The sequence below is a fragment of the Ascaphus truei genome, chromosome 16 (assembly GCF_040206685.1).
Source record: "Ascaphus truei isolate aAscTru1 chromosome 16, aAscTru1.hap1, whole genome shotgun sequence".
In the NCBI taxonomy this organism is placed as follows: domain Eukaryota; kingdom Metazoa; phylum Chordata; class Amphibia; order Anura; family Ascaphidae; genus Ascaphus; species Ascaphus truei.
The window spans coordinates 4118365-4190453 of NC_134498.1; the positions used below are offsets into that span (position 1 = coordinate 4118365).

Consider the following 72089-nt stretch of genomic DNA (forward strand, 5'->3'; position numbering starts at 1 on the left):
TGAGGGGGGGCAGTGGGCATGAGGGGGGGGGCAATGGGCAGGAGGGGGGTGCAGTGGACAGGAGGGGGGGCAGTGGACAGGAGGGGGGGCAGTGGACAGGAGGGGGGGGGGCAGTGGACAGTGTCGCGCACACACACACACACGTGTCTCAGTTCCGTTTGGCGCCGGAGGTGGGGGAGCGACACACATGCGACACCTACCTGTACTTCCGGGCGCCGCCATCTTCTGACTCAGCGCCACGAGGGAGGAAGGGGGTCCTTCCGGCCGCCGCCATCTTAGGCGCCGCGTGGCAGCCTGCCTGTTCCCCCGCCACGGAAGGGGAGAGGTGAGTTGGTAGCGCCGCCCTGGAGGGGGAGAGGTGAGTTGGAGCGCCGCCGGGGAGGGGGAGAGGTGAGTTGGAGAGGTGAGTTGGAGCAGGGAGGGGGAGAGGTGAGTTGGAGCGGGGAGGGGGAGAGGTGAGTTGGAGCGGGGAGGGGGAGAGGTGAGTTGGAGTGAGGAGGGGGAGAGGTGAGTTGGAGCGCTGCTGGGGAGGGGGAGAGGTGAGTTGGAGCACCGCTGGGGAGGGGGAGAGGTGAGTTGGAGCAGGGAGGGGGAGAGGTGAGTTGGAGCGCCGCTGGGGAGGGGGAGAGTTGAGTTGGAGTGGGGAGGGAGGTGAGTTGGAGCGGGGAGGGGAAGAGGTGAGTTGGAGCGCCGCTGGGGAGGGGGAGAGGTGAGTTGGAGCGGGGAGGGGGAGAGGTGAGTTGGAGCGCCACTGGGGAGGGGGAGAGGTGAGTTGGAGCGCCGCTGGGGAGGGGGAGAGGTGAGTTGGAGCGGGGAGTGGGAGAGGTGAGTTGGAGCAGGGAGGGGGAGAGGTGAGTTGGAGTGGGGTGGGGGAGAGGTGAGTTGGATCGGGGAGGGGGAGAGGTGAGTTGGAGCGGGGAGGGGGAGAGGTGAGATGGAGCGGGGAGGGGGAGAGGTGAGTTGGAGCGGGGAGAGGTGAGTTGGAGCGGGGAGGGGGAGAGGTGATTTGGAGCGCCGCTGGGGAGGGGGAGAGGTGAGTAGGAGCGGGGAGGGAGGTGAGTTGGAGCGGGGAGGGGGAGAGGTGAGTTGGAGCGGGGAGGGGGAGACTAGAGTTGGAGCAGGGAGGGGGAGAGGTGAGTTGGAGCGGGGAGGGGGAGAGGTGAGTTGGAGCGCCGCTGGGGAGGGGGAGAGGTAAGTTGGAGAGCCGCTGGGGAGGGGGAGAGGTGAGTTGAAGCGGGGAAGGGGAGAGGTGATTTGGAACGCCGCTGGGGAGGGGGAGAGGTGAGTTGGAGCGCGGAGGGAGGTGAGTTGGAGCGGGGAGGAGGAGAGATGAGTTGAAGCGCCACTGGGGAGGGGAAGAGGTGAGTTGGAGCGGGGAGGGGGAGAGGTGAGTTGGAGCGGGGAGGGGGAGAGGTGAGTTGGAGTGGGGAGGGGGAGAGTTGAGTTGGAGCGCCGCTGGGGAGGGGGAGAGGTGAGTTGGAGCGCCGCTGGGGAGGGGGAGAGGTGAGTTGGAGCGCCGCTGGGGAGGGGGAGAGGTGAGTTGGAGCGGGGAGGGGGAGAGGTGAGTTGGAGTGGGGAGGGGGAGAGGTGAGTTGGAGTGGGGAGGGGGAGAGGTGAGTTGGAGCGCCGCCGGGGAGAGGTAGGTGTGTGTGTGTGTGTGTGTGTGTGTGTGTGTGTGTGTGTGTGTGTGTGTGTGTGTGTGTGTGTGTGTGTGTGTGTGTGTGTGTGTGTGTGTGTGTGTGTGTGTGTGTGTGTGGCGCCGAGCCTATGGGAAGAGAGTGACAGTTGGGTGACGTCACACCCACCAATCTGATTGGCCAGAGGCTGAGGACCAATCAGATTCACCGCAGCTAGTACCAACCATTCGATTTTATATATTAAAGATAGACAGTGTGTGCTGGGCTTTGTGTTATTTATTTCTCTTTCATTCTCTCCTCAGACTCCCCTGTTCTTCTCCAAGGGGACTTCAACTGCCACATTGATGACCCTTCTCTTCTTTGGGCCTCCCGCTTTCTCTCTCTAGCCTCTTCTTTTGGCCTTCAACAGTGGACTGCAGCCAGCACCCACAAAGATGGCCACTACCTAGACCTGGTTTTCACTAAAAACGTTTCTCTCGCCGATTTCTCCATTTCTCCTTTTCCTCTCTCTTACCATCACCTCATCTCATTTTCTCTATCTCACTTCTTCCCCTCTCCATCTAGTCCGCGTTTTTGCAGAAACCTGCGCTCTATTAACCTACTGTACCAGCTTTTGATTCCACGTTACGCTCCTCCCTCTCCTCTCACAGCTCTGCTACAGACCATGGCATCCTGGTCAGGAACTACAACTCTGCATTATCCTCCTCTCTTGATCTAAATGCCCCGCTTTCTCTCTGCCGTCTTCGCCCTTCTAACCCCAGACCCTGGCTAAATTCCCACACATGCATGCTGCGTTCCTCCACTCGTTCCTCTGAACGCCTTTGGAGGAAATCTCATACGCTCGCAGACTTCCTTCACTACAACTTTATGCTGTCCTGTTTCAACTCTGCCCTCTCTCAGGCTCAACAAACCTACTTTTCATCACTAATCAACACACACAAGTCTAACCCATGCCGACTCTTTTCTGTCTTTGACTCTCTACTCACCCCACCCTCGGCTGCCTCCTCTTCTTCCTCCATCTCACCTCAGGACTTTGCTGACTTATTAAGGAAAAGGTAGAATCCATACGTCAGAACATCCCATCCATTGCCTCCTCCCATCCCACACCACTGCCTAACTCTCCTCCTGCCTTTCTTGACTCTTTTTCTGCTATCTCGGAGGAGGATGTGTCACTGCTGATCTCCTCTTCTCCCTCTACCACCTGCCCTCTTGATCCCATTCCTTCCCATCTCCTAAAACCTCTTGCTCCTTCTATAATCAATGCACCTATGCTCACACAGATCTTTAACTCTTCCCTCTACTCTGGTACTTTTCCATCCTCCTTCAAGCATGCAACCGTTATACCTTGCTCAAAAACAACAAGCTTGACCCAACCTGTCCTTCTAATTATCGACCTGTCTCCCTCCTGCCTTTTGCCTCCAAACTCCTTGAACGTCTTGTATTCTCTCGATTGCTACACTTTCTCAACACCTATTCTCTTTTAGACCCTCTACAATCTGGCTTCCGCACTGCTCACTCTACTGAAACAGCCCTCACTAAAATAACCGATGACCTCAATGCTGCCAAAGAGAGAGGTCATTAAACTCTGCTCATATTACTAGACCTCTCTGCAGCATTTGACACCGTAGACCACCCTCTTCTCCTTCACATTCACCATACTCTTGGTATTTGGAACAAAGCTTTATCCTGGATCTCCTCTTACATCTCCCATCGTACTTTCAGTGTCTCTTTTGTTAACACCTCCTCTATCGATCTCTCTGTGGGGGTACCCCAGGGTTCTGTCCTGTGTCCCCTTCTCTTTTCTCTTTTACACACTCTCTCTAGGTGACCTAATCACATCTTTTGGGTTTAAATATCACCTCTATGCTGATGACACACAAATTTACCTTTCAACCCCTGACCTTACACCTGCTATACAGACCAAAGTTTCTGAATGTCTCTCTGGAATATAATCCTGGATGGCCATCCGCCGATTGAAACTTAACATGGCAAAAACAGAGCTCCTTATACTTCCTCCCAAACCTGGCCCTACTACCTCCTTCCACATTACTTTTGGAAATACGATCATTCACCCAGTAGCCCAAGCACGCTGCCTAGGGGTCATACTCGATTCCTCTCTCACATTCTCCTCTCACATTCAAAACATTTCTAAAACTTGACGCTTTTTCCTCCGCAATATAACAAAGATACGCCCTTTCCTCTGTTGCTCGACTGCTAAAACTCTGACTCAGGCCCTCATTCTCACCCGTCTTGATTACTGCAACCTCCTGCTGTCTGGCCTCCCTGCCTCTCACCTGTCGCCCCTACAATCTAACCTAAACGCTGCTGCCAGAATCACTCTACTCTTTCCTAAATCTGTCTCCGCGTCTCCCCTCCTGAAATCCCTCTCCGGGCTTCCGATCAAATCCTGCATCTCACCCTCAATTCTCCTCACTTTTTTTACACTCTTCTGCCCCTCCTTACATCTCAGCCCTAATTTCTCGCTATGCACCATCCCGACTCTTGCGTTCTTCTCAAGGATGTCTTCTTTCTACCCCCTTTGTATCTAAAGCCCTCTCCCGCCTTTAACCTTTCTCACTGACTGCTCCGCACCTCTGGAATGCCCTTCCCCTCAATACCCGACTAGCACCTGCTCTTTCCACCTTTAAGACCCACCTTAAGACACATTTGCTTAACGAAGCATATGAATAGCACTGTGGATAATCCTGGACACATGCTACATAAAGCTTGGCATCCTGCAGACACACACTAGAATTCCCTCCTACTGTCTATACGTTCCCCTACCTACCAATTAGATTGTAAGCTCCACAGAGCAGGGACTCCATTTCCTTAATGTTACTCTTATGTCTGAAGCACTTATTCCCATGACCTGTTATTTATATTATTTGTTATTTATATGATTACAACATGTATTACTACTTTGAAGCGCTATGAATATTTATAGCGCTATATAAATAAAGACATACAATACAATTTTGACTTAGGCACATTTTACATGAAAATAACACATATTGTGTGAACTTGCAGAATAGCATACTATATTATGCACGATACTTAAGTTACAATTATTGCAATTTTATAGCAATTTTAGCTTATAACTCACAACTCACACTCAATTCTCCTCCTCACTTTTAAAGCTTTACACTCTTCTGCCCCGCCTTACATCTCAGCCTTAATTTCTCGCTATGCACCACCCCGAGTCTTGCGTTCTTCTCAAGGATGTCTTCTTTCTACCCCCTTTATATCTAAAGCCAACTCCTGCCTTAAACTTTTTTCACTGACTGCCCCGCACCTCTGGAATGCCCTTCCCCTCAATACCTGACTAGCACCACTCTATCCACCTTTAAGACCCACTTTATGGCACACTTGCTTAAACAAGCATATGAATAGCACTGTGGATAATTCTGGACATATGATACATAAAGCTTGGACCCCTGCAGACGCACTTACCAGAACTCCCTCCTACTGTCTCTGTACGTTCTCCCTACCTACCAATTAGACTGTAAGCTCCTCAGAGCAGGGACTCCTCTTCCTTAATGTTACTTTTATGTTTGAAGCACTTATTCCCATGATATGTTATTTATATTATTTGTTATTTATTTGATTACCACGTGTATTACTACTGTGAAGCGCTATGTACATTAATGGCGCTATATAAATAAAGACATACAATACAATAACTATCACAAGATCAACTATATAGTTACTTCTTATATTGTTTTAACTAAACTTTTGATTTTTTCAATCATGCTTTTCAAGTGCATCCCGTCTGCATGTATGGTTTTCATTATTTGGGGGGAAAAAATGAAATATAAATATGTTTCATAGTTGGAAAAGTATATTTTTATCTAATATTAATTATACATTAGTTTTAATATTTTGAGAGAAATAGGTATGTCATATTTGCATCCCGCATTTTTTCTTAGATAATGCTTATCCGGAGAGCTAGAAACAAGGATTGTAGTTGTAAATTCAATGAATTAGATACTTATCATCTTGATATACTAAGCAACATTTTTCTAAAGCATTGCTTTTACAGTCTCTTTTGACATGTTTACTATTATTCAACTTACATAGTTACATAAACAAATGCAGCTGCCATTATTCGAACATTTTACCTATCCATTTTCGGGTGGTCTGCTGTATTCCACGTGGCATTCACGCCTGTGTTTATCGCAGTTGATTTGTTTGAATTTCATGGATTCTGTTTCTTTGGTGCAATTCTTTGGGTATTCGTGGCAGAAATTAATGAATTGTAAGTACAGTACTGTGCTACTGTGTCAATTTCAGGTGTTTAAAAGCCAGAACAGAAAAATGCCATTTTCTGCACTCGCGTCTTAAGGCGGTAAGGTTGGAAGAAATCATGCGCCATGACATTGATTTTCTGAGGTATACAACGCGTGAAATGTTCGAATAACTGCCGCTGCATCTGTAGTTACATAGTTGATGAGGTTGAAAAATAAATTCCTTCTGAATGATAAAGTCATACAGAAAACGATTACTTGAAGTTATTGCTGCTACAAGCTATTGAATCATAGATACATAGTTACAGTACATAGTAGATGAGGTTGAAAAAAGACTTCCGTCCATCAAGTTCATCCTATGCTAAATTTAGACAACAGATATTTTATCATATATCTATACTTATTGATCCAGATGAAGGCAAACAAAAAAACCCAGAGTCACATCATCCAATGATATCTCATAAGGAGAAAAATAAATTCCTTCCTGACTACAAGAATTGGCAATCCGATTAATCCCTGGATCAACATCCGTCCCATCCTTCCCTCAGCCCACTGAAACCCAGAACTGACTCTAGCATTGGAAAGCAGCAAAACATTTGACAAGAAACAGGCACACCCCTGCTGTTTAGTCTGCACACACTCACTTTGCTCACAACAGCTCCATGCAGCACTGCCTACCTCTGGCACCATGAACCTGCTATGTATCTTAACTTTTTTCTTTCTCCTGGCCTCATGGAGATGTTACTCCCTCTATCTACTACACTGGCGACACACTTTATTCGAGCTCGGCTAGTCCCACGAATTCGGGTATACCCGGGTGTATTGAGGCTTCTTCTTTGTGAAGAAAAAGGATGGGTCACTATGTCCATGTATTGATTACAGAGGTCTTAACAAGATCACTGTCACGGGAGACTTCTGTGGCAGGTAGGATCTCGTGGCCAGTACAGCAGGAGCGTAGTAGGGGTCACAAGCAGAGATTAGAGGCAGGCGGCAGATAGCGAAGTCAGGTAACAAGCAGGGGTCAGAGGCAGGCGGCAGGTAGCGAAGTCAGGTAACAATCAGATGTCGGCAACGAGGAGACTGGAACAGGACAGGTGAGCAGGGACAGGTCTGGGAGCAGGGACTGAGAACGGGAACAAACAGGGACAAGCCAGATAACCAGCAAGGGCCTTACTGCGAACCGACTCAAATACAGGTACAGGAACAGATCAGGATCAGAGGCATGTGCATACACTGGCGACACACTTTATTCGAGCTCGGCTAGTCCCACGAATTCGGGTATACCCGGGTGTATTGAGGTTTGTGACTGTTTTCTGCCTGAGTGCATTGGGTTATTTTCAAGCAAGGGATTGAAGCATTTTATTCCCGCTGGCTGCAATACTGCACAGTATATATATATATACTGCATTACAATTCATGAATTTATGCCATCTGGTAGACACGCGAAGCATTGCAGCCTATTAAATCCTAATCATTATCATTTAACAGATCAGCCGCCCGTCAGCCAGGCATGAACCCAGGCTGGGAAGGCAAACGCAACGGGGCTTGTCAGAGGTGAGGAGCGGCGCATTCCAGGTATCTGCCAGGTACATACTGGGTATTTGCTCAAATAAAGTGTGTCGGTGCAGTACAAACTCCTCCATCTTGGCCCACACCCAACATCACCATACACCATGGACTACTCAAAAGCCTTTCACTATCTACGGAATATTGGTGGAGAACCCTAAAAATCAGCATACCAACCACTGCTCACTCTAATGGCAAACACCACAAATGTACAACTTGCAAACAACTACCCAAATTTCTGCTCATACTATTACTCTCTTTAGCAGGTGATATTGAACCTAACCCAGGTCCTCCCATTTCAAATCTGTCCCATGCCCCTGAGAATTCCACCTTTAAATTCCAAAAAGGGCTATCTGTCGCCCATATAAATATCCGGAGCCTGCTGCCCAAACTGGACGAACTAAGGGCATGGTGCCTTATGCATAAACCCAAAGCCATCGTTCTTACAGAAACATGGCTAACCCATAAAACCCCTGATGCAAATATCGCCATTCAGGGATACTCCATTTTTAGGAGAGATAGGTCCAAGAGAGGAGGAGGGGTGTTATTTTATATTGCAGACACATTACAATTTACACTGTTAAATTGCCCCCCAAGCCCACCCTCTTTTGAAATTCTAGTTGGCAAAATCTGCCTCCCCTTTTCTAAGCCCATCTTGCTCACTGGCATCTACCGCCCCCATAAAGCCCCTCTACAATCCCTGGCTAATATCACCCAGTTTCTTGGCTCCATTTCCTCTCTGAACGAGAAGAGTGAGCTGCTAGTTCTTGGAGATTTCAACTTCAACTGGCTTGACCCTAAAAACCATAAAATCCAGATACAACTCAAGTCACTTAACCTATCACAACTCATTTCCCAACCCACACGGACAAACCTGCAATCGCATAACCATTCCTTGCTAGACTGGATTCTCTCCTCAAACCCCAGCCGAATCCAATCCTCTTGCATCCTTCTTGACATTTTCAGTGACCATGCAATAGGGTACTGTGTAAGGAAATTTAAAACAACCCATTTAAGCCCTAAAGTTCTCCTCACTAGAACATTTAAAAACTTTAACCCACAACAGTTTCTGGATGACCTTACCAACTGCCCATGGCACAGAATCGATTTAATTCCCGACCCTGATTCTGCGCTCGACTATTTCCAATCCGAGTTCTTAAAACCTATCTCACTTCTCCCAATTCTATCCAAAGTCATGGAAAAACGTGTCCACTCCGAATTAAGCGATTACTATACCAAGACAAATTTCCCTAGCCAATTCCAATCTGGCTTTCGTCCCAAACACTCCACCGTAACTACCCTGCTAAAAGTTTGCAATGAAATCCAGTGTGGAATGGAACGGGGACAACTCACTGGTGCAGTATTCCTAGATTTTGCAAAGGCTTGTGATACAGTTGATCATGCTATCCTGCTTAACAAACTCCAGAGCTCTGAAATAGGGAAGCATGCTTTAAACTGGTTTCAGTCCTACCTATCAGGAAGATCCCAACATGTGTCCATCTCAGGCTCTAACTACAACCCCCTGGATATCACCTGTGGTGTCCCGCAAGGCTCTGTTCTGGGGCCCCTACTCTTCTCAGTGTTCATTAATGATCTTCCCACAGCTTGTAAGGAAGCCAAAATACACATGTATGCAGATTACAAAATCCTATATGCACACAGCCATAGCCTCTCTGACCTTCAACACATACTTCAGTCTGACTTTTTCAGACTCCAAAACAGGATTTCCCAAAACAAACTGTTTTTAAACACTGACAAGACTGTAACAATGGTATTTGGGACCAAGACTAAATTTTTAAAGCTTCCAGCGACTGAGCTCCAGATTAGAACCAACGCTAATACCACCCTAACCCCTGTCACTAGTTTTAAATACCTGGGCTTATGGTTTGACTCCCACTTAACATTCGGAATGCACATTGATACCCTGACAACCAAGACCTATGCCAAACTATGGGTACTTTACAGGAACAAGTCCTCCCTAAGTCTCCTGGTCAGAAAGCGTATCGCACAGCAGATGCTAATGTCAATTATTGACTTTGGAGACATAGTATATGGCACGGCACCTCAAACCCACCTTAGCAAACTTGACACCCTCTACAATTCACTTTGTCGTTTTGTTCTCCAATGCAACTACAACACACATCACTGCGAAATGCTCAAAGAACTAGATTGGTCATCACTAGAGTCTAGGCGCAAAGTTCATCTTTCCTGTCTTGCCTTTAAATTCTTTATGGGCAAGCTACCCAGCTATCTGAACAAGCTCCTCACCCCTACCACATGCAGCACTTATCACCTGAGATCAGACTCCAAAAGACTGTTCATGGTCCCAAGGCTCAACAAAGTATCCGGCCGTTCCTCCTTCTCTTACCGTGCACCCCAAAACTGGAACAACCTACCAGAGACTCTCACATCCACCACCAGTTTAAGTTTTTTCTCACATTTGTCTCACATTTTGTCTCACATTTTAATCTGGTCTGTAACTGTTCCATTCGCCCATAATATATATTTTCTTTAACTGTGCATGCAATGTCTTGTATATAATGTATACCCTGTTCATTTATGTAACTGTATTTGTAACCATGTATTATTTGTCCTAACTCTGTGCCCAGGACATACATGAAAACGAGAGGTAACTCTCAATGTATTACTTCCTGGTAAAATATTTTATAAATAAATAAATACATGTATACTTATTTGGTATATCCCTGTATACCTTTCTAAAAAGATCTCCAAACTTTTTTTGAACAAATTTATTGTATCTGCCATAACAGTCTCCATGGGTAATGAATTCCACATTTTAACTGCATTTACTGTAAATAACCCTTTCCTTTGTTGCTGGTGAAATCTCCTTTCCTACGACTTAAAGGGATGCCCCCGAGTCCTTTGTACTGCTGAATAGGTATACAGGGATATACCAAATAAGTATACATGGGAAGGATGTTGATTCAGGGATTAATCCGATTGCCAATTCTTGGAGTCAGGAAGGAATTTATTTTTCTCCTTATGAGATATCATTGGATGATGTGACTCTGGGGTTTTTTGTTTGCCTTCATCTGGATCAATAAGTATAAATATATGATAAAATATCAGTTGTCTAAATTTAGCATAGGTTGAACTTGATGGACGGAATTCTTTTTTCAACCTCATCTACTACGTACTGTAACTATGTATCTATGATTCAATAGCATGTAGAACAACCTTTAGCAGCAATAACTTGAAGTAATCGTTTTCTGTATGACTTTATCATTCAGAAGGAATTTATTTTTCAACCTCATCAACTATGTAACTACAGATGCAGCGGCCGTTATTCAAACATTTCACGCGTTGTATACCTCAGAAAACCCATGTTATGGCGCGTGATTTCTTCCAACCTTACCGCCTTAAGACGCGAGTGCAGAAAATGGCATTTTAGTGTTCTGGCTTTTAAACATCTGAAATTGACACAGTAGAACAGTACTGTACTTGCAATTCATTCATTTCTGCCACGAATACCCAAAGAATTGTACCCAAAAAAACAGAATCCATGAAATTCAAACAAATCAACCGCGATAAACACAGGCGTGGATGCCACGTGGAATACAGCAGACCACCCGAAAATGGATAGGTGAAATGTTCGAATAATGGCAGCTGAATTTGTATATGTAACTATGTAAGTTGAATAATAGTAAACATGTCAAAAGAGACTGTAAAAGCAATGCTTTAGAAAAATGTTGCTTAGCATATCAAGATGATAAGTATCTAATTCATTGTATTAACAACTACAATCCTTGTTTCTAGCTCTCCGGATAAGCATTATCTAAGAAAAAATGGGGGATGCAAATATGACATACCTATTTCTCTCAAAATATAAAAACTAATGTATAATTAATATTAGACAAAAATATAATTTTCCAACTATGTAACATATTTATAATTCATTTTTTCCCCCAAAGAATGAAAACCATACATGCAGACTGGATGCATTTGAAAAGCATGTTTGAAAATATCAAAAGTTTAGTTAAAACAATATAAAAAGTAACTATATTACACTTGTGATAGTTTTAAGTTAAAATTGCTATAAAATGGAAATAATTATAACTTACGTATTGTGCATAATTTAGTATGCTATTCTGCAAGTATGCAATTTGTTCTTTCCATGTAAATTGTCCCTAAATCGAAATTACAATAAATGTATATTTCCTAATAATTAACTAGAAATGTGCATCCTATTGGAAAGATATATCACAGATATCTCAAATGAAGTGATTAATTGTATGATCTATTTAATCCTTATAATATACTTGCATAATGAACTCAGTATATCCAATGGTAAATGAAGATACTTAACTATGTGCTAAACTAAATAAAGAAGAAAAAGAAGCAAAAAATGAAAAAATGTGTTAACTAGGAATGAACATGATTTTTACATGTGTGACTACTATAAGAAGGTGCTGTGTGGTGCAGCCAATTGTACCCACGAGGAAGCCAAAACCTGGTGAAATGCGTAGGGTGAGATACCTATGCCTTGTGAGCACCCGTAGTGGAATACCTACACACCATCCTTACCTGTTTTGCAGCCAAATCAGACCAGTGAGGAGGAAGAGCTTGGCGTGTCTGCCATGGGAGCGGGAGCAGAGATGAGTAGGAGCAGGAGCAGAGTTGGAGTAGAGATTGCTGTACAGTACTGTAAGAGGCCGTGAGGTGGGAAAAGTACCAGAAGAGGTAACTATCCCAGCACAGGATGGACATCGCGATCACGAATCTTGGTGTATGCAGTGGAACACCTAGGAGCAGATCCTTGCTTAACGCAGGGTGGTGTGCAGTGACGGTGAATTCCAGCTCAATAAGCAAAGCCCTGGCGTAAGACTGTGTGAATCCTTGTTATCGGTACAACACTCACACATGCAGCACATGCACTAACATCATTAATGAAGATCATTAGCCAGGATCGGACATAAGAGATTATACAAACTTGAAGAGAGGTAGCACCTAAACACCTCTGAGTGAAACATCTCAAGTTCTCATAACAAAGTACACAGTATCTTTAAGAAGAACTCTAATCAAAGCAAAACTCCAGGCTTCCACATATAACAAAACCAAGTGTGTGACTGTATCCAATCCAGTCTGCAAATACTTTCTCCAAAAAAAGGGGATCATATGCTTTGGGGTTTTATATTTGGGCCATAGTGCCTCGTATTCAATAAATAATAATCCGTTAAAGATCAGGACATTTGGAAATACACTATTCACTTGTATGTCACTTTTTTATATATGCATTAGATGTTAATACAATCGTATAATTTTGTTTTATACTTATGGGGTCTCTCGCGAGCCATGTACTCCCTTGTTGTTGTGACATGTTCTGAGTATTTAACTCTGCAGATATTTCTGCAATACTTATCAATACATAGGTAGAGTGCACATTAAGAGGGATTCTTTCATGTGATACCCATTGGATCTCACATAGTTGATACATTACATTTGGAAAATCAACCATTATATGTATACCGGTATTGCAGTTTTCATGTTTTCCAATAGCCCTGTCTAATAAATTGGATTTATATGTTATATATTTTATGATATTAATTGTGTATTGTGTATTGCGGGTTGATTAAGCTTAATCAAGACATAGGAATAACTCTGTATAAGATACCTTGTTAGGATTCACTCAATTGTACAAATTGTATTTTTAATAAATGTACTGACGCAGCGGCCTTATTCGAACACTTCATGCGTCATGTACATCGGAATCCCGATTTGAAACCGCGGGATGAATTCCAGCCTTCCCGCACTAAGATGCGAGTGCGGCGAGTGCAGAAAAATGAATGTTAGTGTTCTGGCTTTTAAAAACATGAAATTGACACAGTCGCACTGTACTATAAACATTACAATTCATCCATTTTATTGCAAACAAAGAAACAGAATCCATGAAATTCAAACAAAACATCCGCGATAAGCGCGGGTGCCTGGGGCAATTGGCCGCGTTCATGCTGCGTGGGGAACAGCAAAGAACTCAAAATCGGCTCCGTGATGTGTTTAAATAACGGCCGCTGCATCAGTATATGTTTATAACTGCATATCTAATCCTTTAGAAACCTTGGCATACCAGTATAGCTTCAAATTATTCATTAGTACTTCATACATGTGACAGATTGTTTTCCCTTTCACTTTCGTATATTTGATGCAAATGCAAACAGAAAATGGAGCAATGTGTCAATGCAAACTTATTGTTTTACTTTCTTTACATTGATACTTCTCCCCAATGAGTAGTATTTGTGTTTCCTAATGAATAAAATTCTGTTTTTCAGTTCCTATTCAATTTTTGTTGATTGTCTCAAGAATGCTTTAAACAGCTTTGTTTCATAGAAGTGCAGGTACTACTGTACATTGATGGTGGGTGGATGGGGGTTTCACCACCATTGGAACAGTATGATTACTTGAGAGGTTGCCACTTTTGAAAATCATATGTACATTTAGGATTTTTGACTTTTTTCTGCCAGTGCCATAATCCCTACCACTTTCTGGGAATGTTCATATTTTTTTGTGGATGAAGATGATTATGGCATCTGTGGCATGCAGCCTATCTTCTATGATGCTACATATATTTCAGTCCATTTTTTAGGCAAGTCCTGTTGTTAGCTAGAATATTCCAATTTACTCTACACAAGGAAAACACCAGGGTCTATTTTGATCTTATATCCATGTATTGACATGATGATAACTGGGGATGAGATGACAGAAGTATCAGAAATAACTATTTGCATTTTTAACTATTAACCTTTTATTGTTACAACAATAGTAGCAGACTCAGACTCAGCACCATGGATTAGTGTATTTATAAATGTAAAATGATCCCTTGTTATGTCAAACTCCAATAGCCTTACTGATGGCTGAGATAATCAGAGTAGAAAACAGCAGCAGTGATACCATGTTTAGCTTTACCTTTAAGTAGATGTAGATTTGATAATGTAGTCCACCTTTCTGATCACTATTTGCTTGATAATTAGATAATTATTTATATTTGTGTATTCATCCATCATAGTACCAGTTCAAACTTTTACCTTGCTGTCACCCAGTAAATAATGTTGTGTTCTGAATGCCTATTAACGGACTCCATTAATCTTCTGAATTGCAGGGAACTGGACAAACCCAATTTGTAGTAATGTTAAAGACTCCTTTGGATATGAAGTGCAACGAATGGTGGAACAGAAGGTCTATATGAAAAGCAAGTCATTCCTGTGTCTGTGGGTGATTCATGCCATAACAGTATTGATGCAAGTACAGATAGGGAGAATATCAGTATCCATGCTTGAATAATCCTTTTGTGATATTCCTATGCTTTAGTGTTTTTGCATGATGTACTGTATAGTACAATAAAGACGTGACATTTTCATTAAAGGTTAATAACATACTGGCATATCATGCATATTCATACAGATATGGCAGATGGTATTGCACCCGTTAACATATTGAGTCCCGTTAACACTGGTGAATAATTAAACAGTAGTGTTATTGAGTACAGTGGTTAAAGAGATAATACAGGTGGTATTTAATGTGTTATGTTGTGCATTGACTCGAGTCAAAGGGGTTAATATTGTCTGCTAAATACTGTATATATAAAACGAAATCCTATTGCTCTGTAAGGATTTTTCTATTTATAAATCTGGTGCTGTTTTGCACTGTCTGTCCCAGGCTTTTAGCCAATACACACTAACACATAGACATATTTTTTTTTGCAAGTGCACTTATTAACTTCTTTCCTTACATAGCCTGAAATGCATAAAACATGTACCAAAGGACATTGTCATTGCCAGTAACATAGCATTGTTCATTGGTTTTAACTTACATAATACAAAATATTTGCTTTAAAAATATTCACTAATATTGTTTTCACTAAATAAAAATAGTTACCATAGATTTTTTTAAATAAATAAATGTAAGAAATCTTCTAATAAAAAAGGAGCAACAATTTCATTTTCATCTCTTTAAGACACATGACCTATGAAGAAGTTATCACTATATGTAGAAAAAATCAAATGTTGGCAATTGCAGAGAAGGCAATTTCATAGATTTTATGCAGTTTGTTAAAAATGAAATGTTTCCCAAGACAATACTGTATTGAAAAAGAGCGAATAGTATTAGCCATTATTACGCTAATATCTAAGCTATCAAAGATGTACTGCACCGACACACTTTATTCGAGCAAATACCCAGTATGTACCTGGCAGATACCTGGAATGCGCCGCTCCTCACCTCTGACAAGCCCCGTTGCGTTTGCCTTCCCAGCCTGTGTTCATGCCTGGCTGACGGGCGGCTGATCTGTTAAATGATAATGATTAGGATTTAATAGGCTGCAATGCTTTGTGTGTCTACCAGATGGCATAAATTCATGAATTGTAATGCAGTATATATATATATAAACTGTGCAGTATTGCAGCCAGCGGGAATAAAATGCTTCAATCCCTGCTTGAAAATAACCCAATGCACTCGGGCAGAAAACAGTCACAAACCTCAATACACCCGGGTATACCCGAATTTGTGGGACTAGCCGAGCTCGAATAAAGTGTGTCGCCAGTGTATTGAAGCTTTTGGTTGAGTGGTAAAAAATATGACATAACATTAAGGAAAGTTTGTTTGAAACACTCTATTTTTTATTTTGTAGATGTGAGAAACTTCAATAAAGTTTCTTACATTTGACCCCCATGATAGGGAAGGGGAAACTAAATACAAACATACTGTAAATGCAGAATGATACATCCCAATGTAATAATTGGGATATACTGTATGCATCAACACGGTGCAATTTGGTCTAAAACAGAGCAAAAATTGTTAACGGATAAAATTTAAGCCTGTTGCATGTTTGAAGCTTGTTAAGCTTCCTACATTAGTTGCAGAATTTCTATGAACAGAGACTAACACCAACTCAGATCTATCAGATTTACAGTATGTGATGCAGACATACAGGAAAATTACTGTATATGACTTACCGGCATACTTTAGATACATCTCATTTTAATATTGAGATATCTACTTCCCTAACTCCAATAACCAAAATGCTCACTGGCTGAAGTGGATAAAAGTTGGATAAAAGCCTCTTGATGTTGACCTGCTTTTAAAGCAACGCTCAAGTATGAAACACTTTATACAAATGTAGTGAGGCTTACTGCCTCTGTGATCACGGAAGAACTACCCACTAAGATAATTAAGAGGTTACTGTCCATTAGATGGTATTTTAATGGTTGGGCATCAGCCCTTTATTGGATGTTGGTGCCTCTGAGGATCAGGAGGAGGGCTTTCATCCTGGCAGAGGTAAATACTACTTGCATTTGCTATACAGGGGAAGCAGGGGGTCCCCAGAGTGCAGTTCATGGGGTTCACATCCAGAGATCCCTGCTTTAATACAGTTTAGAAAATCTATTTAAAGGACAGACCAGAGTGTTCAAGAGCTGCTCTGGGAGACAAACAGAGAGACTACTTCTCTCTTTGACTAGTCTGCGCAGCTCTTAGAGACTCTTGGCAGGCTTGGTAGGATTAACACTGTGGTGATCCTATTCAGAAGCAGGGACCCCGCTGAGTTTATCCTCCTTGGCTGCTTACTGCTTTCTTGGCTGCAATTGACCTCAGGCCAGTCCGCATTCTTGCCCTCACAAACTTCCACGCTCACGGAGGCAGTAAGTCTTGCTATATCTGTACATATCTCCTTTGGTTGCTTCATTATTTTGGAGACAAGCTCCTAAAATCCTCCTAAAAACAAGAAATAGCGTATGGATTTGATTAATGGCAAATGCATTTTTCCCCAGATACATACATTTTTTGGCAAACCACAGTAATGTCCTGTGTAGTATTTTTCAAATATTGTATCTACTGTACAACCATAATACAAAGGTGTTCTGAGTGAAAGTAGTATGAAATCCTGCCACACATTTTCATATAATGTTTAAACTTCAATTTCTATTTGAAACACAAACAAGAAGACCTTTCCAAATTAACATTTATTTTATTCAATAGTTGCTTTAAGCAGCTAATAGTGCCAACCATAGAATAACGTTTCTTTATTTATCAGCAGTGATTGTGATTAGCTTTACAAGACAAAAGAAAGTGTTTCATTAAATAAATATGTTTTTTCTTTAAAATAAACTTTTAAAATAAATACTTTTTTAATAATACGAGCATGATGCAACGATAATGAATAATGGTCATGTATTATGCATAAAAAAATAAAAGGAATCATGTTTCTTTATACGCATTGGAAGGCAGTAGCTCACTTTACAAATTAAACTTTTGGGCGCCCGACCTTTATTGTTGGACCAGTTATTGAGCCCAATCATTGAAGTCTCTATTTGCACTGTACTATCTGAGTACTGTACTGTACATCTGAGCAAATTAGGTTCTTAAAAGAACGCTAATTGCCCCATTCATTCTCTGTACAGAAATTTACTAGAAAAATAATCTTCTTTGTAGTTTTGATTTCATCAATTTTCTTGATTAATGAAGCGTCGAATCGGAAAAGCAAACGGACACTCCGCCTTGCCCATGACTGGAGGGCATATTAAACAGCTATACAGTACTGTGCATTTCTAATGTCCAACAAATACCTTCAGATAGACATATTATAGTTTTAAAATGTGTTTCATTGGTCGTAGCATTACTACATGAGAACAAGCAGAAACTTAGATATTTTTGCATGTGACAGTAGTAAAGAACTAGGCAATTAAAATGAATACACTGTATATACACTGCTACAGTATATATAATGTGGCACATAGAGACTTTAGAATTCAACTTATGTACAGAAGCAACAAAAAACTTTTTAGTGTACTGTATTTATTAACTTTCAATAAAATGTCTCTGTTCCACCTTAGTTTCTACAGTGTCAACAAAATAACCAATACAATCATGTAAAGTAAGTTAAATAAATTCACCTTATTAGATATGTTATATACTGCTTTTGATTTGTTAGATGGACATTCTTTTTACAGTACATAAAGAATAATGATTCATGTATGTCTATACCCAACTGTTAGCTATTGGCACAAATTATTGTGTTTAATTACATTAATCACATCAGTTTCACAGATTGGGTATCACAGCTACCAGATACTCTATCTGGTAAGGAGTATCAGGGGTCAAACACAATGGCAGCTGACGCCAGGTCATACTCTGATACCGCTTAACAGAGCTTAGTGAATCCTGGCCCAAGTTTATATTTATTTCATAATACATCTTCTGGCATGTCCTAGGTCAGGGGTTTTCAACTCCAGCCCCCAAAACCCCCCAACAGGTCAGTTTTTCAGGATATCCCTGCTTCAGCACATGTGGTTCAATCAGTCCTTGCTTAAGCACAGATGGCTCAATCAGTGGCTCAGTCCCTGAAGCTGGGATATCCTTTAAACCTGACCTGTTGGGGGGGGGTCTTGAGGACTGGAGTTGAGAACTCTTATCCTAGGCTCCAAATATATCAACTGAAAAATAATCCCCTTATTAAATATGGTCTGTTACAGCCCATATACATGAATGAATGCACTTGTTAGTAAATACAGTAGGACCCTCAATCTAGAAGTGATACAGTGTATATAGTATTTCAACAGGCGGGAAACCAGGGGAAACACTCTGGAAGGGGGGAGTATAAGGGAGCAGATTGCTATATAGTACTTTAGATGTTAATAGAATAATGTTCTTTCCTGATTAGGTTGCAGGTACAGTATTTTATACTGATCCAAAGTATTCTGTTACATTAAAGAAAGACTATGGGGCCTATGCAGAGAGCAGCGAATTTTAAAAATGGCGAGTTTTATAAAAAGTAGCTTTTTTGGAGAGTTTTATTCTCCATATGCAGAAATGTGCGAATTCTGCTATGTTTAACATGAATGCGTGTGGCGAGTTTAAATTGGCGAGATTCGCGCTGTAGAAATGTGTTAAAAAAAATTCGCGCCTTTTTTTTCCCTTTGCTATGGCCGCGAGCGGCAGCTTCTTGCCAACTTTTTCTGGCGAGGCAAAAAGGAGACAATCGCGCCATTTTATTGGCGCGAACAGCCGCTAGATGCCGTTCGCGCCTCTCTGCATACGGATATTTTTAAAACTGGCGAGACGGAGGTTCTCGCCAGCCGCGAGGCGAGTTTTATAAATAGAAAAAAAAAATTGGCGCGTTTTTCGTAACTCGCCATTTTCTGCTGTTTTCTGCGCGATTTTCTCCAAAAAATGGCGAGTTTTGAAATAGCGCTGCTCTCTGCATAGGCCCCTATATGTAATGTGGACCCTTAAATATGCACTGATGTTACAATCTAAAACCCAGCCCCTTTGATTTGAAAACTAAAGAGTAGTTGCAGCGCTCATATCCATATTGCTTGATTAATGTGTAATATGAAATAGTATTAATTCATATATCTGTTTTCCCCAAATAACAATAGCAAAAGTATAAATGAGAAGTGCAGCTACAGTAAACACAATATTTGTTTTCACTTGACTTATTCTTCATACTGTACATTGCAGGAAGTTATCTTGGTCGTCCAATTTGTATTACATAGAGCCACACCAAGTTATATCAAGCAATATAGTGTGAACATTACATAGTATAGCTTACAATTTTGCTCCTTACATGGAACATCCATCAATAAAAACAAAGTATGAGTCTGTTTCTCTGATGAAGGTTCTATTGGAGACTCAAACATTTGTAAGTATTTGTCACAATATCTTTTTCAATTGATAATGAACTTTTATTTTTCTGTTGCTTGAGCTACTTATGTTTTCTTAATCTGCCTAACAGTAGTAGTACCCAGCAGTACAAAGGCTTCACTTAAGCACAACACATTATAGTTTTCATCTAACATCATGTTGGTCCCCAATATTTTGAATTAATGATGTATCATAATGTAACATTTCTATATTTGAAGCAATGATTAAACATAACTATTTCCTGAATTAGGTATCATGTGGATGAAATAATCCCTCAATACAATGTCGGCAAAAACCTATTTCCAAGATTTTCAAATCTTGTGTGTTCAAAATGTTGAATGTAAACTAGTCAGAACATACATTTTGTGCTTGTCTTAACAATGTTAAATGATAAGCTGTACTCAAGGAGTATGTATTATTGACCAGATGTATCACACTTTTATTTTATTTATCTCCAGTGCAAAATATATTTTAGTATTTTTTATTTTGTTTAAGTGCATTAATATTTTCCCACTGGAAAAATGTATTGCATTGATAAAAGGTATTTGACTTTGTTTGAAAACTGGTGTTAAGCAGTGCCAATTCCCTTTTTATGCATGGTAAATAAGATATGAATTGTAGGGAAAGTGTATTTTATCACATGGCATTATGCAGAAAATATGTTAGATTTGCCTGATCAAAAATGACAAGATATATCCAAGAACATGTTCATATGCTATATTTTCAGTTAATAGCTTACCAATGTGAACTTGAACAGCACACAGATACACTAATTGTCTTGCCGAGGCAGCTCCATCGATGCCCGGATGGATTAACGGTGTGAGCGCAGGGTCCGATGCGGATGCATGGGCGTCGCGCAGCGTGATCACGGAAGACACCGCCCCCAATGCCTTGGCAGTTTGCCTTTTCGTTCACGGTACTACATCTGTAAGTTTAAATATGAAGCCACAGCAAACAGTCGCAATCCTACAAAGTGATACTCTGCACTTCCCTATGGTGCAGGCAGCAAACTGTTTGAATGTTGTAGTTTGAAATACATGGCAAGGCTTTCTGCAACAAAAACATACCGCTTTTAAAATTATTTTTGTGTGTTCAGTGAGCCTTGAGATGCCTATTATAATGAATGCAGATTTGTATGATATCACCGTGCTATTACCAAAGTTATTTAAGCCTGTTGTAATGAATGCAAGACAATAGTTAATGATTACACTTAGTAAAGATCAATGAAAATGGTGGAGTAACGGTGGCGTGTACAGTACCACCTAGACGATACATTTACGGACAGTTGGGTACCAGCAGCAATCCATCAAAAGGTTATTTCCAACACCACTAATGCAATTTATATTGAAATTGAATGTATGCAACATTTGTTTATAAAGAGGAGATGGACTAATGTGGGGGTAGGCAGAACATATACTGTAGCATAGATTTTGAAGTGCTGTAACTCTATATCTATTTTACGATCTTCATAGTTGACTTGCATACTGTAGATTTGTGACTCCCCCAATACTTACATTTAAATTCTTTTTCACTGATCTTTTTTTTTTTTTTTTTATCAAGACAGGACACATCCAGCATAGTGTATGTATTATGAATAGAGATGGGCAAAATGTTTTGGATTCTACCCCGGATCTTCCAGTTCCTTTGGCCTGGGGATTTCTTTTGATCAGTTCCAAAAAGGACGATCGTAATAGCGGCATAAAATATCCTAGTTATTGGAGTTATCTTCTGAAGATGAGGACGGGAGGAGGGTTACTGGCTAGGCTTCCAGGGGGGGGGGGGATTGGTGGGAATAAGCTGTAGGGGGCTTATATTTGTGCCATCCGGCAGGGATTCAATTTTCATGTTTTGTTTGGATTTTAATTTTCATTGGCTACCCGGCTAGGATTGTTTATTTAGGTGGCCGGGGGGGAGGGGGGGTAATAGTGTAGTTTCATGTTTATATTAACCTTTTTTTAGCCCGTTGTGGTCAAGTAGTTACGGAAACCCATGACTAGTTGACCCGTGGGCTATCAAGGAGTTAATATGTACTCTAATGTATTATAATTACTGTTTTATCATCTATTTCTTGTTGGTTTAGCTTATTATGCCTAGGCGTATAATGGCCAATATTTTGGCCATTAAATACACAGGAAATATACGGTTAATGCCAACTTGGACTAGGTGATAATATATATATATATATGTAGAGGTATCAGTACCGTGTTAGCCGCATTGTAACATCGCCGGAAGAAGAGATCAGTGTATCTCGAAAGCTCGCACAAATAAAATTATTTCGTTAGCCACAGAACGGTATCATCTATTTATTTTTTGATTTTATATATATATATATATATATATATATATATATATATATATGCAAATACAACTGTATGCTCATCTGCATGTCTCAGGCAGGTCTGCAACCCCACCTTTCACCATTATCACCCAGCATACAGCACTTCCACTGCAGCAAGGGATTCTGGGAAATGACATGCAAATGAACACACAGTGCCACTTTTTGCCTCAAAAACCATTTTTAACATGGTTTCCTATAGGCTTAAGCTTGCTGCATGGTCACAGCTTTGAGCACAGCCAGGGTTAAGGTGCATACCCAGAAAACCACCCACAGACAGCTGTTTCGACCTTAATGGGTCTCATCAGTGTGGGGTTGATTAACTGGGTATGCAAAGAGGCTATGGGATAGGCTATACCATAGTACTGAGTTAAGTTATGGTGAGTAAAAAAAGTGACAAAAACCCTCCACAGGAAAGAAAATATGCAAATACAACTGTATGCTCATCTGCATGTCTAAACAGGTCTGCAACCCCACCTTTCACCATTATCACCCAGCATACAGCACTTCCACTGCAGCAAGGGATTCTGGGAAATGACATGCAAATGAGCACACAGTGCCACTTTTTGCCTCAAAAAACATTTTTAACATGGTTCCCTATAGGCTTAAGCTTGCTGCATGGTCACAGCTTTGAGCACAGCCAGGGTTAAGGTGCATACCCAGAAAACCACCCACAGACAGCTGTTTCGACCTTAATGGGTCTCATCAGTGTGGGGTTGATTAACTGGGTATGCAAAGAGGCTATGGGCTATATATATATATTTGAAGCAGGGGGTCTCCGAAACATAACCACATGTATTTCATGTCCGGGGACTACCTGCTTGCTGACACACACAACTCAGTAGGTGCTGCCAATATCTCTTCTATTGGCTTCTTATAGGCCCAAGTGACCAGGACATTGGGACTAAAGAGAGCTACAAGCACCCCCTATGGAGGTGTGTTTCTCAGGAAGCAGAGGGTCCCCTGAGCTGAAATTAATGGGGTCCAGCGAGATCCCCTTCTTCAAACATTTTTTTAAGGAAAAAGAAGGATTTGGGAATAAATCCAGATTAATAACAATCCAGATTTTTTTTGTTTTAATGCCAAATCCGTGAGCGGTTTTTGGTGGGGAGGATGGATTTGGTCTAAACTATCTGGGAAATTCTGGGTAACAGATTTGGACTGTTCCGCCCATATCGATTAATGAAGGCCAACTACATCTCAGACAAGTCAATATAAAGTCAGAGCAGTATTTACTAAGCAGTGCTCAAGCTACTGAATGGTGCGAAAGCTGTCTAATAGCAGTGTTACATGTCATGGCATAGAACCACTTAGTAAACATGTCTTTTGGCTTTTACAGGCAATATGAGTGCTTATTAGAGCAGAACAATCTCTCACCTCATGATAGTAACTTTTCAAGCTAAGTAAGGTAAATTGGAGAGTAGGGGAAACCCAATACATGGAATGTCAAGTGGGATGTATTGGCTTTCAGGCAATCTTTAGAGTTTATAAAATCCAAATATCCATAGGTTCTGCTAATGCAGCAAACACTGACATACTGTATAGAGTTCATCAAGTATTTGGACTGAACAAAATAAGTTTGAAAATAGAAATATATATATATATATATATATATATATATATATATATATATATATATATATATATATATATATATACTGTATGTTTATATCAGTGTAAATGTACCAATATGCCAAACTTAGCATTATGGCACCATTCACAGCATTATTATTAATAGTGATTTCTATACCATTATATTTTAAATATACAAAAATATATCCAAGTAACTTAAACAAAGAGGAAGAGTCTGAAGTTTGGGTTTCATTAGCATATACTGTTTAGATTTTTCTTTTTCTTGCTCCTATAATATTCAAGATTACATTTTCTATATATTATATTCTGTTGCACGCATACACATAACGGAAGGTGCAAAGTTCATGATATAATAAAATTCATAGATACTGACAGGGGAGAAAATGCTTATGCTCTTATTGATGTCCCTAAGTGTCAATGCAAAAGGAAGGGGTCTGTCTTTGTGGTCTAAAGATTAAGTACGATTGGAGCTTAGAGCGGAATTTCCATATTCTGACTATGTGGCAGTTTTTCCTCCTGTGTCAAAAAATGTGCTATCTTTAAGTTGGCATTAAGTTTATTACTTCTAAAAAACCTGCACCAGATGTACAAAGTGGTTTCTATATTAGACACATCTGTGCACCAATAAATGGCGCAATGCATGTCTACATGCACATTGATCCCTACGCATCAATGCAGTGGGGTTTGACGCACTGCTCCATTTTCTAGAGCACAGTATGTAAGAACGTCTGTGCCAAATGATAGACAACTCCTCTTCTGATCTGGTAGATTTTTGGGCGCAGGTACAAGAGAACAAAAAAATGGTGCACATAATACTGTAGCAACATTTAGATCTCATTATTTTATGTGCCCCATGCAACCCCTCCTATTGACACACTCCCAGCTGCAACTGGTGCAGACAGGGCAACAGTTTAGCGAAGTGCAGTACTCGCCCCGCAGGATAAAAATGCCCCAGTTTCAGTTCAAAATTGCCTTGCTACATAGCCCCTGAAATTCTGGTTTCTCACAATGTTATTACATTATGGAAAAATTGATGTACAGTGTTCCATATGTACCTTTAAAGTGACCACATACAGTATTATGAACAGATGATAACATGTATACAGTATGTGTGCCTTCATAAAAATTATTACAAAGTGTCCCCTCAGTTTTGCAAAAAAAAAAAAAGTTTCACGATAAAATCCAACTCAATAAAGTTGGACCTTTTTCTGTTTACCTGAGAAGGATGAGATTTGAATATTGAAGCCTCGTGGTACACAATAGATATTTTGATACATAGAGAGCAAGTCTATGATTCATGCACCATATTATGGATATTTGCCGCCTCACCCATACCCCATCATTTTCTACTAGGAATCGAGGAGAAGCAATTTTTAAGTGAGTTCTATGTAAAAAAAACTCCTTTCACTAAAGAAGGATGTAATGCGCAAAGAAATTGCCCTTTTGTTAGATCATGCTTGATCACTTTAAAGGAGCACATAATTATTTCTCATTTTTATCTAAATTCCTCACAGTGCTAACAGCTTTTGTAAATGATTTTGTGACTAGTGGATTAAAATAGTATATAATACAAAATGGAAAGGACACAATTAAACAGCTGTTGAAATGTAGCACAGTTGTCTATTAGGATAATATGAATTCTTATGCAAGGAGGAGATGTAAAAAAAAAGCTTTTCTGAAAATAAATAGTAACGATTAAAAAAAAATTGTATACAATTTAGGTGAGTTGAATGATTTGGGTGGAAATGTGACAGGATGTTTATTTTGTTGATAGGTAAGGACACTTCCTGTATAATTCGATAAAGGCACGCAAGTCACTTGATACCTTTGATCCTGAGGAAGGACTCCTATTAAGCATATATGAATTATAAAGAAATAGCATTTCTTAATGTATATTGATACATTTTTGACCTCAGCTACCTGCAATTAGCACAGAAATCTTGAGCTACTGTATCACGTTTCCACAATTGATTTTACAAATACCAGCATTATCAGCAATTTTGAAATAAATGCAGAAAACTGCAGAATGTGAGCATGGATACGCTGTTTTATCAGCAAAGAATATTTGTGTATATATATATATATACAGTTGTGTGAAAAAGAAAGTCCTTGAATTCTATGGTTTTACATACAGTATCAGGACATAATTACAATCAACTGTTCCTTAGCAGGTCTTAAAATTAGGTAGATACAACCTCAGATGAACCAACACATGACATATTACACTGTGTCATTATTTATTTAACAAAAATAAAGCCAAAATGGAGAAGCCATGTGTGAAAAAGGAAGTACACCTTATGATTAAATAGCTTGTAGAACCACCTTTAGCAGCAATAACTTGAAGTAATCGTTTTCTGTATGACTTTATCAGTCTCTCACATCGTTGTGGAGGAATTTTGGCCCACTCTTTGTTACAACATTGCTTCAGTTCATTAAGGTTTGTGGGCATTTGTTTAAGCACAGTTCTCTTAAGGTCCAGCCATAGCATTTCAATCGGGTTGAGGTCTGGACTTTGACTGGGCCATTGCAATACCTTGATTCTTTTCTTTTGAAGCCATTCTGTTGTAGATTTGCTGGTGTGCTTGGGATCATTGTCCTGTTGCATGACCCAATTTCGGCCAATCTTTAGCTGTCGGACAGATGGCCTCAAATTTGACTCTAGAATACTTTGATATACAGAGGAGTTCATGGTCGACTCAATGACTGCAAGGTTCCCAGGTCCTGTGGCTGCAAAATAAGCCCAAATCATTACCCCTCAACCACCGTGCTTGACAGTTGTTATGAGGTGTTTGTGCTGATATGCTGTATTTGGTTATCGCCAAACGTGGCGCTGTGCATTATGGCCAAACATCTCCACTTTGGTCTCGTCTGTCCAAAAGCATTGTTCATTGTTCCATTGTCTTGTGGTCTTGTGGTTTGTTCAGATGCAACTTTGCAAACCTAAGCCGTGCTGCCATGTTCTTTTTAGAGAGAAGAGGCTTTCTCCTGGCAACCCTTCCAAACAAACCATACTTGTTCAGTCTTTTCCTAATTGTACTGTCATGAACTTTAACATTTAACATGCTAACTGAGGCCTGTAGTGTCTGAGATGTAACTCTTGGTTTTTTTGCAATTTCTCTGAGCATTGCACGGTCTGACCTTGGGGTGAATTTGCTGGGACCTCCACTCCTGGGAAGATTGGCAACAGTCTTGAATATTTTTCACTTTTGAATAATCTTTCTCACTGTAGAATGATGGACTTTAAATTGTTTGAAAATGGCCTTATAACCCTTTCCAGATTGATGGGCAGCAACAATTGCTTCTCTAAGATCATTGCTGATGTCTTTCCTCCTTGGAAATATGTTAACACACACCTGCATGCTCCAGACCAGCAAACTGCTAAAACTTTGGCTTTTATAGAGGTGGTCATACTTGCTGATGATCAATTAATCAAGGGCATTTGATTAGCAGCACCTGTCTGCTACTTAGCATCTTAATTCCTATGGAAGCAGTAAGGGTGTACTTAGTTCTTCACACATAGCTTCTCCATTTTGGCTTTATTTTTGTTAAATAAATCATGACACAGTGTAATATGTCATGTGTTGTTGTTCATCTGAGGTTGTATTTACCTAATTTTAAGACCTGCTAAGGAACAGATTTATTTAAACAGTACTTTATTTTTCACACAACTTTTTATATATATATATATATATATATATATATATATATATATATATAAAAAATATATATATATATATATAATATATATATATATATATATATATATATATATATATATATATATATATATATATATAGAAACCCTGTCTTCCCATTAGAAAAGGCACAAAAGCAGCAACACTCAGATAAAGCAAAAAGACATGTATTAGCAGTTACAAAACAGCACACTATAAACCCAACGTTTCGGTCCTAGGCGGGACCTTCCTCAGGGGGGTGCACCCCCCTGAGGAAGGTCCCGCCTAGGACCGAAATGTTGGGTTTATAGTGTGCTGTTTTGTAACTGCTAATACATGTCTTTTTGCTTTATCTGAGTGTTGCTGCTTTTGTGCCTTTTCTAATGGGAAGACAGGGTTTCTATATTGATTTCTATGGAGCATGCACCTTGACTTTACATTTGTTGCTTGGAGTGCTGGCTGCTGCTTTTTGTTGTATATATATATATATATATATATATATATATATATATATAGTGAAGTAAGCTCACGAAAGTGATCAGATACCAGCACAGCACAAGCGGACGGAAACGTTGGGATGGCTGTACGATGGACTAAATAAACCTCTATTAATTTACCCGTTGTGCTGTACTGGTATCTGATCACTTTCATGATCCTTCTTGACTATACGTATATATAGTTTGGCCATTTTTTCCCTATATATATATATATATATATAAGCATGATACATTATTTATTCAATGTCCGCCCATTACATAATATATTTTAGCAATAGGCTTTTTTTTACTTTATTTTAATAATTTTATTGTTCTTTTGAATGCATTCTTTATTGGCTCGAGTGCTCTGTGGCAGGTGGGTGTGAAATGATGTGTCTAACATTTACAGTATATACTTAGTATTTTTTTTTTTACATGTACAGTAGTAAGAATGTCATCACTATTCTTCCTTCTCCATTTGCCACTCCAATTCACTTCAGCCAAACTGGTGGGACTTTGACAAATGGAAAGGAAATGGAAGCTAACTGATACTAAAAGACTATAAATATTTAATTTCAACAATTCCCAGTAATCTTGAATAAATTACCTTGACATGAGTTCTATCACATGTGAAATTACTAGTGATTAAGTACAGTGACCAACTGCATATCATATGTTATATTATTACATACTGTAGTTAGTGTCAACTAGGGGTTCTTGTTGAGCTGTTTTTGTTAACTACACAGGGTTGAGTATTTAAAATTGATGACATCTATAGTTTCATGATTCAATATACTGTAGATAAAGATGTTTCTTCTCATAAAAATAGTTGGTAAATTGGGATAATACATGTAGTATGTTTTCAAAAGGTAAAGTATCAATCGATTCAAATTATCTGAAGGTTCTGAGATCTAGCCAATGGGAATAAAAGATATGTTATTAAGGAACTCTTATCTCTGAAAATTATACTGAGAAGCTATTATAAAAATCATTTTAAAAAAAACACTGAAACAAAAAAAAATAAAAGTACTATTGCATAAAAGGAATATAAATTGAGGGCCATCAAATAAACAATGTATTTAACTTAAATTCCCATTGAAGTCAGATAAATTATTCATGGCTCAGTTTCATTTACCAAGGTTAAAGGGAACTTAAAGCAGCATTTCCTCTTTCCCGTTTTTTGTTGTTGTCTGTTTTTTGGGTTAATAAATGCAGCAGTGCCTTACATTTAAGGCAATGCAATTATCTACGCTGCTGATCGATCTGTTCTTCAGTGATCGATTGGCAAAGATACTGCTTCCAAGCCATGCAATATGGCCGCCTATTTCAAAAGAAGAAGTTGTGTGGCTTCCTAAATTGTTGCTAGAGCAACCAAAGGAAGCTTAATACATTAAAAACCATTACATCTGACATCAAGAGTCAAAACAATGCAGTATTATTAATTCAAACTACACAACTGATTTATGTTAATAAAATACATATATGATTTTTAATGAAATGCTGCTTTAAGATATATATATATATATAGGCCGGAATTCCTGAGGACTTTATAGATGTTAAAATAATTTATTAACGCAGATCTGTTTTTCTTTACAACATTTCTAACATCCCATAATTTTTTTTAGAAGTCTGCAAACAATCTGCTAGAAAACATTTGCTCCACAACACAGAGCAAATGTTTTTATTTGCATAAATTTCTGCCAGCAGCATATGTATAATGTTTATTCATTTAACATTTCTTGCAGATCTCTTAGGAATAGAGGTTAACGCCCCCTCAGACCTGGCAAATGTATTGGTAAAAATAAAGCTGTACCCATTATACTGTAGAAGCAAAGTTTGATACAACTCAGTATAATATTGTACTGACTACCTTCGTCACCTATAACCTCTCCCCAGAATGCTCACTGGCACAAGTGAAGCAACTTGCAGCAAGGCACCTTGATACTGGACATTGGGGGTAATTCATTAAAGTGCGATTGTGTGGATCAGGCATTAACGCACAGAATCTCCCATTCAAGTCCATTGGAGTTTCTGTGCCTTATGCTCATTCAGCACTACAACACTTTAAAGAATAACCTTAATTGCCGTAAAGTGGCTGAGTCAAAATGATGCAATTTGCACCTGTTTATGAGGAAAGCTTCTGTTTGCAGCACTTGATTCATATCCTCCTACGTAATTGAGTGGCGATGGAAATGGGGAATACTGTAGGGGGCAGTTGTCATTTCTCTAATAAGACACTCATCCATTACAAGTGAATCTACCATATGACACCATATAATGTAAAGTTCTCCTTAGCCAGAGAAAAATAGAGTAAATTAACCTTTGATGCATGGAGATCCAGTAGTATAGTTTATCTAGGATTCCTATGTTGAGCAGGGGTTTAACTGATAGCAAAAAAAAATCAACTTTGGCTTCCACCTGAGAAATTATGGCTGTAAACTGAACACATGTGAGATTATCTATGAATGCAAAGGGCAGCCAGAAGGAAGACAAGATTTACCAATGCAAAATGTATCTTCTTTGGTTAACATCACATGTTGATATGTGACAGTGCTTTTTAACCTGGTTGATATACAGTATTTGCTAAATATTTCCTTCTGCATTTGAAAGAATAAATTAAAAACCTCAGTTTCCTAATTTGCGGTTACACTGCGTGTAACCAAATTGTTTTGAATTAATATGCTATTGAAACCACAGAAGCAATCCAAAGCCCCTTCTCAAAATACATCGTCCCTTTCCTGTTCTACAGTAGACTGTTTTTTTTACCTGGATTGATCATCTTTGTTGTATATTCAGTTCTAATAAGTACATTTATACTTATAATTATTTCTTTGATTATGTGCACATCTTTTTCATTTCATCTGCAATCTTCTGTTGCTATCAATATTGCATCTTTTGCTGCTAATTTACCACTTCTGTCTAACTTTAGCCTGCACTGACATGATAAGGGGATATTTTTTTGGCATAAGTCACTGTGAAACGTACTGATGATAGTTCAGTCATTTGAAGAGTTGTCTACATTTTCAAATGGAAGAGATCATCCTCAAGTATTTTTTACATGACTTCCTGACAAGTATTACATCTCCTATTGTGTCGAATGGGCACTGAAGAGGGCACAGCAGTATATATTGTGCTACTCAGAGCCATAAGTCACGTACTGTATATGTTTTTTTTTTCAAGAAATGTGAGACATTTTGAAAATGGATCCATTTCTTGATGTATTTAATCATGCCATTTTGTAGCCAAGTTTTATGGATCGTGTTTAAATCCTTCTTATATTCCTGAATCGTTAATGGGGTCTTGGTAAGGCTTTCACTATAGCATCACTAGCCCCAAATATTTGCAAGAAGAGCACAGCAAAAAAAAGTAAGGAAGAAAAGGAAAACAGGATCACATCCAACTCTGGCCTTTAGGTCATACTGGCTTATCAAAAGGCCTTGGGAATGGTGTGCCACTAGATGAGGATATTTTCCTGCAGACTGTGTTGGTATGATTCTCGCAACGACAGCCCGGTCTTTTTGCTCTGTCATAGCCTTTCTGGCAGAGCTTCAGGCACCCCTTGGCAGGAAGATAGCAGCATAGACAAGGCATAAAGAAGGAAAGGAAGCTCATGGTCGCCCAACGGGCACAGCAAGATCCCTGGCTGCAAGAGCAAGGGTCATCAGCACAATTGTCCTCATCATCAGTAGAGCAGTGGTAGAACAGACCTTTGATGCAGCAGAGGCAAGTTCCATAGTCGATTATACTTTCTGCAGAGCACAAGCAACGCTGGTCACAGACCCAGCAAGAGGGGAGGCTCCGAACTTGTGTACATTCGTCACATATGCAATGACCACACTCCTCACAGATAAAGAGGTGGCCAACATATCGGTCAGGCTTCTCCATTATGCCTTTAATAAACTCATCTTGCTTCAGGTCACCATCTTTGGGCTGTGTCCTGATAAGAGAATGCCCTGATTGAGATGGGGTGATCCCAGTTAGTAGTCTTTGATCGGAAGCAGTGGTGCTGCGAGAAACTGAGCTTATTGTACTGGAATGGCTTAGATCATGCACAAGATGTTGTGATTGATGTTGATGGCTTTGGCTATAATGTAGATCTTGGTGATTGTAGGACACCAGGTGGTCATGAGGCCACTCTTGCTTCGCAGTATGCTGTGAAAGGGAAGGATTAGACCAGGCTGGCAGGAATGAAACAGTGGGTCGCTCCACATAATCATTGTTGGCCCTGATGGAACGAATTTGGTCAATAGAAAGAACCTGTTGGATGTCCCCAGTAGAAATATCCATGTTCTCTGCACTCCTTCCCTTCACTATGATTGACAAAAGTCCCACTTCGGATATTTAAAATAAATTGTTGGAATTGTGTATCAGGGAACATCGGAGGATCCTGCATAAAAAAAGACAACAATAGGGATTGTTTGTTAACATATAAACACATGTATAAATAATTACTACTAATTCTAATTATTTCTTAAAATGGAATCTATTCATTTCATCATTCAGTATAGATGTAGCCATCATTACTTTCCTTTTTTTGAGGCATGCTTGGACATTCTGAAGAAATATTAACAATATACTGTATTCTATGGAAACTCTTAAAGGCATTCCTGGGTATTTTGAGGTATATGGGGGGAAAGTTAGTCGAGCGACATATGTATGTACTACCATTACCAACTTTAATGGTCATCATTTATTTCAAGTGTTTAATTATTTACAGTGAGGACACCATACCACTAGGACAGTAATACTGGCATCTGATATTTACAATAGATTTTCCGGGTAGTCAAATGTCTACTATCAAATTGATTAAATATCTAGTAATAATTCACAATAACTATTGCAAATGTGTATATATTTTTATATTTATAATTACATCTTCCATGCCATCTTTTATTTGTAAACTTGTTATATTTGGTATTTATTCTTCTTATTTCTACTGAGAGAATGTGTTATGAATTATTTTTATGTGTTGAAAGGTATTAACATTTTCCTGCTGATTTTATGTATCACAAACTTCCTAAAGATGCAGCCACCAGTATTAGAACACTTGCCTTGGAAAATCTGGGGCAGTCTCACAGTAAATGCCTTAACATGCCTCAACATTGCCTCAACATTTCTGTGAGATTTTAAATGGCTCTTCGGATAACACAGCGGGGGGTCAAACTGAGTGGCACTGTGACCCCTGCTGTGGAGATCCGATGGGCTATTCAGAATCTCACAGAAATGTTGAGGCGTGTTGAGGCATTTATTGTGAGATTCCTTAGTTTTTACCCAGGCAAGTGATCGGATACTGGTGGCTGCATCTGTAGTTTGCCCACTGTTCCTATTAAAAAATGTTATCCACATCAACTTCTTTTCTCCTGTGCTGTCTGCTTCCCTCCTTCTCATTCCTTATTCACCATTTGTTGTTCCACAATTATGTAGATGTACTTTGATTCTCCTCATTTTTATGGTGCATCACAAGTCTGCTAATTTCTGAACTAGAAACCAAGTTTAAGTCCAACAACTAATTTCAGCAGTGCTATTATATTTTTTCATTCATCCTCACCTTTCTCTAAAATTACTTACTAACCTTTAAAGATATGCAAATGTCTCTGATTGTTGAAGATTTTAATGAAGTATTTTACATTTTTTGCATAGTCACTAAAGTTTACACGAACATTTCTACTTCTGTGGAATTTGATAATTTCACATTTAATGAAGCTTATGCAACCTTCTACTTTCTGGACTTCCTGCCTTCCAATTTAATGCTGTATAATCTATCCAAAATGCTGGTGTGAGGGTTTTCGCCCTCTCTTTTAGCTCTGTAACTTCTCCCCTCCTCCTGAAACGTTTTCAATGGCCCCCCATCAAACTTCGTATTAACTATGAAACTCAATCTCCTTCAAGGCTCTTCTTTATCTTATAGTACATCTCAGCTTTTATCTTCTGCTAATTTATCCCTTTCAGTTTCTTATGCTCTGCTGAGAGTTGTTTCCTCTCTGCTCCATTCATCTCTACACCATTCTGATATCTCATACCTTTTCAACTTTTGCCTCCCTACCTGTGGAACTCCTTCCACCTCAGCAATCACAAATCCAAATCCCCCGCCCCCACAGCCCCCACCTGCAAGCCATGCGTAATACAGATAAAACTGTCAGTTTTGAGCTAGCATATGAGGAATATTCACAAGCATCTCGCAAACACTCTGCAGCATAGTAATGGCCCATCGGATTAACACAGTGTGGGTCTCTGAGTTTGAATGGGACTCGCAGCCCGGTATGATTCATACAGCATGAGTCCCATCCAAATACAGGGACCCCCACTATGTTAATCTAATGGGCCATTACAGCGTCTATGGACATCTGAGGATTTTCCCCGTCCATTGGGGCAAAACCGACAGTTACATCTATATCTCATGCATTTACCAGCCCCCTCTTTGTTGACGAATTTGTGAAATTTTCACAAGCAGCAAAAAAACTAATATTTGCCAGTATTGCGAACTTGTGCAAAACATTTACTAATCTCTGCTGTCTTCTCACATGGCATCAACATTTTTAGTATTTCAGTTTTAAAATATAAACCTTTATTGGTTTTCTAATCTGTCTGTAGATGGTCTTGTACTTCTTTGTATTCAATCACACTCTTGACCACTCCTTTTGGTTATGTGAATATTACAGGGTCAAAGTAATTGCAGTTATCAAACTAGTAACTCTTTAAGATATTTGAATAGCTTTGCATCCTCTTAAACAGATGTAGCAAGACTAACTATCTTCGATGCCATGGCCACCCAGTTACAGCACCAAAGGATTAAGGCTGTGGGGGGGTCCGATATGAAAGCTTAGACCACCAAAACATCATGATCACGGCAGACACTGCCTCCAGAGCCGCTGACCTTTGCATCTTTGGCCACGGCACCGGAAAAAATCCAATGACTGCATACAGAATTATTGGTATTATAATGTCAATCACCACAGAGGAAAAGAACTTCAACTGACCTAAAAGTAGGCAAGCAATTGTGGCCAACTATTCGGGCTCTAAAGGGTTATTTCCTAAACACAAGTGGATACTGTCTCCTCAAGAGAATCTGTCAAATCTTATATAGGGGAGGTGACTTCAGCTTGGAAATATATATGGTGTATGCATTGTGTTAATTAGGAACAACTAAGAAGGTGAACTGGGTGAGCAAAGGTGCTTGGGTTTAGTCAGGAGGCAGCCAGGCCATGTGACATATATTGTTGCTAGAGCTGGAGGCTATATGAATACTAGGAAGTTGATGAGCTAAAACACTGTGACCACTTGCACCCCTGGCTAAAGTACTATGCACAAAGACCCCGGGAAGCATACCTAAACACCCTAAGATGCCTCTATTTGTTTTTATTAATGTGGTACAGATGCAGCGATCGTTTTTGAAACAAATCACGGAGCCGTTTTCGTGTGCGCTGCTGTACTCCATGCGGCATGAATGCCGCCAATCGCTCCAGGCACACGTGTTTATCACAGTTGCTTTGTCTGAATTTCATGGATTGTGTGCAATTATATGCAATGAATTACAACAGTGATATAAAGAGAATTAAACTACAAAACAAGCGCTCAACCTATTATTATGTGATGTTTACAATAATTAATTGTAATACTAAAGACACACAGAACCCCTATGCAGCACTCTATTCCTAAGTGAGATGGTGAGTAAATTAAAAACTATTCTTTATTCAAATATTAGTTAAAACAATGGGGTTTAAAACGAGTATTAAATAATGACAAGTGTTTAACAGGCTCTTGGGGTTAGGTACTCCAGAGGAGCGTCAGATAGGGTGGTAAAGTCCAGTGTTTGTGAACTCACTGGCCCTAGCCACCTTCATATGGAGCGATAGGCTAGAGGTAAGTATTGTGAGGGACGATAGTAGTTGTCATATATGTAGTGCCACAGTAATTGAGTACTTTTATTGGTGTACAGGATTGGTAGAACCGAACAATGTGCTGCTGGATATTGCAGTCCGATAGAGATATGGTGGTAAGTGTGCACCAAATGTGCTATGCTGACGCCAACTGGGATATGTTGTGCGTAAGCATACAGTTCGACCAGATATATGTTGTGCATAAGCATACAGTTTGACCAGATATATATATATATATTGCGTGTGGATCTAAAGTATGTAGATCCTTGGTAAACACTAGTACTCAAATGATTTACTGATGGATGTATTGACACTGCTTTATCTCCTGCGTATACCTGGCCTTGAAAAAGCATACCCGCGAAACGCGCGCGTCGGCACCACGTAGTCACGTGCACGCGCAGAGCCCCAGTTCACAGACGCTGACTCCACGCGATCTGCACACACACATCCTCTCTCCCCGGTACTAAGCCCCGCCCCCTGCATGCTTTGACCTCCCCGGCATCCTGCTATTGAAGAAAAAAAAACACACCGTTGCCGCATCCTCCTCATGCTGCTGCTGCCCCCGCGCACCGCAAAACCTGGGGGCTGGGAGGGAGAGGGTGGGGGCTGGGAGAGGGAGGGAGGAGGGATGAATCGCCACCATTTTTTTAAACTTTTTTTATTATTATTTATTTATTTAATTAACTGGCGCCCGGCCAGAGTCATGGCGGGCCACACAGAGAGGCCAGACGGGCCGCATGCGGCCCGCGGGCCGTATGTTGTGCAGGCCTGCTCTAGATGCAAGAATGCTGGTTTTTATCAGCTAGCTACAGAAACACACAACCAGTGCCACTTGGAAGTAATCTGGCCGAAGATAAATTAAAATATATATTAATTAATGCTATAGATATAACATATATTTTAAAACATTGTTAGAAAAGCACACTTATCAGTGTATACACTTGGGTAATAAGTATAAAAGAAATAAGTCAAAACCAATGTGGCTAAATAAACAGGTAGGGGAGGAAATGGACAAGAAGAGGAAGGTGTTTAGATTCTTTAAGTCAGAAGGGACGGAGACATCAAATCAGAATTATAAGGAATGTAACAAAAATTGCAAAAGGGCAATCAAATTAGCAAAAATGGATAATGAAAAAGGATTGCAATAGAAAGTAAGGTCAACCCTAAAAAGTTTTTTAAGTACCTAGATAACAAAAAAATGAGAAAAGAAAATATAGGACTCTTTCAGTGTGAGATGGGTAGGCAGATTATTGTAGATAAGGAAAAAGCAGAGGTATTAAACAAATTCTTTGCCTTTGTGTTTACCAGGGAAGAATCAAGTTCAATAGTAGTTCCGCAGTAGGAAGCCACAACCTCCACATTAATGAACATCTGTTGTCTAAATGTAGCATAGGTTGAACTTCATGGACGTACGCCTTTTTTCAACCTCATCTACTATGTGTAATGGGTATTCCCCCACACAATCGCATATAGTGTGTGTGCGGGGAACCTAATGTGACCAGGTGTGGTGCGTTATACCTGTCAGGCTCACAGGAGGCCTGAGCCTCCGCTAGTGAGAGCCTGGGGGTGAATCTCTGTAACGTTCTGGGTTTCAGCGCCTCCACCTGTGTAGGGTTCTAGGAATGTAGAAAGTTGCATACACAGGACCCACATATACAATAAGCACATACACGGAGATGTATATAACCACTTTACTGTAAATGCAAATAATCACACACTTTATAATAATACTTCCCCTAAGGATTAACTCCACAGCATATAACGCAGTCCAAAGTGTCTTTCACTCCACTAGGAGTGTACCTTACACCCACCACCGTGTACCCCCACACCGTGTCCACATTTAACCCTTCTGTCCCGTGGTCAGCGCTGCCACTATGTGAGAGTATAGGTATATATTTAGGTGATTCGTTGGTGCACTTATAAAGGTACCTGCCGAGTGCTCCTGCACACGGGCCTGCAAGCAACTTCGAAAAGGATCTGCTGCGATGTGATCCCATCTGTGATCCGGTCCTTCCTTGCACGAGGGTCCGCCCGGGGTGATCCAACCCAAGAAATAGTCTCTGTCTCTTTGGGCATAGGCTTGAGCCCAAGTCTCTTTTCGGGGAGCGCAGTGTCCGCTGGATCCCTGACTATCCCTGCTACTAATGTGACAGGGTCCCTAACCTAGGGCCTATCCCTGTAGCACCACAAGCTGTGAGGGGCTCAGGACCTAGCTGGGGCCTAGGGGGCTGCTGGCCCAATGCAGTGGGTCACAGACCTCTGCACTCACCTTCTTCCCCTTGGTTCCTGGTCCTGACTGCCATTCAGAGCCCGTGAAATGTATCTAAATCTCCTGTCCTGGGAGATTCTACAGCCCTATTGGCTCTCTGGCATCATGTGGGGCGCTCCTCAGGCTCATGGGACTTGTAGTCCCTTCCAAGAGCATGTCCCTGGTAGGCTAGGGTTCGCACGCTATCACTATGCATGCGCAATGTCTCTGGCTGGCCGCCACATACAGGGACTCACTGCACATGCGCGAGCAAAACAAAGATGGCGACGCCCTGCTCGGGAGCCGCCGGGGACCTCAGGAGCACAGGAGTGCTCCCTGCTCGGCCCCCACCCTCCAGAAGTGCCGGCGGGTCTGTCAAGTGATGCCCGGCAGCAGAGGTAACGAGGGGGGGGGGGGTCGCGGCGCACAGGGGACCTGGCTACATATGTAACTATGAAAAATTGGTTAACTGAGGAAGAAGTTAATAAGCGACTTGAAAAAATTAAAGTAATTAAGGCACCTGGCCCCGGTGGCATACATCCAAGAGTTCTCAAAGGAGTTAAGCTCAGTAATAGCCAAACCATTATATTTAATATTCAAGGACTCAATTTCCACAGGCTCAGTACCACAAGATTGGCGTAAAGCAGATGTGGTGCCTATATTTAAAAAGGGAGCTAGATCACAAGCGTGGAATTACAGACCTGTAAGCCTGACTTCAAAAGTGGGGAAACTACTTGAGGGTTTCATACGGGATAATATTCAGGAATACCTAATGGAAAACGAAATTATTAGTAATTAGTCAGCATGGATTTATGAAGGATAGATCATGCCAAACTAACCTTATTTGTTTGTTTGAGGAGGTAAGTAGGAATTTAGACCAGGGTAATGCAGTTGATGTGGTCTACTTAGATTTTGCAAAGACGTTTAATACGGTTCCACACAAGAGGTCGGTGTACAAAATAAAGAAATAATATATGCACCTGGATTGAAAACTGGTTAAAGGACAGACAACAGAGGGTTGTCATACACTGGCGACACACTTTATTCGAGCTCGGCTATTCCCACGAATTCGGGTATACCCGGGTGTATTGAGGTTTGTGACTGTTTTCTGCCCGAGTGCATTGAGGTATTTTCCAGGCAGGGATTGAAGCATTTTATTCCCGCTGGCTGCAATACTGCACAGTATATATATATATACTGCATTACAATTCATGAATTTATGCCATCTGGTAGACACGCGAAGCATTGCAGCCTATTAAATCCTAATCATTATCATTTAACAGATCAGCCGCCCGTCAGCCAGGCATGAACCCAGGCTGGGAAGGCAAACGCAACGGGGCTTGTCAGAGGTGAGGAGCGGCGCATTCCAGGTATCTGCCAGGTACATACCGGGTATTTGCTCGAATAAAGTGTGTCGGTGCAGTAAATGGAACTTTTTCAGGTTGGGCTAAAGTCGTGAGTGGAGTACCTCAGGGATCGGTACTGGGACCCCTGCTTTTTAACTTGTTTATTAATGACCTTGAGGTTGGTATCGAGAGCAAAGTTTCCATCTTTGCTGATGATACTAAATTGTGTAAAGTAGTAGAATCAGAGCAGGATATAATTTCTCTTCAGAAGGACTTGGAGAGACTGGAAACGTGGGCAGGTAAATGGCAGATGAGGTTTAATACAGATAAATGTAAGCTTATGCATTTGGGATGCAAGAATAAATTGGCGACTTACAAATTAAATGGGGATAAATTGGGGGAATCCTTGATGGAGAAGGATTTAGGAGTGCTTGTAGACAGCAGGCTTAGCAATAGTGCCCAAATTCATGCAGTACACTGGCGACACACTTTATTCGAGCTCGGCTAGTCCCACGAATTCGGGTATACCCGGGTGTATTGAGGTTTGTGACTGTTTTCTGCCCGAGTGCATTGAGGTATTTTCCAAGCAGGGATTGAAGCATTTTATTCCCGCTGGCTGCAATACTGCACAGTATATATATATATACTGCATTACAATTCATGAATTTATGCCATCTGGTAGACACGTGAAGCATTGCAGCCTATTAAATCCTAATCATTATCATTTAACAGATTAGCCGCCCGTCAGCCAGGCATGAACCCAGGCTGGAAAGGCAAACGCAACGGGGCTTGTCAGAGGTGAGGAGCGGCGCATTCCAGGTATCTGCCAGGTACATACTGGGTATTTGCTCGAATAAAGTGTGTCGGTGCAGTAGCTGCAAAGGCAAACAAGATCTTATCTTGCATTAAACGGACAATGGATGGAAGGTAAGTAAACATAATTATTTATTTATTTATAAAATATTTTACCAGGAAGTAATACATTGAGAGTTACCTCTCGTTTTCAAGTATGTCCTGGGCACAGAGTTAAGACAAATAATACATGGTTACAAATATAGTTACATAAAGGAACAGGGTATACATTATGTACAAGACATTGCATGTACAGTTAAAGAAAATATATATTATGGGCGTATGAAACAGTTACAGACCAGATTAAAATGTGAGACAGCCCCTTTACAAAGCATTAGTAAGACCACACCTTGAATATGGATTACAATGTTGGGCACCAATCCTAAGAAAAGACATTATGGAACTAGAGAGAGTGCAGAGAAGAGCCACCAAATTAATAAAGAGGATGGACAATCTAACTTAGGAGGAGAGGCTAGCTAAATTAGTTTTATTTACATTAGAAAAGAGGCGTCTAAGAGGGGATATGATAACTATATACAAAAATATTCGGAGACAATACAAGGAGCTTTCAAAAGAACAATTCATCCCACGGGCAGTACAAAGGACTCGGGCCATCCATTAAGGTTGGAGGAAAGGAGATTTTACCAGCAACAAAGGAAAGGGTTCTTTACCATAAGGGCAGTTAAAATGTGGAATTCATTACCCATGGAGACTGTAATGGCAGATACAATAGTTTTGTTCAAAAAAAAGGTTGTACATCTTTTTAGAAAGGAAAGGTATACAGGGATATACCAAATAAGTATACGTGGGAAGGATGTTGATCCAGGGATTAATCCGATTGCCAATTCTTGGAGTCAGGAAGGATTTTTTTCCCCCTTACTGGGGTTTTTTGTTTGCCTTCCTCTGGATCACTGGTACAGTAGGTGAATGAGTAAGCACAGCAAAAAAATCCAGACTGGAGGCGGGTTAAAAATAATGAATATTTAATCAGACATGAAGCCTAACATAAAACACACTGATCACATGCTCCTCTGACGCGTTTCGTGCCGGGTGGCACTTTGTCAAAGAGCTTTAACAAAGTGTCACCCGGCACGAAACGCGTTAGAGGAGCATGTGATCAGTGTGTTATATGTTAGGCTTCATGCCTGATTAAATATTCATTATTTTTAACCCGCCTCCTGTCTGGATTTTTTTGCTGTGCTTACTCCATTCACCTACCAGGATTCCTACCTTCCTGGGAGCGATGCACGCATGTGGAACGGATCAACAGCAGATATCCGTGAGTACATTTCTGTGACCTTTTGCTGTGATGGGCCAGTGTGAGACATTATTTGGCTTTCGGAGGATTACATAGGGGGAGGGTAAGGGAGGCTAGCTCATCAGGGGGGTGCATTATTGTGAGCATTTATCAGGTTCCCCTGTTCCCCCCTCCTCCACCCCCATTTATTTTGCCATAGCTTTGGACACATTAAGCTGGAGCCACATCACAGCAGTATACAGTTTATTATTACATCCGTTCTGACTTTGAACTTTATTATGGATTTGGATTATATCATCACAGAGGATTATCAGTAGCACCCCAGGGGGAGTTCTCCCCCATCTGTGAATACTTCCTCTGGATCAATAAGTAAGCAAAGATATAGGATAAAGTATCTGTTGTCTAAATTTAGCATAGGTTGAACTTGATGACGTACGTCTTTTTTCAACCTCGTCTACTATGTAACTATAATATTCAATGTAAATGCACTAAAAAATAAGAAGTGTATTTGCCGGTGCTGAAACTCAAGAACAAAATCCAATACGATAAAAGTGAAAAGCGTAGCACTCCAAAATAGTGAATAAGTGGCCAGCCATTTATCTTCCCAACATTTCAGTCCAACGCAGTAGACCTCTATCAAGGGTGGATTAAAAAATGTCTAAAGTGCCACCAACAGGTCAGATTTTCAGGATATCCCTGCTTCAGCACAGGGGGCTAAATCAGTGGCTCAGTCATGACTGAGCCCCCTGTGCTGAAGCAGGGATATACTGGAAATCTGAACTGTTGGTGTCCCTTGAAGATTGGAGTTGGCCACCCCTGCTCTACTGCATTGGAACGAAACATTGGAGAAATAAATTAATGACCCCTTTTTCACTACTACTTGTTTCACTTTCACTTTCATCATACCATAAAGACTACAATATGAACTCCATAATTGTGCTACTGTAGGTAGACCCATGTCTTTCATATAACCGCAGATACAAAGGTAACATTTAGTCCTGTGTAGTTCAGACACTACTAATAACACTCTACCCTCAAAGTAGTTACAGTGCACTAAAAAGTTACACAGTAAATATTCCAGTGTTAAAATGAAAAAAGCGTTGCTGCAAATTCAAGCTGACCATTTGTCAAACACATTTATTGCATTTTTATTCACCATTATTAATCAAATGCATGCACTTATATCTGCAGTAATGAAGAATAAAGACTGGACAAGTTGAGGCAGCGTGTTTTAAAGCTTCAGACAAAGCAATATCCTACATGTATTATTTTTTTAAATCAGTTCTGTACTATGAGAAAATATGTGTAGCATTTCTTTTTAAACAACTCAGAATTAAATTTTTAATGTATTATAATATAACAAGCATTTTTTGGTTTCTACAGCAACCATTTACAAAGTTACATCCCCTTCCTCTTCTGGCACACCACTTTTTGAGCCCTGCCCTCTCTCTAGCAGTGCACCAATTGTATCTAGAGACTGCCTAGTCACATGATCTTCACCACAGAACTTTGCATCTTTGCTCCTCTTCTGCTGCACTGACACCCATTTAGTGAACCCCTGAGTAGAGTCTTCGCCGATTGGTCACAGGAGAACGGATCGATCGGCAACTTAGCTTATTACTTATCATTGTGTGGATTGTATTGATGCTCATACTGTATTAAAGAGGAAAACAATTAAATACAAAAAAACGGTAGCTTGGACTGCTGCTTTAAAGCCATACTCTACCAATATTTTTGTTTCATTTTCTTAAAATACCTCCTAGAGAAGCATATCAACTTAGATTAAGTAACTGCAACCCAAAATGCTGTGTTATGCTGTTATTACTGTAGTTTAGGGTTAGTTGTAGCATTATTTGATAGATCCATTTTTCAGTTGGGAAGTATTAATATTATTATCATTATCTTTTATTTGTATGGCGCCAACATTTTCTGCACCGCAGTACATTGTGGGATGGAGGACAATAACATTGAATTAAAAAAGAGTTCATATATGTTAAGACAAACAATAGGAAGGAGGTCCTCTCCCAAGCTATAGACACATATTTAAGAGGTCTTATTGTAATATCCGTATTTAGTGCTGACTTCATTCATAACATATTTACATATACGTCACAGTATTAGAATGTTTTCTTATTTCAAACGTTTTTATTGTTTTTTGTGGTATCACATCAAGACTTTAAACATGAAGAACAATGTACTTTGATTACATCCGAACTATAGAACTATCTTTTTTGATATTTAAATATATACTTTGATCATAAGGTCTTAAGATATTTCAATAAAGCCAACATAAACTCCATCTTAACTTTAGAAAATTTAAATACTTCTGGGCTTCCAATCGGGAGGCACCAATCTTCAAAGTTTTTGAGTGCTTTATGACTTGAAAGGGGTGAAAAAGAATAGAGGAAGAGAGAGGTGACTTACAAATTAAATGGGGATAAATTGGTGGAATCCTTGATGGAGTGCCCAATGTCATGCAGTAGCTGCAAAGACAAACAAGATCTTATCTTGCATTAAACAGGCAATGGATGGAAGGGAAGTAAACATAATTATGCCCCTTTACAAAGCATTAGTAAGACCACACCTTGAATATGGAGTACAATGTTCGGCACCAATCCTAAGAAAAGACATTATGGAACTAGAGAGAGTGCAGAGAAGAGCCACCAAATTAATAAAGGGGATGGACAATGTAATTTATGAGGAGAGGCTAGCTAAATTAGTTTTATTTACATTAGAAAAGAGGCATCTAAGAGGGGATATGATAACTATATACAAAAATATTCGGAGACAATACAAGGAGCTTTCAAAATAACTATTCATCGCATGGGTAGTACAAAGGACTCGGGCCATCCCTTAAGGTTGGAGGAAAGGAGATTTCATCAGCAACAAAGGCGCCATGTTTTCTAATGAAAGATTTCTCAAACACCTCATTAGTAGCTACCAGACACACAATACACTTTATTTTTTTTTAATATGAATAACATATTACCGGTAGTAAATAAATATTATTACATAGAAATGTTGAAAAAAAGGATGTCCATTGAGTTCAACCTTTACTGAATTCTAACAGGGCAAATGTCCTGAATTATGTTTCCAATTGTTCAGCATATAACTGAACATTTTCCCCTTTTAAACCGATTTCATTTCATTTAACAAAAAGAAAATGATCTAATAATTGCATGTAATCTCATCTAATCTAGCACAGGCAAATTCTTTTTACCCCAAAAACATGCCTAGCTAAGGGCCTTTACGAGACTTTTAAAAATCACGGATTTGATAAGTGGACTTCTCTAAGAATGTTAATCAGCTATGCTGCACAAACTTTCACCAGAAAACATACTTATTCACTACTGTATATTACAAATAAGGTGGGTTCAAGCGCCCAAACTGTTTGAGTGAAAACCCAGTGAACACACTAGTGATAAAATATATTACATTACATATTGAAGTTGTGCTGCTCCAAAAAAGGGACTTCAATCCAACGTCCAAAAAGGTCACAGAAGCATAAAATCAAGAGTGCAAATACTCCAAAAGCAAATTTACAAACAAAAAACAGGAAAAACATGCAATAATACATAGCTAATTAATTAGTTCAGTGACAATTTATAAGTATCTCACTCACACTTATGAAGATAAACAGTGTTCGACAAACCTATACATTTGCACGCCCCGGGCGAGTGGATTTAACATTGTGGCGAGCTCCTATTGGCCCAAGCAGCACACGTGTGGTACTAGGTGGCGAGTAGATTTTTTTTGTTCAGCGAGTAGATTTTTTGATGATTTGTCAAACACTGAAGATAAATATAGGTGGTACGGTTGTCTAGAGTCACCAACTCATAGTTGAATTCTTCAAACAAGCTACAGTATGAATAACATCCCTCAGGAACAGGATAAAGTGAAGGAGTAGATTTTTATATGTGAAGGAACAAGACAGAGAGGACACAAATAGTATATATTAAAAAAAAAATATATATATATATATACACACACACACACACACACACACACACACACACACACACACACACACACACACACACACACACACACACACACACACACACACACAGTTAGGTCCGGAAATAATTGGACACTGACACAATTTTCATAATTTTGGCTCTGTACGCCACCACAATGGATTTGAAATGAAACAACCGAGATGCAATAGAAGTAAAGACTTTCGGCTTTAATTCACCGGGTTTAACAAAATTATTGGATGAAATGTTTAGGAATTGCAACCATTTTCATACACAGTCCCCTTATTTCAGGGGCTCAAATGTAATTGGACAAATTAACACAATCATAAATAAAATGTTCATTTTTAATACTTTGTCGAGAATCCTTTGCAGGCAATGACTGCTTGAAGTCTGGAATGCATGGACATCACCAAACGCTGGGTTTCCTCCTTTGTGATGCTTTGCCAGGCCTTTACTGCAGCTGTCTTCAGTTGTGGCTTGTTTGTGGGTCTTTCTGCCTTATGTTTTGTCTTCAGCAAGTGAAATGCATGCTCAATCGGGTTGAGATCAGGTGATTGACTCGGCCATTGCAGAATATTCCACTTCTTTGCCTTAAAAAAATCCTGGGTTGCTTTCACAGTATGTTTGGGTCATAGTCCATCTGTAAAGTGAAGCGCCGTCCAATCAACTTCGCTGAATTTGGCTGAATCTGAGCAGACAATATATCCCTATACACTTCAGAATTCATCCGGCTGCTTCTGGCTTCTGTCACATCATCAATAAACACTAGTGACCCAGTGCCATTGTAAGCCATGCATGCCCATGCCATCACACTGCCTCCACCGTGTTTTACAGATGATGTGGTATGCTTCGGATCATAGGCCATTCCAAGCCTTCTCCATACTTTTTTCTTCCCATCATTCTGGTACAAGTTGATCTTAGTTTCATCTGTCCAAGGAATGCTGTTCCAGTACTGGGCTGGCTTTTTTAGATATTGTTTGGCAAAATCTAATCTGGCCTTTCTATTCTTGAGGCTTATGAATTGTTTGCACCTTGTGGTGAACTCTCTGTATTTGCTCTCGTGAAGTCTTCTCTTTATGGTAGACTTGGATAATGATATGCCTACCTCCTGGAGAGTGTTCTTCACTTGGCTGGATGTTGTGAAGGGGTTTTTCTTTACCATGGAAAGGATCCTACAATCATCCACCACTGTTGTCTTCCGTGGACGTCCAGGCCTTTTTGTGTTGCAGATCTCACCAGTGCGTTCTTTTGTTGATTTGGCCACTTCTAATTTTCCTGCTATCTCTCTGATGGATTTTCTTTTTTTTTACAGCCTAAGGATGCCCTGTTTCACTTGCATTGAGAGCTCCTTTGACAGCATGTTGTGGGTTCACAGCAACTGCATCCAAATGTGAATGTCACACCTGGAATCAATTGCAGACCTTTTACCTGCAAATACAAAATAAAAGTTCCCGGCGCTGAAATAATGTCCAAGATACCGTATTCCAAATGAATACAGTCCCAGATGGAGGTTCCTGGAGTGGTATGTGGAATACAGACAAAGTCCCAGGAAGTTGGTAAGTCCCTTTGCGATGTCCACAGTGATTCTGGAGAGAAAAAAAAGAAACACACCAATTGCGCAATATGCAGCCACTCTTGTCCCTAACCAGAACGAATGGACAGAGAAACCCCACTTACAAGATGTTAGCTTGTATATTCATGGGAGAGAATCTGTGACTGTGTCTTCACTCCACCTCGATAGTCCACGGATCCCACGTGACCGGCAGCGGTGATTTCTCCTTCCATATAGTGGATAGCACTCACAGGGAACGCAGGTAAGACATGCCCAAAAGGAAGGAAGGTTGACACAGATGGTGTAATACGTAACACACTTTTAATAAAACTTTAAAACACAAATCACCCACACTTACAATAAATGGGGGATGTAGATGAAAACTTACGAATGCCGTCCGCAACTTGTCAACAGCCTGATGCGCACATGTGAATCCTGCTGGATTGCAGTCTCCGCAACTCACCGGTTGTCACCGCTGTCCATTCGTTCTGATTAGGGACAAGAGTGGCTGCATACTGCGCAATTGGTGTGTTTCTTTTCTTTCTCTCCAGAATCACTGTGGACATCGCAAAGGGACTTACCAACTTCCTGGGACTTTGTCTGTATTCCACATACCACTCCAGGAACCTCCATCTGGGACTGTTTTCATTTGGAATACGGTATCTTGGACATTTTTTCAGCGCCGGGAACTTTTATTTTGTATTTGCACGTATTGTTAACAGGTTTGGAACTATCTGTTTATCAGTTCCCCTGGCAGCTTCCACACCACCAATTAAGTGGTGCTTAATTTATACACAATTGTATATTTCACTTGCACTTTGTAGATTAGCGCTTGTAGTGGGTATAATTGTTGTTTGTTTAGACCTTTTACCTGCTTAATTGATGATGAAATAACGAAGGAATAGCCCACACCTGTCCATGAAACAGCCTTTGAGTCAATTGTCCAATTACTTTTCGTCCCTTGAAAGAAAGAGGGGGCTACATATTTTTGATATGTAATTCCTAAACCCTTCCTCCAATTTGGATGTGAATACTCTCAAATTAAAGCTGAAAGACAGCACTTTAAGCCCACATTCATTATTTAACTGTAACTTGAATTTAATTTGGTATATATATATATATATACAGTTAGGTCCGGAAATAATTGACACTGATACAAGTTTTGTTATTTTGGCTGTGTACCAAATTAAATTCAAGTTACAGTTAAATAATGAATGTGAATGTATATATATATATATATATATATATATATATATATATATATAATCAAAAAATAAATAGATGATACCGTTCTGTGGCTAACGAAATGCTTTTATTTGTGCGAGCTTTCGAGATACACTGATTTCTTCTTCCGGCGATGTTACAATGAATGAAGCAAGGTTTACTTAAAAACAGTGTCTCTTGGAATGTTATCTGTGCTGGTCCTTCCCCCGGTGTGGATGAGATTTATGGCTGGAGGTGTCAAAGGGTAACTGAGGTGTCAAAGGGTAACTGGGTATATATATATATATATATATATATATATATATATATATATATATATATATAAATAGTGCAGAATAAATGAGTTCTTCAGTATTAGGTGATACCTTTTTTTATTGGACTAACAATTTATGTCACAGGACAAGCTTTCGAGAGTTATCCTCTCTTCTTCAGGTCAAGCAATACTGATATACAAAGGATTCAATGGCTAAAACAGAGTAGAGAGAGGGAAAAAAAATCAACAGATATTACTGTAGATAAGGTAGGGTGTTAAATGTGTTTGAAGCCAGGGGACAGTGTCAAAGAAAGCTGGGGAGGGGGAGGGATACTGGGGGGGATGAAATCCATTAATCGGAAGAAACGCGTAGGGCACGTGGTTTCAAGGATCTACGTTGGTGGAGTAGCTTGTGCGTCTGCTGCCAGGAAAGGGAGGACGTTCCCTGAGCCGCACACAGCACCTAATACCATCGGCTGGGAACAACAGACTGTTTACCTGAATTGCCGGAGGGACATCTGATCGTGATACACCGGCAGCAGTGAGGTCTGATATATTGAAGCAAACGTTCGGCGAGCAGTTACATGTTGGCGCATGGGTTTACCCATACAGTACAATGCTTATTTTGCATTGACAAATTGTGAGTGTGCATTTGTCTTGTCATCTTTTATTAAAATTTTGTTATAAGATTTTACACATGGATCAGGCGCTTTTTCTCTTGTTTCTCCAATAGAATTTGCTGGGAGATTGCTGACCCCAAACAAGGAGCAGCCCGGATGTTGTAATTTCCATACAGAATCATCTACCATCTTTGTGAAAAACACTTATTTTTATTTTCATTTTTTTTTTTTATATTTCATACAAAAAAAAATTTTGTTTAATTTTTAAACTAATTTTTCCAGTGTTTTTTTTTATATAAACAGTATATATATATATATTTTTTATTAAGTGCATTTTTTCTTTTATTAATACATATATTTTTTTTATAATTTTGTACTTTTTTCACACTCACTATTGTTTTACAACCACCATCTGAGTTCCCATTTTAATTTTTATAAAATTGTATTCATACAGGTCACCTGTGCAAAGTATTTTTGGCTGTCTGTTGTCAGGAGTCTACTGTGAGGCTAGTACACATCCAGGCGCTGTTGAATCTTTCAATCACAATATATATACTATATATATATATATATATATATATATATATATATATATATATATATACACACACACACAGCTGTCTCTTACACATACACTCTATGCAATTCCATCCCTATAAACCAATAGGGACCACATAGTTTCCACACACTATTGTAGTAATGCCACAGCCTCTTACACTTCCACACCTACCCACAACATTGATATACAGTATACCCCCATTTCACACACACATTTTGTAAAGCGCTGTGTACACTGTTGGCTTTTTACCTATTTATATTCACATACACACACCTACTCTCACATCACTGACATCCAGGGACATTTTATCACCTCTAGCCATAAAACTGCATGGGGGAGGGATTGTCTTCCATCACAGATCATATTCCAGTATGCACTGTTTTTACATTTAAACCCCCTTTTTAGCTTCATTCATTGTAACATCGCCGCAAGAAAAGATCAGTGTATCTCGAAAGCTCGCAAGAATAAAAGCACAGAACGGTATCGTCTATTCATTTTATATATATATATATATATATATATATATATATATATATATATATATATATATATATATATATATATACGTGTACGTATAGTAAAATAAAGACCACCCTGGGTCAGATGTTAGTTGAGGACAGCAATACTCCTTCCGGATACAGACACCTGCGGTGGCCACCCATAGACAACAGGAGAGAGTGAGCGTGCAGACCGTATAGAAAACCCCAAGGTGTATAGTGTACCACTCTGAGAATCCTGGGCCAAGTTTTTCCTGTTTTTTTTCCCCTTCCTGTATTTGGACATTATTCTATGTAGGTGGCCACCACAGGTGTTTGTATCAGGAAGGTGTTGCAGCTTGTATCTATAGCACTTACTGTATGTAAGTGTATTACCTTTATTTTATTTTTCTATATAAAAAAACTATAATATTTGTGTCCTCTCTGTTCTGTTCCTCCACATATGAGAATCTACTCCCTCACCTTATCCTGTTCCTGAGGGATGTTATTCACAGCCTGTTTGAAGAATTCAACTATGAGTTGGTGACTCTGAACAACGGCACTGCCTATATTTATCTTCACAATTGTGAGTGAGATACTTATAAATTGTCACTGAACTAATTCATTAGCTGTAAAATATTGCCCTACTGTATGTATTTCCTGTTTTTTTTATATGCTGTTGGGAGTATTTGCCCTATTGATTTCCTGCTTCTTATTCACTATTTTCACTTATATACCCAATTAAAATAGCATAGCCATTAAAGCAGCAATCCCGTCTCGTTGTTTTTTTTAACCACTTTTTTTACAGGATGGAAAATTGAGGGCACTCTTTAGCGGAACCATGCAATTTCCAGCTCCGGGATGCCCTGGTTCCTGAGATACACTTGTACCCAAAGTTACTGCTCCATGAGCTGCGTCAAGTCTGGATACATTGCAGTAGCATTGATGTGGTTCCAGGGAAATAAACGGTAATGCACATTTTTTAAATGACTCATCCGTGTCATTTATTGTGGAATTTGTGCAGCGTAGACACACAAGCAGGTACAATAATGTTGGCTACATTTGTACTTACCGTGATGTTACCGAATTTAAATATCCCTCCCGGAGAAACAAAATGGCCACCACAGCTTGGGCCAATAGGAAGCCACAACGTCATCGGTTGTGGCTTCATATTGGACAGCGTTTTAAATCCCCTTTAAAAAAACCAGAATGTTGTACCAGTAACTTCATCAAGAGATGGGAGTTTGCTAAGCTCAAAATAGGATGGTTTAGCTCTGGATGACCCCCTGGTACCAACCAGTAAAGAAAGGTGGAATTAGGCAGGAGGGTTTGCTACTCTAACACTAATTATTTCAAAAAGTATTTTTATAGTGTTAATTGTGTGCACATAAGAATTTATATGTACTAAGAATTCCTGTCACAACTAATTAGCAAACTAAAGTTGGGTGACTGTATGTGTGTCCCAAGGTCACAGGGAGCTGACACTGGAATATGAACCAGGTTCTCCTATTTCAGAGCCAATTCTTGCATCAAGAGGTCACCCTTTATCTCAAATTTGCTCAACATACATTCAAGCACAGGACACAAACCAATGCAATTCATGGCATTGGTGAGACTGATAACACAGTGTATCACAGTAGAACTCTGAATATAACATATTTACCCATATGATCCAGTGCTAATATTGACACAATATACCACACATACAGTATCATGCTACATACAGTATACTGGCCAATGGCAAGTGTAACTTGTATAAATTATAAAGGGTATGAATATGGAATAACTGCATCTCAGACATTTTGGACAAAAGACTGATCCAAATTAAGGTGTCAATAGAAATGCTATCATGAACTTGGCACAGAAAACAGGTGAAAGTTTATTAGTTACAGGTATCTCTCTGTCTTTCTCCTTATCCTATAACTTTAGAGTGAGCAGTTCACAATAGCCTAATCCTCTCTAATCGTAGGTGGGAAGCATCATTCTGTATCACCCTCTTATTATTTCCTTTGAATGTAGAGTTATACTGTATGTGAATGGTTGCTTAATAAATGATAAGCAAATAATAAACTCTAACTAATCCAAGACAAACTAAAAGATACGTCCTCACCTCTCGTACAGTATATGAAGCTTACAAAGGTTAATGATATTTAGGTATTTAATAAGATAATATAGGGTGGGGTACAACATTAAAATGTGTAGAATATGAAGCAGTGGTGTGACTTTGTTTTTTAATGTACGTATTTCACTCCTTAAACTATAATAGCTCCTTTTCCCTGTCTTGATTTGCTAAGATTTGTGCAGTTGTTCAGGTGGCAATGATACTTTTATATAGACAATAAGATCATAGATTCTAATCTATTTCCTTAGTCACTGCCATTTTATAACTTTGGCCAGAATAGATGTGCCCTAAATAAGAGTACAATTACATTTTGATGGAACAACAAATGAGACAGGTGCCTGTGTTTAGAAGCTAGTGATGTCTAAACTGTTTTACCAGCTTTCAATTGTATGTGCTACAATGCAGAATTCTCTAACAAACTGGTTATTTAGTGTATACAGCAAGAGTCGGCATGTAACAAAGAATAAATATAGAATATAGCATGTTTATATATAAAATGTGAATCCCTTTACCATAAAGAAAATAATATTTCATAGTTACAATTGAGATCTGTACTGTGGTGAAATCATAATTATCCTCTTTCATTGTCGTATTTTCCTGGGGAATTTGTTTTTCAGCAGTCTTGGCCCAAATAGTCTTTAATATCCAACAGAAAATATGAAATACATTAGCAACAAAATTACCATACTATACTGAGTGATTAAGTGGAGAAATTATTGAAATTAGACATATGATTGCTTTGTACAGTACGTCACTAAATTATTATTAGCTTCTATGTACTAATCAAGCTTGAATTCTATATAACCAACATGTACATTTTCAAAAACGATACGTAAAAGTAGCAGTTTTCTTTTCCCAAAATGCCTTTGCTGTATTATTTGTATGGAAAATGCAATTATTTATACTAATTATATGCTGGACGAAGCCATAAGATGTAGCTTAGGAAATAGACACCCCTATGTTTAAGTCAGAAAAATAAAGTTTATTCTCCCCATGTTGTAAATTGACACTATCTTACTAATGGTATCAAGATGTACTGTACACTGGAAAAGAGTGCTGAAAAGAATACCTCTATGAACATGAAAGGAACGCATGCACCCTTAATGTCAGAGAAAATTCTGTAAAATACTTTTGAATTTAAATTAATGTGTGTAGTCTTAGGATAAACCAGAGGTATCAACATTATTACATCAGTGCTAATTTTGCATACACCAATTCATATTCTCGCTGTCTGTCTCATGCTGCAATAATACAGAAAATACATTTATAACAGGTTTTAAATCACCACTGCTAGTTTAAGTACACCACTAGTTATTCTTCTCAATGTAAAACATGTACTCCACTCTCAGTTCAATCAGATATTCCGTTTTTTTTTACTCTGCCATTCTAGGGTATTTTTCACGGGTAAGATCTTTTGAAAAAACATTTAGGGATATATCTACTAAGCAGTGCTAAGACAAAAGACATCTAAAGTCCCAATGCCTTGTAAGATGCCTTACAGTTTAGCACCAATTAGTAAATATAGGCCTGCACATGTAATAAGTAAAGTCTGGAGCATTGCTCATCAATAATTGTTGGTTGTGTATTTGCACCTCTTAATAACTTGTGGCAATTGTTATAGACTGTGTTTCTATGTTATGACACATTGGTGTTTTAAATGACCTATGTCTGTTTCTATCACACACCAGTGGGTGGTACTAACTCCTGCTATATAGAGGAATTAAATATGTATTTATGATATGATGATACTATGAAGAAACCTCCCTGAAAACATTGTTACATTCACCATGTAAGTAACACCACACAGCAATCCTGGCAAAAGAGTGATTTCTTTCACTATTCTATTTCTAATGATATGTTTCAATATTGACTTACAGTACAACATTTTTATATTATGTATATTACTTACTTGGGACCTAAGAACTCACAATCAAAAATGTTATTGGCTGAGGCACAGGGAGAAAAAGTAATGTAACCAAGGTTATGGGGACCACTAAATTATGAACAACATTCTCCTTCTGTCAATTATTGTCTGTGCCATTGTTTCTGGTCCACCCCTTTCCATTACTGTAACATGCAAAGGGATGGGAGTGGAAGACATATGTGCAGAGTACATAAAGTGAGTCCCTGCTTTTTCTTAATCCTAGATTGCCAAGCTCTACCTCTATCTCTACAGCTTCTCCACTCACCTGCACTTCGTTTTTAATATGTGTACTGTAAATTGCATGAGATGCAACCTCGGGGTTTGTAATAGTACTTAAAGTTTCACGTTGAAATATTGGTGCTTGTACTGTATACTGCTGTGTCTCCTATCTCGGCCAACTGTCATAAATAAAATAGTAGGTCTCCACCTATACTCATCTGCAGAGATGTTACTTTAAAAAAGCGTAATAGAGCATTCACCCCATGATGTTAGCAAAATGTTCTGTTTAAACTGAATTATAATTGTCTGTATTAAATAATTGGTGTTTTTCATTACTTGTTACCAGCATCGTTAGAGAATATGATGCTCTTGTGAACTCCATGATATGAAAATGATTAACAAGGTTATGTATTGATGTATCAGAGATGCAAAAATTATATGAAACACAGCACTAGATTTATATTTAAAAAAACATCCAAATTATTTCAATTGGGCTATTTCTTTACTAAACGAGGTATTGCTTTTTTGCATCATCATTGCCCCAGTTTTGCAATCGAAACACTTTGATACATACTGTACACTCCTCTGATACACGTTCCCTTGCAGTTAAAAGCTATGGTATCAATACATTTCTATCCAAGGCACTGGTCATGGTACAGTATCAACATTTCTTGCAATGTACTGAATTGCTATATTCTGTTCAATCATTGATGAATAAAAAAAACATATACTGTATGACAAAGTCTGTTCAATATATTTTAGAATACAATGATGAGTGAAGTAAATAACTAATTTCACATATTTTAATTCATTCATATTGAAATTCATATGGTTGTAAATGGTTGAAAAAGTTTAACATCTTTCATTATATATATATATATATATATATATATATATATATATATATATATGTAAACTGTGCATCGGTGTCCTGATACATGTAGACACTAGTGTTTCTGTTTTAGCAGGATTATTGTCTACTGTATTTCCTGGCAAGCACAGTCATTTGTATATACTGTATGAGATTGCCTTAGACAGCAGAGATGCCTCTCTAGCACAGTGAAAGTCAGCATATGTTTAGATACTGTAGCTGTGCTCTGCTTCATGCTTTTGTGTTCACTCAGGTTAATTATTTTCACAAAAATAAAGTACATATGGAGCAATGTCATTAATGAATGTCTGAAACTAGCACACACAAAAGTGCATTGGTAAGAATATAGGAGACTTACCTCTATGAGACTGTAGATCCATGGTTCTATGAAAGAATATAATCCCCACCCAGATGGATGTACAGTAGGTAGTGTTACTTTCCCTGGGTCTCTCTGGTAGTGTGCATCCCACTTCTGAGAAAAGTCTGAATGAAAACTGCCCCTTGATTGGTGTAAACTGCAGAAGCAAAGGTGTGTCTCTGAGAAGCCACAGAGAAGCAGACAGCAATCTTCACCACGGGCAATGCATGCGGATGCTCCACAGATACTGCACACAGATGTATAAGGAGATGACTGAGCACACACCCAACATTGAAGCTACACCACATATAGTCTTTCAGTCACATCCGCAGGTGTAAAAGCTTTTTTTTAAAAACACATACGTGTGGGCAATGTACCTGCAGGCACAGTGCTCCTGTCCCCTTTTCTCTGTGTATAGCTGAGTGCTTGTATACAGGTTGATGCTTGAATGCACAGAGAGAGGCGGTGCAGATGCCTGTTTTGTGAATGTGGATGTTTGCAGCTGATCTTGTGAATGAGGGAAGGGGGTGGGAAGAGGTGGAGTTTGGTGGCTTCTGTCAGTCTCTCTTACTGGATGTGTCTCTTTCTATTTCTCCCTATCACTGTATTTTCATTTTATGATTTCCCCCCTGTATATACCCATGTGCAGTCATTTCTCAACAGCACATCTCACTGGTGTCATCTGAATCCAAGTCAACAGGACAGCCTGATCCAGACCTCTTTCTGAAAAGCAAAAAAGCATTGCAAATCACGTAATGATTTTTTAAAACAGGACACAGAGGAAGACTCAGTCTGTAATATTGACCTAGATAGAATTGACAACGCTGTATTTTTTTTTCAATGCATGTATTTCTCTCTCTACCTCTCCCAGACGTTCAGTCTGTCTCAGCTTCTCTCTCTCTCTCTTCTCCCTCACTCCTAATGCCTAAGTGGCGTCATCCTTTGGAAATTGAATCGGTCCATTAGATGTCCCTGTAGGCTTCTCTGTATCCGGTCCCATGGCTCTGACTGCAACAGAATTAAACAAAGACAAATAATGTAAGAAACGTTTTTTTTAAAGCAGCAAATCGCCCTGCTCGGCTCAAAATAGATTTTTGGGGTATTCTTTTTTTGATGATGCCGGACTGGTCGTGCTCCTTAAAAAAAAAAAAAAATCTGTGTGTGCTTTTCCATTCCTAAAATGCTCAACCCCCCCCCCCCCAAAACAAAGTCCCACAGAAAAAATATATCAATAACTCCCTTAAGAATTCTTGAAAAATAAAAAAAAAAGTGATCAAGATGGCACCATCCCACGAATCTGTTTCACAATGCATGTAGAGAGGAGTCATTAAAGCCCTTTAACGACTTCACACCCAGAGAGGCATTGCCATTTTGGCAGTGAAGAGGTTAAATAGAACACAATGGCATTGGTCTTCCAATACAGTACAGAACTTGCAATGCAGTACAGTAGCTGCCTTTTACCACCATTAGTCCCACAGAGATCTGTAAGCAATTTCTTCCCATCCCACATCCCAGGCAAAGAGGCTCTGAATGACTGTGCAAAATGCAGTCAGAATATGCCATTAAATTATCTTTAATAAACTTTTTCTTAACAATATATATGTATACATAATGGCTAAGTAGGTTGGATATTTTCCTCTCCTTTTAAGAACGTCTGTCTTATGTGCGGCTGGTTTATTGGGCCTGATCCAACTTCCCCTCGAAGCTTCCACAAAGCCACTACAAGATGTAGCAAGACTCACTGCCACAAGAGCTGCAGCTGAAAAGGCAAAAGGCCGCAGTTTCGGAGGCAGTGTCTGCCTCGGTCGCACTGTGGAGGGTCCATGCTTCCTGTTTGAACACCCCCACAGCAATAATCTTCGGCGCTGGGGCAGCCGCGGTCCTGATAATGCAGCTTCCCTGGTGCAGAAGACAATAAGTCTTGCAACATCTGTATTCAAAAGGTGCAGGGATAATGGAGCTAACACAAGGTGTCAAAGCCTTGCTACTTGTAGAGGCCAATGTCCTTAACCACAACGTTATCTCTGCTGCTTCTTACATTGATAGCCATTATGTATTAAAAAAGAGGCAAACTAGAGGTAAATATTAAAATTTCTCAAAATCGGATACCTTTCTGAATATGTAAATACCAACAAAGTTCACATTTGGTATTGAGCCTATTCGGGAAGATATCCTTGTGAAGATAGGGGAAATGTGGCTCTTCTAATAAAGGTAAAGCCCAGCTATTGCCCCATCATCTGGATGAAAATACCGGGTAGCTCGGTATATTCATCCTATCGTGGCTTATCTGGCCAAATATATTATGTGAATTGATATACTATATGTAAAATACTAAAATGTATTTGCAAGCATAAAAATGTGTTTTAAAGCATAGCCAAGGTCTCTGAACATGCAGGGTTCAGAAACCCTTTGTTCCGCCTACACGTCTGGAGAAAGGGCATTGTTGAGGTCAGACTGAATCATCAATCTCCAATGGAGGTACCAGCTAAAACTGGACCCTGACGGTTTAAAAACAAGCTGACTTAGGCATTAGTGGTTAGTTGGTTTGATTTTCCACAGCCCTGGTTGGCCTATGTAGATCGCTCTCCTATTGGCCCACATTGCATCCGTGCTGTGATTGGTCCCACATGCAGCATCCACTATGTGATTGGTCACCACCCTTTCTCCATAATTTCCTATAGAGACGGGAATCTAGAGAAGGGGCAGCTAATCTCAGTTCCACAGATCATTCCTGGACTGGCGTAGAGATGGACAAAATGGTGTTTTCTGAGGTTTTGCAAGAGACACCCAATATGAGGCTGCATGCCTTTCTGAAGTGGGAGATTAAAACTCCATTGGAGATAAGCCACGATAGGATGAATATACCGAGCTACCCTGTATTTTCATCCAGATGATGGGGCAATGGCTGGGCTTTACCTTATTAGAAGGTGATCATTACGAATGCTAAATTAACCACCACAACATTTAAACTGTGATTACCGGCGATGGTCTGGGGTAGAGCGCAGGGCCTTACTAAGTGCCGGCATCTCCTGCTATCTCAGTAGTCACATGATGACATGTTGCCTTCACATGATGTCATAACAGAACGTGATGGAAGTCAAGAGGCAAGGGAAAGTCATCATTCAGGCCCCGGGCGCGCACCCAGTGCACTGGGCCCTGCCAAACGCTTATTGATTTTTCTTGACACATGCTATATACAGAATTATACCTTTATTAGAAGGTGATCATTTTTTAAAACATTGTATGTCCCTGTGTGTAGGGGCAATCACATTGTACCTTTGGCCCGTCACTCCGCCTCAGGCCAATGAGATGACTCCCTTGGCCCGCCCGCCCCCACACACCTTTATTGGCCGGTGTGGTCTAACAGTGACACACACACACACTGCCTCTCCAACACTGACTACCACATGACAGCCGGGAGGGGGAGCGGGCACAACAATTGCAGACACGCTGCCTTCTGCCTCAGATCCGCGGGGGTGCGGCCGGACGGGGGAGGGAACGGCCGCCACGTGCACGCACCTCCGCCTGCAACAGCACACGGAAGGTTCCGTCGATGGGGGGGGGGAACGGACAGGGGAGAAAGCGGACGCCGGATACATTGTCACCTCCCCCCCTTCACCTCCCTCCCCCCCTTCACCTCCCCCCACCATTCACCTCCCCACTCCCCCTCTTCACCCCATCCCCTTCACCCCCCCTTCACCACCCACCCCCCTCCTCACCTCCCCCCCTCTTCACCTCCCCCCCTCCTCACCTCCCCCCCTTCACCTCCCCCCCTTCACCTCCCTCCCCCCTCTTCACCTCCCCCCCTTCACCCCCCCCCTCCTCACCTCCCACCCCTCCTCACCTCCCCCCATTCCTCAGCTCCCCCCCTCCTCACCTCCCCCTCCTCACCTTCCACCCTCCTCACCTCCCCCCCTTCACCTCCCCCCTTCACCTCCCTCCTCCCCTCCTCACCTCCCCCCTTCATCTCCCCCCTCTCCTCACCTCCCCCCTTCCTCACCTCCCCCCTTCACCTCCCTCCCCCCACTCACCTCTCTCCCCCTCCTTCACCTCTCTTCCCCCCTCTCCCTCCCTTCACCTCTCTCCCCCACTTTACCTCTCCCCCCCTTCACCTCCCTCCCTCCTTCACCTCCCTCCCCCCTTCACCTCCCTCCCCCCCTTCACCTTCCCTCCCCCCCTTCACCTTCCCTCCCCCCTTCACCTCTCTCCCCCCTTCACCACCCTCCCCCCCTTCACCTCCATCCCCCCTTCACCTCCCACCCCCCTTCACCTCCCTCCCCCCTTCACCTCACACCCTCCCCCCTTTCACCTCCCTGCCCCCCTTCACATCCCCCTCCTTCACCTCACCCCCCCCTTCACCTCACCCCCCCTTTCAGTCACCCACCCAGTCACCCACCCACTCAGTCACTCACCCACTCACTCACTCACCCACTCAGTCACCCACCCACTCAGTCACCCACCCACTCAGTCACTCAGTCATCCACCCACTCAGTTACCCACTCAGTCACCCACCCACGCAGTCACTGAGTCACCCACTCAGTCACTCAGTCACCCACCCACTCAGTCACCCACTCACTCAGTCAACTCACCCACTGTCAGGTCACTGTCACCCACTCAGTCAGCTGTCTTTTGTGGTAAATATAAAAATAAACATGTTGCATTGTAATCTTTTTTTTCTGTATGAGAATAAGAAAACAGTTACGTTAAAGTTGTGCGCTAAAAAATATTTTACCCTGGTAGGTGCGTTATGGTTTGGGGGGTGGGGCGTCCTGCTCCTTTCATTTGTCCCGGGCCCCATGCTTTCTGTTGACGACCCTGCTCCTGCCCGCCACCGCAGCAGACACCCCACCCCACAGTAAGTCAGCTGCACCCACCCCCCCTGTCACACACCGCACCCAAAGTCAGCCACTGCAGAGATACCCGCAGCGTGCCACCGCACCCCGTCATTAATCCACCTGCAGTGAGCCGCCGCACAACCCTCCCACCTGCTCCCCCAGTGATCTGCCACTAGACAGCTCTGAAGGGGGGGGGAATTACAACCCTACCGCCCTCCAGTGAGCCATTTCTGCCGAGCTCTGAAGTGGGGGGGGGAGGAAATCACTAACCAAACGTGACCCACCGCTGCTAAGCTCTGAAGGGAGGGGGGATTAAAACCCTCCTGCCCACCCAGGGAACCTGAATCTGTCAGGGGGGGGGAATCCCGGCCGCCCCCCTCAGTGACCCGCCGCCGCCGAACTATGAAGGCAGGGGAGGGGGGGAATTGAATATGTGAAGGGAGAGAAATCAGAGCTGTGAAAGGGGGGGGGGGGAAATCGGGGGGGGAAATCGGACATGTGAACGTGGGGGACGGGGGGGGATGCAGCTGTGAAGGGGGGGGAGCGGAAAGCGAGTGGGAGCGGGAAAATTAAATCCCGGGCAACGCCGGGTATATCAGCTAGTATTATTATACTTATGATTATAATTATTATAATTATTTGAGAAAATAAAGGACAGCATATTTTCCTTAAAGTATTTTATTATGTAATATTGTATTGTGACTGACAGCAATATTATAAGTGCATATTTTAAGTGTAGTATAAGAGTTATGCAGGAGTTTGGTCGGAGATTGGAAGGTGAATGATCCTGTTTTAGTTACTCAAGAATTGACAATTGCACGTACTCCTTGAAACCCTTTCAACTCTACTAAAGTATGGTACACAGTCTTGTTTTGTTTTGGGGGGGGGGGGGGGTTAATGAACTTGTTTCCTACCCCAATTAGTTTCTTTACTGCGGTCTCATAAATGATACTCTCCTTATCCACTAAACTTCTCCCTCCTGCCCACACCCAATCTAATCATACACACTGGACTACTTAAAAGCCTTGAATTATCTCCAGAATGTTGGTGGAGAGCTCCTGAATCCAGCATAACAACCACTACTCATTCTAATGGCATATGAATCCCCCTTGTAAGTGTAGGCAGCTTTCACACATACACTGCTCCCTGGCTGCAATTGGAAACTGCAACTTCCAGCTTTCTGTGCAACAGCAGAGAGTAACTTCCGGGACTGGAGTATGTGACTCTTGATGGATAGAGAAACAGCCACTAGTAAAGGCTGTGGAATGAGCAGGACTAAGCAGAGAGGAGCGTATAAAAGGGGCTGGGAGAGCACATGGAGTTAGTCCTCAGGAGAGCCTGAGTGATCTCAGAACAGACTGGCTGGAACTCAGGGTTGGTCCAGTGGAATGTGAAGAAGCAGAGAGATTCCTAGAGTTGCAAGTGGTAGCAGTCGCAGAGAGAGAGAACTGAGATGGCCTGTTGGAAGTTGGGGCAATCAACAACCAATCGGGTTACCGGTGTCATGAGTAAAGAACGAGGTGATCCACAGTTACAGGCAAGGATACGGAAGGCTTTGCAAAGAACAGGCTTGCAATAGTTACACACACAGTTACTAAGAGCACCAACATTGTACTGCACCAACACATGGGCCCCTCATAACAGGGAGTCATGGGGACTTGGTAGAGACATTGGTACACGACTGTGCAGCTTTTAATAAATACAGTAATAGTACTGTATGTACATGATATTCAGATTGAGGTTCGAGGTTATGTCTATATATCTATGGCAATAAGGGGTTTATATAAATACTTTTGTTAGTCAAGGCCTAGTGTTGTGTTCTATTGTCTGACCTTTGGGCCCCGTGCCCAGCACGGGGGATTGCACTGTTATAAAGGGGAGTAGGACTTGGGCCTATACCTTAGCAAATAGAATTCAGTCTGAGAAGACGGAAAGGGGAGTTACACAAACATTGCCACTTTGCAGTCTGCAAACAATTACCCACATTTCTATTTATACTGTTACTATCTTTAGCATGGGGATATTGAACTAAACCTAGGCCTTCCTGTCTCAGCTTTCTTTAAATTCCAAAAGGACTATCACCCAAATAAATATTGAAAGCCTGCTGCACAAACTGGATGAACTAAGGACATGGTGCCTTTTGCAGAAACCTAAAGCCATCGTTCTCACCTAAACAGGGCTAACTCCTGTAACCCCCATGTGTCTGCAAGCAACACAGGATACTGCCCCCTATCTGGTTTGCTCTCTATAGGACATGTTAATGTGGTAAGCCAGTAGGAGGACTGTTGAAGGAGGAGGGACTATGAGAGGGAGTGAACCTTAAGTGCTGCGGGCAGCCATTTTGAGATTAGTGCTGCATTGAGCTGAGACAGTGAGGTTGCATGCAGAGCCATCCTACATATAGGAACAAGTATGTGCCGAACATAGAGCTGGAGAGCTGATTGATTCCAAGGGCAGAAGAGCCTAGGTCGATAAGGACCAAGAGAGCCTTGATTAGTTTGGTTCTGTATATTTGTGTCTTTTTTCCCCATCTACCCTCTTGTGTGATCCCTCTCATGCTACTCTCTGAGTGACAGAAGAGGTGGAGACACATGGTCTGTGAACAACCTATCAGGGTACAGACCTTGAGCCATTGCCTTCTGGAGCTCATGGAGGAAATGCCAAATTAGATTTAGTGCTGATCCAACCCTCCTAGGGAGTGGAAGTGTGTGGCTGGTTTCCTCCCGGCTGGGAGAGGGACAGGCTAATCAGCCCCCCATGGGCTGGGTGGCTAAGAAAGATCCAGAGCTCCACATTGTAAGAGGCCTGGAATCCTCTGACGCCCCTGCATCCGCTGTGTGTGAAAGAACTGCAGTGACTGCAATAAATCCCTTTGGTTTAATATACTCTGGCCTGAGTTCCAGTCTGTGGGGCAGGGGTATAAGAAGAGTTTGCTCTAAGTGGGGACTGTCTCTGGAAATCCTGGAGCCCACTAGAGCTGGAGGCACTTAACATCTTGAGCAAAGGCACATCATATCACCAAAAGCCTGTCCTGTCTCTGTATTTGATTACCACATGTATTACTATTGTGAAGCGCTATGTACATTTATAGCGCTATATAAATAAAGATATACAATACAATACAATACAAATACAGAAGATTTGTCCTCTAATCCTGAATTTATAGTCAAGGAGTTTAAAACATATTATGAAAATCTCTATAATGATGCATAACACATATACGAGCAAAGCACTAGAGAGCTTCTTGGCTGACTCGACCTTGCCTACTGTAGGTTGGATAGAGTGGAGCGAGAGACCCTACGAAAAGATTTTACTCAAGAGGAGTTGTTGCATGTAATTAAAAATCATAAACCTTCCAAAATGCCATGCCCAGATGGGTAGTCTAATCTATACTACAAAACGTTTATTGAGATCCTAGCCCCCTACAAGTTACAGATGTTCAACTCTGTCTTAGCAGGGGCTCCATTCCCAGATCAGATGCTCAAAGCCTCAATCTCATTAATTCATAAGCAGAGTAAAACCCCCACTAATTGTCAAAGTTAAAGGCCGATATCATTAATAAATTCGGATATCAAAATATACTCCAAACTATTGGCTAACAGATTGAGTTCTATCCTGCCTAGGTTAATTCACCCGGATCAAGTTGGATTTATTAGAGACAGACAAGCGGCTGACAACACCAGAAGAATTATAGACATAATTGAGTTTATTAACACCAAAAAAAATCCCGGTATTAGTTTTAAGCTTAGATGCAGAAAAAGCCTTTGATAGGATAGATTGGCCATATCTACTGTAGATGCCACGGTTGGGGCTTTTGGTTTTGAAGGGGGAACTTTAATGTTGCACTCACCACAAACAAAGTGGGACCCCGGTACTGAGGTGGAATAGGATGGTCGGGCAGCCAGGTCAGGATTGGAGAGAGTAAAATGGTTAGGTACTTGCCGAGGTCTGAGGTAGCAGCCGATAGAATGGTCAGTGTCCGTTTAGCCATGGTCAGGGGTTGGAGCCAGTAGGAGCGTAGAGGGCCGTATGCCGTGGTAAGGATTGGAGAGATGCAGAATGTCAGAGGTAAGCCAGGTCGATAAGCCAGAAGTGCGGAGTCCAAGGAGATAGCCGGGTTGGTACACAGGAGGTCAATCTGAAAGCAAGGCAGCAGGGAACAAGACAAGGCAGGAACCTGGAAGTGGGAGAACAGCACTAACTGGAACTATGCTCAGCCAAAGTGCAAGTGGCACAGCTGAGCATATATGGGAGAGCATGACCAATGACAGAGTGGGGCAGAGTGGAGGCGCGGTCTCCACAGAAGCACGGACAGGCGGAGAGACTCAGGAGACAGGTGGGCATAATAAGAAAAGTTGACACGCAGCTTGGGAGAGGTGCACACGTGTCACGTGTGCGCGCCGCGCGATGTTGATGCGCGTCGCAAACGGGGGGCTGAGCCAGACTCCACTACGTCAGAAAAGCTCCTGCGGGAGCGCATGTGCGCTGTAAGTATGGCGGGGTTGCACCAGACATCGGATAAAGAGGGAGTGCGCCGCGGGGGATGCACTCCTCAATTCCTTACAGTACCCCCATTTGAGGAGCGTCCTCTGGACGACTCCAATATGGCTTAAGAGGATACTTTGCATGAAACTGCTTAATGAGATTGGGAGCATGTATTTGGTGATGAGGTATCCAAGATCTTTCTTCTGGACCACATCCCTTCCAATGTACCAAATACTGTACCACTCCTCTCGAAATTCTTGAATCAATAATAGATTGTACCTCGTATTCTTCTTGTCCTTGTACGATAACAGGAGCAGGAGTAGAAGAGGTATCTGGGAAAGTGAACTTTCGAACACAGGTTTCAACAGAGAGATATGGAAGACGGATGGTATCCTCATTGAAGAGGGACATTGAAGGTGGTAAACTACCGGATTAATATTCTCCAGGATGGTGTATGTAACCAAAACATGGAGATCCAAGAGGAAACGAGGGGGGACGGGGCAGGTCCAAGAGGAAGAAATACGACTAGGGGATCCTGCCAATGTTATCAATCTATCTGGTGTAGAACTTTCTCTTGAACAGTTAACACTTCTCAATAAGGGACTGGGGTTCGCTCCAACTCAAAACTTTCAACTTTTTCAGACCGTGATTGATCTTCAGAAATTTACACGGAAATTGTCTTTGAAGAAGTTATTTTTCCTCTAGAAATGGTCCTGAAGATGTACAGAAGGTATTGTGAAGATTTAACAGGAACAAGTCATTCTCTTTCCACTAACCAAACCAGCCCTTTGAATTTTCAAAAATGTTGTGTCCTTTCAGATATGGACTCTTTGCTTGAATCACAGGGCAAATCTTTAACAACATATACGCAACCATTTTTTGGTCATGAGGACTCAGGGTATCGGAAGAAGTTATTATTTTGCCCCAATTTCAACAGGGGTCCTTCTATCATTATGTTTGAGCGTTTAGTTGAACGGGACTTACGCTTACTAGCTCAAGGGTTCACATGCTCTAGTATTAAGTCTGGCAACTTAACTCATACTGAGATTCAACAGATTGATTGTATAAAGCAGGAGTATGACATTGTTCTCAAAAATGCTGATAAGGGGGGTGCTCTTGTTATTTTGTCTACCGAATAATATCAACGAGAAGCATTAAGACAATTGCGAGATACCGCCTCTTATCAGCATCTTGGGGGAAATCCTACAGTACATGCAAATATTGTTTAGAACTATTGGAATTACTAGAATTTGGCAGAATTCTTAATGTTATTAGTCACAAAGAATTTGCATTTCTTAGCTGTCCACATCCCGTGATCCCAGTGTTCCACCATCTCCCAAAAATCCATAAGTCGCTGGTCGACCCTCCTGGTTGACCCATAGTAGCGAGTATTGTATCTTTGGGAGATGGGTTGTCATGGTATGTGGACAGATTTTTACGACCCCTCGTGTCTCAATTGCCTTCATTTATCAAGGACACAGCAGATCTCATTGTCAATCTACAGGAGTTCACTTGGCGCAAGGAATATAGGTGGGTCACACTTGATGTGACCTTCCTCTATTCCATTATAGAACATAAGCATGGTCTCACAGCTATAAGTCACTACCTTGATCTATCTACTTTATCTATTTCACATTGTACTTTTCTATTAGAATCTATTTAATTTTTACTTACTCACAATTATTTTTTGTTTGATTCACAGTTTTATTTTTAATTATTAGGCACGGCTATGGGCACGAGTTTTGCACCGTCATATGCTAATTTATTTATGGGTTTCTGGGAGTCACGTTTCATTTATCACAGTGATAATTCTTTTCGTCATAATATCGTCTTTTTCCAGAGATTTATTGACGATTTGATCTTAGTATGGAAGGGTGATGAACACACACTTGTTTCCTTTATTGAATATTTAAACACAAATGATTTGAATATCAAATTTACTTTTGAGCACAAAATTAATCACATTCATTATTTAGATCTACTTCTGTAAATTGACAATGATATGAATATTCAGACAGAAATTTTAAAGGAAAGAAAACTCCAGGAATGCAATTCTTTGTGCACGAAAGTTGCCATCCACGTTCATTGATTTGGAGCATTCCTGGAGCTCAATTCATGAGATTAAAGAGACTGTGTTCTGATAACGAAGTTTTTTTGTCACGATCAAAAGACATGTTTAATCGATTCTTGGCCAGGGGATATTCTGCCAAAGATGTGTCAGCTGCTTTTGCTAAAGCGGATGCTATGGATAGGGATGCCCTCATTTGTAAGAAGAGAAATTCCTTGTCCAACAAAGAGAGAGCCAAATCATCATACTCTAATAATACACAGAGTACATTTCTTATTACTACATACAACAAACAATCTCAACAAATGTGTAATATTATATCTAAACATTGGCATACCCTTTTGTTGGACAAGGATATTCGTACAATGGTCCAAGGTGGACCTAGATTCACCTACCGTAAGGCCAAAACTTTGGCCTTTCATTTGTCACCAAGCATTTTTGATTCCATATCTAGTTTCCCTAATGTAAGAGGTATACCCAAAGGGTTCTTCAAGTGTGGCCAATGTTCAATGTGTCAGTATGCGTGCCCAACCAAGTTTATTACACACAATGATAATCATTGAAAATATTATATTAAGAACTTTCTCAATTGTAATATTAGTTTTGTAAAATATGTCCTTTATTGTTGCTGTGGACATAGATATGTGGGTCATACGAGACCCCTAAAAACCAGAATAGCCGTACATGTACGTTTAATCAGAAAGGGAGATTTGATTCACCCCGTGGCTAGACATTTTTCTCAGTGTTCAAGTGGAGGTATTAACAATTTTTCGTTTTCTGCCATAGAACACATACTTTGACACCTGAGGGGGGGTAACAGGGAAAATACACTCAACAAACAAGAAATGTATTGGATTTACACTCTCAACACTCTCCACCCACATGGCATGATTTTGACTGGGAGTTGAAACACTTCCTTTGAGACAGTGGTATTAGGAGATTGTTGAGAGTGTATGTCAATGCATTATATCACTTTTTATTTTTTCATACGTATACATGTTGTTTTTTTTATATAGTTATGTATTTACTTTTTCAAGATATATTTCGTTATCATGTTCGGCTGTTCTGGTAATATTGTATATTTCCAGTTTTCATTTTTTACTTTTTCATTTATTACATTTTTGATTTTTCATTTTTGTTTATGGTTCTAATCAATTATTATAGTATATGCTTTATTAATATATGTTTTCCTTGACATTAAACGTTATCCAGGGATATTATTCATTGTGTATCTTCCCCATATTCAATTCCATATGTTGTTGTTTTATTCTAATTATTTTATGTATCATTCTCCACATCACATATTTTCATATTTTTAATATTTTTTATATTTTTTTTGTTTTTGTTTTTGGTTTATTGTATGTATATGTGTTTTCATTATTGTTCTAATGTTATATCATGTCACACACACAGCCCTATATGGCATATTTTGACTTAGTTCCTAAGTAGCAAACAGCTAATTATGCTGATTGCTTTCAGCAGGGCTTTGATCTATTCTGCCCAATAAGGATAAGCCACTACCTATATAGATGGTCTGTGTGAATAGAGTTCTTCACTCTTTGATAAAGTCCCATCTCGGGACGAAACGCGTCAGAGTGCTCGTTTTTCTGTGATGTGCAGCATGTTGACAAAATAAAGCTGATTTTAACACTTCAAGTTTGGCTGAACTCCGTTTTGCAGTGGCCTTCATTCCTACTTAACTTATGTACCAAAAACCTTGGGGCCAATTTGAGAGTAGGTGTCTTGAGCCCTATGTTCCCTGAGGAAAGCCACACCCTGTCTCCTGGTTTGAACTCCGGTACCTTGTGCCAATGACGATCCGCCTGAGATTTTTGCCTGCAAGTGGCCTCTCCAAGGGTCTTTTGTATTGTCCTCCAAGATTCTTGTTGAGAACTGATTCTGTATTGGTTGCTGGGACCCCGGAAGAAGAAGAGATGGGCAGGCGTGCAGGATGGAATCCGTAATTAACGAAAATTGAGTTTCCCGAGTTGACTCATTCCTAAGGGAGTTGTGGGCGAATTCAGCCCAGGGAAGAAGATCCATCCAGTCGTCTTGAGCGTCGGAAATAAAGCGCACATGGGCAGGAACAGTGGCGCGGCGGCAGAAGCAGCAGGTAAGGAGAGAACACGCCGCAAAGGACGTGTTCCCCAATTCCTTACATCTACCTACTTTGCTTTGGGTACCTTCAATAGATGCTGGCTCCTCTTTTGAGACTAAACACCTGCCTCTTCTGGATTTCTTCCTTTGGAGTCTAAACTCTAACATTTTATACTGTTGTTACAATTTAAAAGAATTACCCCCACCCAGCCTTTATTATTGATCTTTTGGTATGTTTCTGAACTGCAAGTCCTGTTTTAAAAGAATTACCCACCGGCCTTTATTATTGATCTTTTGGTATGTTTGAATATCAAAAGGTGTTTTTTTTCCCCTCTTAGCTGTGTGCTGCTAATTGACCAACTGGAACAAGCCGGTTTATTGTGGAGGGGGGAGGGTCATGTTACTGCTTTAGATGTATAAAACTTATACCCTCCCCGGCATTTGCAGGACCTGCATTTGCATTTTAGAGTGAGGCATTTAAAGTGAGCCTTTTAAGTGAGAATATATAGTTAGACTATAGTTTGACTAGAGGTGACTGGGGACTGGATCTACTGCAAACGCTTCTACACATCGCAGCAAACGGTGAGCTACTCTGACTACACTATGACCACATGCTTGTTAGCCTGCACAATTTAACCCACCACCCCTTTACAACTTACATCACTGCAGCCTCCCCCAAAACTGATTGCACACAACTACTCCCCCCCCCCTCAACCCTCACCCACTCAGCCCACTGCAAACCTTGAATAGGCCCTAGCATTGCAATGCAGCAAAACATTTCACAAGGAAAAGGCACACCGCTGCTGTTTAGTCTGCACACACACTTGGCTCACAACAGCTCCGTGCAGCATTACCTACCTCTGACATAATGAACCTGGTATGTATCTCAACTTTGTTCTCTCTTGGCCTCATGGAAATGTTACTCACTCTATCTACAAACTCCTCCTTCCTGGCCCACACCCAACATCACCATACATCCAGGATTACTCAAAAGCCTTGCACTATCAACTAAATGTTGGTGGAGAACTCTAAAAACCAGCACACCAACCACCGCTCACTCTGATGGCAAACACCACAAATTTACAACACAAACAACTACTCAAATTTCTACTCATACTATTACTCTCTTTAGCAGGTGATATTGAACCTAACCCAGGTCCTCCCTTTTCAGTTCTGTCCCATACCCCTGAGAATACCACCTTTAAATTCCAAAAAGGTCTATCTGTTGCCCACATAAATATTCGGAGCCTGCTGCCCAAACTGGATGAACTAAAAGCATGGTGCCGTATGCATAAATCCAAAGCCATCATTCTTACCCTAAAACACCCGATGCAAATATCACTATTCAGGGATACTCCATTTCTAGGAGAGATAGGTCAAATAGAGGAGGAGTGGTGTTATTTGATATTGCAGACACCTTACAATTTACACTGTTAAATTCCCCCCATGCCCACCCTCTTTTGAAATATTAGTTCGCAAAATCTGCCTCCCCTTTTCTAAGCACATCTTGGTTGCTGGCATCTACTGCCCCCCATAATGCCTCTCTACAGTCCCTGACTGATATCACCCAGTTTCTTGGCTCCATTTCCTCTATGAATGAGAAGAGTGAACTGCTCGTTCTTGGGGATTTCAACTTCAATTGGCTCGACCCTAAAAACCACAAAATCCAGATACAAATCAAGTCGCTTAACTTATCGCAACTCATTTCCCAACCCAGACGGAGAAATCTGAAATCGCACAACCATTCCTTGCTAGACTGGATTCTCTCCTCAAACCCCAGCAGAATCCAATCCTCTGGCATCCTTCCTGACATTTTCAGTGACCATGCAATAGTGTACTGTGTAAGGAAAATTAAACCAATCAAGCCCTAAAGTTCTCCTCACTAGAACATTTAGAAACTTTAACCCACAACAGTTTCTGGCTGACCTTACTAACTGCCCTTGGCACAGAATCGATTTAATTCCCGACCCTGATTCTGCGCTCGACTATTTCCAATCTGAGTTCTTAAAACTCTGTGATACCCATGCTCCACTATGCAGAATAAGGGTACGGGGGGCCTACCTTCCATGGGTCACAACTGACCTTATAGCACTCTACCAGTTCAGGGATGCCTTGTGGAAAAGCTACAAAGTAACTGGCACTACCAAGGATCTCAATCACTACAGATGCCTGCGGAACATGTGCACAAGGCAAACAAGACATGCAAAAGCACAATATTATTCTGATAATCTCCTCCAGAATACATCAAACCCAGCTAACTTCTGGAAGGTTATCAATAACATATTCCAGCCTTCCAACCATCAACAACCAAGTAATATCACTAAGGGGGATATTAGTCTGACAAACACCACTGACATTGCAAATGAATTCAATTACTACTTTGTGGGGTGTGCTACTAACTTATTAGCGAAACGCAACATAAACCACAAACATGAATCTCATCCTGGGAGTACCCATATAGCACCACCCCCTAACAACACTGCCCACAATTTTCAATTTGGCCCAGTATCCAAAGAGGAGATTACACAAGCGCTCCTGAAATTAAAACTAAGCAGCCAATGTGGACCTGACATACTACAATCTAAGTTAGTAAGACTTGGTGCCCCAGCCATTGCCAAACCAATTGCTTCCATAGTCAACTCTATTCTGTCTGCAGGCCATATCCCTAAGACCTGGAAAACTGCCAGAGGTG

The 72089-nt window shown here is 40.7% G+C and overlaps 1 protein-coding gene across 2 annotated transcripts; it reads right to left on the reverse strand.

The window, feature by feature from the left end:
* Window positions 1-29711: 29711 nt before the first annotated feature.
* Window positions 29712-56433, reverse strand: SPRY3 (sprouty RTK signaling antagonist 3). 2 transcript variants are annotated; one of them, XM_075572713.1, is made up of 3 exons: window positions 55913-56433; window positions 53081-53176; window positions 29712-32563 (listed from the first exon to the last, which is right to left on the reverse strand). In XM_075572713.1, exon 3 carries the CDS (start codon window positions 32461-32463, stop codon window positions 31591-31593), a length of 873 nt encoding a protein of 290 aa, XP_075428828.1. In that variant the 5' UTR covers window positions 32464-32563; window positions 53081-53176; window positions 55913-56433; the 3' UTR covers window positions 29712-31590. The 2 variants fall into 2 exon arrangements, with proteins under 2 accessions (XP_075428828.1, XP_075428827.1); XM_075572712.1 differs by lacking the exon at window positions 53081-53176.
* Between the last annotated feature and the right edge of the window lie 15656 nt (window positions 56434-72089).

Excerpts from the sequence above, each read along its gene's own strand:
- SPRY3 (XM_075572712.1), bottom strand. The coding sequence starts at position 32,463 with ATGGATATTTCTACTGGGGACATCCAACAGGTTCTTTCTATTGACCAA.